We start from the raw sequence: 72,089 nt of genomic DNA, 5'->3' as shown, positions 1-72,089 counted from the left end.
TAACCTCTTTATGTGCACGTCGCTCAGCAAGCTGGAAAGCCAGAAGTGTAAAACCTTAAGTCCTCATAACATCCAGATTAAATTACTGAGAAATACGAAAGCGGAAGCGTACCTGAATCCATGGTGATTCGTAGTAGTTCTTGAGTGTAGGAGTGGACTTCCAATCTTCTCTTTTTCTCTTGAGTTTAGAATTCTCTCTGAGATGGACTTCCAACACAATATGCACAAGCACAGAACCGAATCTGAATCAACTCAATATTCGACAAACCAGACTTAAACTTCCAAGAAACAGAATTAAGAAGAAAGAAAGAGATGAATCAAAGACAAAATCACAGAGAAAACAGAGATAACGTGGTGAAGTCTCTCATGAGTGAAAACATCAGAGCTTGCTTTTATTGATTCTGAAAGTGTTTATGTGAGTAACTAAAGAGTTTGTATGTATTGCTTTCAATTACTTGTATTGCTTTAATTGTATTGCTTTCAATTACTTGAGCCTTCACAAGCTAAACCAAACTAAACTTTTTCCTTCAGCAAATCTCTTTTAAAAAATTCTTATTTTTCTATAAGACTCGCTTACTATATAAATTAATAATTACGTAATTCAAAACTAAATTTATATTATGTATCTGTGCCTTTTATAAAATATACTTTTATTGTTGTTTCTGTAATTGATTTTGCCTTATTTCATTTCTAATTTTTTTTTTCTTTTCAACTTGCTCTGGAGTCTTTGGTCAAAATTAATTGAACTTCTAATCAATATGTAGTTACAAAATGGTTAGGGAAGTGATAAAATAAACTCGAAGCATTGCATATGTATATGTTAATCTTATTTGCCAATTTATTTTCTTGCAACTAATATTAAACTTTTATAGCATCATTTTATTGCCAAATATTTTTCTGTAAATACATATTTCATTATTGCATGATTAATATTTGTTGTCTATCATTACTCATCACATGCCACATTGATAATATTCCTTTATTCCTCTTTCTTTATATGTTAAACTAACTCAAAATCAATTATATCTTTTATATGAAATTGCATAAAATTATGAAGTCAATGTTTTTAATATCATATCATCGCAATTGATTGATGACGAAATTTTAATGTAATGTTGCATGGAGATGCTACCATGCCATTAGGATTAATGTAGTCTTGTAGGTATATTTAATCTATTGTTGTGGCCATTGAACAAAGAATTGATCAGTTATTTCCTCTGTTTAATTGATCTGCTAACTTGCAATGTCTTCATTGATGATTTGTCTGTTTTCCCAATATTCTACAAATCTAAAACTTGCCAAACATTTTGATGCTTACTTTATAAAATTGTAAGTTTATATTTCTTTGATTGATCCTTGCCACAAGCCATGTTCTGTTGGTCAGACACATGCATGCATGTGTGGAAATTTCTTATTTTTCGTTTTGATCTTTGTCCTATATCTTCTTTGAAAACGTTACTGAAATCACCCTTATGTTGCGAACCGCCCAATTCGCTAGCCCAATTTGCTCACCAAGAGCCCAACACAAGGCCAAGATTGCTAGCTTGACCCAATTCTGGAAAGTTCTAGGCAACTCTAGCACATTGAGCTTGTAAATACTCTAGAATTCTCCTTACAATTCCAGCACATGTAAATAGCTAGGAAGTGGTAGAATTCTTTAGAATCTCTAGAGCTTGGCAAGCCTCCCCTATAAATATGGGATGGCATTAGGCATTTGCATTCAACAAACACAACAACAAGCATTGAGCACTCAAGCATTGTAATCTCTCCTTTGTGCAATACAAGTTTTCTTATTCGGCTCCATTGCTCTCTTCTCTAGTTCGAAAAGCTCTAGGCTTACTTAGCAACATTCGGCAAAGTTGTCTGAGTGTCGCACGGGTTAGCTGCGCAAAATACTCATGCCATGACACTTAGCCAATAATCAAATGAACAGGCTCTCATTTCACTTGCATTAGTTTCTTTACAATTTCTCAAAAATTAATCCTTTGCTTTAGCAACGTGGAGTTGGTCGGACGTGAATCCTGCCAATTCCTTAAGATTTGTCATTTGTGTTCTCTTTTTCATATTTCATATTTCAAGCTTGCTCTCTTCTTGAGCAGTTAAGCAATTGTAAATTGTCAATCTCTCATATCTCTGTTTTCAAAAAATTAGTTAAGCAATTGTACTGTGCTTTTATTGAAATGACCCTTTCCTGACGGAGGGTTGCCTTCTGCGGAACTGACTAAGCTCCGAATAACGTGGTGTGATAAACTAGAGGCCTCACGCAAGGACAAGCACAGTCTTCAAGAATTAAACAGAGCAGGCCTGGCAAGCGTATAGGGTATTGCTTCCCAGTTGAGGCAGATGATGGTATGTTTCCCAGCAACATTCAATCACTTTATATTCATGATATGAAGATTTGGAAGCCATCGATGGGGTGGGGGGAAGGGGGATTGAGCAAATTCTCATCTCTACAACGACTGTCAATCGGAGGACTTCATTACTTGGTGTCATTTCGCCACAGGAGTTAGGAACCCGTTTGTGGATTTATGATTTCCAAAACTTGGAATGCCTGTCTTCAGTTGGTCAAAATCTCACGTCGTTGGTGTATCTTTGGCTTTATATTCGTCCGAAGCTAAAATACTTTTTGGACAAGAGCGTGCCTACCTCGCTCTTGCAACTGTATATCAAGGATTGTCCGCTGATAGAAGAAAGATACAGAAAGGATTAAATCGATCGTCTTATGTGGCAAGATCTCAGTTGAAATTTCACTCTCTTCTATCTTTAGTTTTCTTTTAACTGAGACACTTTGAAAAAATTAATACAACAATTTCTGCTTTTGAGAACTACAAGGTTAACACTTAACGATTGTTGGATTCCAGTGAAAAGAATTTATTTGTTGAGGTTGAATGATAGAATATATGCAATTTTCCTGCAGGTGTTGACGGTCTAAAATTTTGAGTGATACTTGAAAATTGCAACATATACAAGAAAACAGAACGAAAAGCTGAAGCCAATAACTTGATGGGTTAATAAAATTTTAGTGAAGTGATAAAATACACTCAAAATAAGATTTTTCTAATATCTTTTAAAAGATAACAATTGAAACTAAAAAACTGACCGACCGGCTTACAAATGAAGCCAATAGCTGATGGGTTTAATAAAGTAATAATTTTTGCTAGAAGAAAAAAGTAAATTAAATCGTTTTATTCATGAAAAAAATCATATTACATTTTATTTCTCCAAATTTTAAAATTGGAATTTCACTCTGATTCCTAATGTAACCAAGAATCTTGCATCAGAAAAGAACGAAAACAGGATGAACACGTACCAAAGAATAGATACAACAAAACCCAAAAGATTAGTAAATGTCATAAATTTACAATAGACACAAACACAATGAGTTTTTTTTCAGAGAATTGCATGCTCAATGATAAAAAAAGTATGCAGGTCATTCTACCAACTTGTCTATTATATTTTATGCTTTATATTATAAAATCAGGAGTGTGGCGATGTCTTATTAAATAAAGAAAGGAAAAAATGGGTTATGTAAGACAATTATATAATTAGGGTTAATTATTTCAAGCCTTCAAGGCTTTTTTTTTTTTTTGTCAACTAAATTGTTATTAAGGTAGTATTCGATATGTTAATAGAGTATTTCTATTCCTATTCAGGAAAGTTTCTACTTAATGTAAATTAATATAACTTCATTCACTGTCATTCATGTAAACTTATGTATTTCTTTTTTATAACATTACTTGATGAGAAACCATAAGTAAAGTTGTTCAGGCTATGCTAGGGACCCTTCTTAGTGTTTAAAATAGGCCATCTGTTATCACCTCTTTGAAATTTATAAGTACCAATAATATCTGTGGACTAGAGTGCAATGAATCCAAAACTTGAAGCCCTAAAACGGCTGTGCTTTGAGTAAGTGAATCCACCTACGAGTCACGTGCAGCACACATGCTATCTTCTTCACTAAACTTAAGGAAAAACGACGCTGCTTTCAGTTTCAGTCGTTTTGAGCAAGTTTAAGTGAAGCACGTGAGACCGCATGTGAGAAGGGAATCAAATTCGTTATGAAGCCATTATACACGTGTCCAAAAGCTGTGCAATTGGGTTTTAATATCAGGGGTATGAAGAGGCTGGTTGTTGAAAAAAATTTGCATAGGATTTTGAGAGCTTTCCGGAGAGATCTTAGAAAGAGAGAAAGAGTCTTCTTGTTCCTTGTAATCTCCTCTGTATTAGCTCTGTAAAATTCATTTTGAATCATCAAAAAAGCTTTTTTCTGTGGCTTCTCCCGTGGATGTAGATTGTGCATTTATGCATAATCGAACCACGTTAAATCTTGTTCTTTGTGTGAGTGTGTTTTGCTTCTAGTTCAATTTAGTCCTCTGCTTTCAATCTCCATTAACCTAGAGCTAAGGTGTGAATCAGCATTGAAGCCTCATATTGGTGTTGATTTAATTGCAACTTGAACAGATCTTGACAAAGGTTCTTGGACAGTGATTTATTTCTAATCAGAGAACAAAGCAATCAAGTTACTACAATATCATTATTCAATCATTTAGAAACATCTGAGTATTTATGATTAGTTTATCTATCAATTAGAATTAGACACGTGTATATATGTAAACTCCAATTAAATCTTGACACGTGTATTGTATATGAGCCATATCTAAACAAGTGAGCTCTAATTTCTACTACAATTTTTTTAAAGTTAGATAGATGTACATATCTATGCATGTACCAAATTGGAGGCAGCACGTAAATATTGATTCTTTCTGGTGGATACTGATTTTAATTTTTTTTTGTTTTTCATTCATTCAATGATGTTTGGTCCACCCATGTCCAGTTCGTCAAAATTATTGATGGTGATGGGGCTGTTTTTCTTTTCAGTTTTCACATTAAATTTATTTCTATTGTGTCTATTTGTTTGATAACATATTAATTGTGTTTGGGTGGGTGTAGTATGCGAGTAATGGCTTGCTTTCTCAGCTGCTGAAAAACTATTGATCTTTTTATTACATATGTATTTGTTGCAACTGCATATGTATGCAATCTGTAGCTTGCAGGGTTATGTATTAATATTCATAATTAATTTGTTCTTTTCAAACTTAGCCAAAGTTGTTGAAACATATAAAGACTCAAGCATTTAGTGTTCTTTATTAAATTAGCATATGATTGGACATATCAAATAAATAATGAAAATCAGATTATTATGATGATTGGATTAGTTAGCTAGATTAGTATTATTTTGCCTAATTATCAACGATAACATTCAATTATGTATAATACGTCCTTTGTACTTTCTCTTTCAATTAAAATCATAAAAAGACTTTCAATGTAGACCATGTATTTGTTATGTTGTTTATTGGAGTGAATTGTTGTTGTTCTTGTGATTGTCAAAAATTGTCTTTGCGAGTTATTTATTTTTTATTTATGAAATCAATGGGGTTTCACTCCTAATGGATGGATGTTGCTGGGTGCTAGGGATGGCAAGTAAATATCCTCTTCCGGATCCAGAAAAAATCTAAATCCGGATATTAAAAAATGCAGATCCGGATTTGGAAGGTGGGGATCCGCACGGATCCGGATGCTTATGTTTAAATATCACGATAAAAAAAAAGTAACTGAATTGAGGCTGTTCCCAAGCAAGTCCAACCGCTACTGTTAGCAATTCGGGTTATTGTGTCTAAAGGGCTTTCTACATCATACAAATTACACTGGTTCTTCACAATTATTAACACATTAATATTACTAGTTAGAAAGTAATAAATAGATGGATTTTTTATTTTGAAATAAACACATTGATTGAAGAATATTAAAGGATGGGACTATTTGTAATCTAAAATTTTCTCAAAATGCCCTTTTATTATGTGCATTAGTTAATAGATTTTAGGAAATCACTTTTCACTTTGAACACTTTCATAAATACCAAAATACTCCTCGATAACATTGCTTCTATTATCTTTATTTTTTCCGTACACCCATAAAAATATTTAGCACACCAAGATATAATTACCTTTTGCTCTCCCTATTTGTTAATAATATCATTTTGCTAATTTTATTTTTCATAGTTGTCCAACATATAAAATTGATATTCATTAAAATTCAAAAAAAAAAAAATTGGATGGTTGAAATTGCTTCTATATATTCGCAGAACAGTTATATGTGTATATATATACACGCAGCTCATGATTGTGCAAAAAATTGAAATCTTTATATGGAATAGATATATCTTCAACAAAAATTGAAATTTAAGTCAAAGAAATTTGAATCATGGAGTCTCTTTGTGCAAATTTGTTAAACAAACTTTTAAACAATGCACGAGTTTTAATGCTGAGGAAGAACGTTCTAAATTTAAGGTTTAATAATTTTACATGGGCGTGTAAGCGCTAGGTTGGTGTCAAAAGTATTATTATTCTATTTATTTATATTGAATTGGTCTTAATGAGGGTTTTGTTGCAGTAAAAAATAAGAATGTTCAAAATAAATTTTAAGTGTAAATAATCTCACACTTATAAAAAATGATATAAATTTAATTTATTATTTTATAAATCATCATGTGCGCTGGTTCATCTTTTTGACTTTCTACATTATTTCTATTCACTCCCTTTGATATGGACAATAAACCAATTATTGTTAGGTATATCATAAAATTGAATGCTTATGTTTAAATATCTTTGTTCAGTATGTACCTATATATATGAATCATCTCTTAATTTAGATTTGAATTAAATTTATCACATCACAACATACCACGTCTATGTTCTTATTTACAAGTTCTTCTTCAATTGATAATGAGAAGTACAGCAATTTACTAAGTAATTAGCTAGTTGTTACAAATGAAAACAATATCTCGATGAGTTGATTAATTAATAATATATCATTTTTGTTAATAACAACGAAAAATAAATTAAATCGTTTTATTCCAAATGTATTGCTACCAGGACTCTTGCGTCATAAAATAATAAAAAAAGATAAATCACCAAAGAATTGATGCAACAAAACCCAAAAGACTGTTGCATGTGACATGAATTAACAAAAATGGACGTAGAAAATTGAGATTATTAGAGAATGTGGTTGATGACAGTAATTCACTTTCCCCTGTTTATTGGATCTGCTTAACTTGTGTCTTCATCATTTAACTATTCTCCCATCTTTTTTCTTAAACAAAAAGGGAAAAAAAATCAAACCGATTGAATCATGACTATTATAGTGATATTAAATTTTTAAAATATAATTTTGAAATCAAATAGTATATTTTGAAGGAAATATATTATTACATAGATTAATAATTATCTAGTATAAAAAAATCCATGTGATATGTCTATATGGCTTGTGTGAAATATATTCTCAACATCGTTTATTTCTTTTTAAATTAATTTCAACTTGGATCTCATTTTTGACTTTTGTAATGCATGTGAAACGAAATTCTAGTTGGTATTGTCATTTTATGACAAAAAATTATTCAATATCAATATCATCTAATACTTTGTTCAAAACAGTTTGTATAGCATAACTATCATCTTTAACGTGGAAAAATAAAAACCATACAATAGTCTTCTTATTTTAAAGCAGTTAACTATTAAAAATCTTCTTAAAAGAAAAATAGTATTCAAATAAAACATAATAGATTCTAACTCAAGGTAAATCAATACCATAAACGTAATCATGTTTTTCCAAAATAATAAATATTTTCATAAATTAATAATTTATTAACTTATCGATTAATTAATATTCGTTAAATTTGAACAAATTTTTCATTGGTCCTAGAGCTATTAATTTATCGAGATTTTATTATATTTGTTGTAGGAAACAATGCAATTTATAACAATATATGGTTGCAATGGGAATAACAACCATTTAATAAAGGTTAATGCAAAAGAAAGTGCTTTATTTTGGCTGACCCCTCCTCCTACATTTGCTAAGCCATTAACCATAATGATGAAGAATATTACTAAAGTAAGTTTGATTGATACAAAAGATCTATTTCTTTGAATTAGAATATATGCAACTTAATTCAGAAGTGGCTAATGTGATACACACCATAAAATTAAAAAACCGAAATAGTGGAATTAATTAATTAATTTTCAGTAACAAATTAAAAAATTAAGATTAATATATGATATGCCTGCGTGCAAGTTTGTGTAATCTAATTTTCGGTCTTTTGGGACATGTTCAATTCTTGTTCTTTCTTATGAAATCATATTCACATTTTTAATTGGTACGGAATATATGTATATCTCTAATCTAATTTGGATAGTTTATCTTTTCAAAGATTTCAAGTAAAAAATATTCATAAAATTAATTTTCGATATATGGTGGGTGTTGTTACTTTCAATTCTTGATGGCCGCCTATAAAGAAACCAACCGATATTTGCCCAATTTGTGAGGTAAGATGCAAGCATTTGATGACATTCAGCAGCCTTTTACTGCCCTCTTCAACAATGTCAATAATCAAAATAGAGTGAAACCAAATCCTAGGAATAAAAATCTAAAAAAAAAAAAAGAGTAAACTGCATTCTTAAGCTGATGCTAGTGATCCTTTTACAAATGATTGCATGATTAGTTTGCTAATTAATTAACAAAGTGAAAACAAAAACAAATAGACAACCACAGCAATAATTTTGCAAACAACCAAACCCCACCATCCCTTTTAGAAAAGGAAAAAATACTATCAGAGAATTAACATTTTTCTATTTATTTCACTGTTACTTGATTCCACAAAATGTTTCAAAAGGAAAGGAAATCATTTTGTATTGCTTTTTGTAAATAAGTGTAATTTGAAAACTATCTGAAAATTAGTCCCGTTACCTGTACAATTACAAAAAAAAAAGTATAGTTTCCATTTTGTTTTGTGAGATTCTTTCATGATCTTTTGGTTAATTCACGGATGTCCGATGTCCAGTTCCTAAAACACGAGGACGGAAGCTTGCTAAACTATCGGTGGTGGGTACTGTCTTTTATTTCATTTAATGTAATAATCGCATTATGTTAATTATGTTATCAGCTTGTTAAATATATACCTTTAACAAATGAGTCACATTTGTGTTATCTAATTCTGTAAACGTATAAGCTATTTCTTCTTCCCATCAATTAAACCCCAAAGAATAGAACTCCCACTATAAATATCTCCTTCAAATTGACTCCTTTTTTTCTTTCCTTAATACCTTTTGAGCAGGTTTTCTTCCTTTTTAAGATAGCAAACAACTAACATAAACATCTATATCTCTAAGCAAAAAAATATTTGTTCACAAAATAAAAAACCACTGCAGAAAGGAAATGACACATACCCAGTTGAAATAGAGGCTTCATCTCTCGCCTATTATTGTGTTTAAAGAGCTTTCTACATCATACAAATTACATTGGTTCTTCACAATTATTAACACATTAATATTACTAGTTAGAAAGTAATAAATAGATGGATTTTTTATTTTGAAATAAACACATTGATTGAAGAATATTAAAGCATAGGACTATTTGTAATCTAAAATTTTCTCAAAATGCCCTTTTATTATGTGCATTAGTTAATAGATTTTAGGAAATCACTTTTCACTTTGAACACTTTCATAAATACCAAAATACTCCTCGATAACATTGCTTCTATTATCTTTATTTTTTTCCGTACACCCATAAAAATATTTAGCACACCAAGATATAATTACCTTTTGCTCTCCCTATTTGTTAATAATATCATTTTGCTAATTTTATTTTTCATAGTTGTCCAACATATAAAATTGATATTCATTAAAATTCAAAAAAAAAAAAGTTGGAAGGTTGAAATTGCTTCTATATATTCGCAGAACAGTTTTATGTGTGTATATATATATACGCAGCTCATGATTGTACAGAAAATTGAAATCTTTATATGGAATAGATATATCTTCAACAAAAATTGAAATTTAAGTCAAAGAAATTTGAATCATGGAGTCTCTTTGTGCAAATTTGTTAAATATACTTTTAAACAATGCCAAAAAGTGTACATCTTACAAGTTGCATACCACGTCTATGTTCTTATTTACAAGTTCTTCTTGATTTGATAATGAGAAGTACAACAATGTACTAAGCAATTAGCTAGTTGTTACAAATGAAACCAATATCTCGATGAGTTGATTAATTAATAATATATCATTTTTGTTAATAACAACGAAAAATAAATTAAATCGTTTTATTCCAAATGTATTGCTACCAGGACTCTTGTTTCATAAAATAATAAAAAAAGATAAATCACCAAAGAATTGATGCAACAAAACCCAAAAGACTGTTGCATGGGACATGAATTCACAAAAATGTACGTAGAAAATTGAGATTATTAGAGAATGTGGTTGAGGACAGTAATTCACTTTCCCCTGTTTATTGGATCTGCTTAACTTGTGTCTTCATCATTTAACTATTCTGCCCATCTTTTTTCTTAAACAAAAAGGAAAAAAAAAAAATCAAACCGATTGAATCATGACTATTATAGTCATATTAAAATTTTTAAAATAATTTTGAAATCAAATAGTATATTTTGAAGGAAATATATTATTACATAGATTAATAATTATCTAGTATAAAAAAAATCCATGTGATATGTCTATATGATTTGTGTGAAATATATTCTCAACATCGTTTATTTCTTTTTAAATTAATTTCAACTTGGATCTCATTTTTGACTTTTGTAATGCATGTGAAACGAAATTCTAGTTGGTATTGTCATTTTGCGACAAAAAATTATTTAATGTCAATATCATCTAATACTTTGTTCAAAACAGTTTGTATAGCATAACTATCATCTTTAACGTGGAAAAATAAAAACCATACAATAGTCTAATTCTTTTAAGGCAGTTAACTATTAAAAATCTTCTTAAAAGAAAAATAGTATTCAAATAAAACATAATAGATTCTAACTCAAGGTAAATCAATACCATAAACGTAATCATATTTTTCCAAAATAATAAATATTTTCATAAATTAATAATTTATTAACTTATTGATTAATTAATATTCATTAAATTTGAACAAATTTTTCATTGGTACCAGAGCTATTAATTTATCAAGATTTTATTATATTTGTCACAGGAAACAATGCAATTTATAACAATATATGGTTGCAATGGGAATAACAACCATTTGATTTCGATGACAATAACCATAATGATGAAGAATATTACTAAAGTAAGTTTGATTGATACAAAAGATCCATTTCTTTGAATTAACATATATGCAACTTAATTCAGAAGTGGCTAATGTGATACACACCATAAAATTAAAAAACCGAAATAGTGGAATAAATTAATTAATTTTCAGCAACAAATTAAAAAATTAAGATTAATATATGATATGCCTGCGTGCAAGTTTGTGTAATCTAATTTTTGGTCTTTTGGGAGATGTTCAATTCTTGTTCTTTCTTATTAAATCATATTCACATTTTTAATTGGTACTGAATATATGTATATCTCTAATCTAATTTGGATAGTTTATCTTTTCAAAGATTTCAAGTAAAAAATATTCATAAAATTAATTTTCGATATATGGTGGCTGTTGTTACTTTCAATTCTTGATGGCCGCCTATAGAGAAACCAACCGATATTTGCCCAATTTGTGAGGTAAGATGCAAGCATTTGATGACATTCAGCAGCCTTTTACTGCCCTCTTCAACAATGTCAATAATCGAAATAGAGTGAAACCAAATCCTAGGAATAAAAATCTAAAAAAAAAGAAGAGTAAACTGCATTCTTAAGCTGATGCTAGTGATCCTTTTACAAATGATTACATGATTAGTTCGCTAATTAATTAACAAAGTGAAAACAAAAACAAATAGACAACCACAGCAATAATTTTGCAAACAACCAAACCCCACCATCCCTTTTAGAAAAGGAAAAAATACTATCAGAGAATTACCATTTTTCTATTTATTTCACTGTTACTTGATTCCACAACATGTTTCAAAAGGAAAGGAAATCATTTGGTATTGCTTTTTTGTAAATAAGTGTAATTTGAAAACTATCTGAAAATTAGTCCCGTTACCTGTACAATTAAAAAAAAAAAGAAAAAAAAAGTATAGTTTCCATTTTGTTTTGTGAGATTCTTTCCATCAATTAAACCCCAAAGAATAGAACTCCCACTATAAATATCTCCTTCTTCAAATTGGTTCCTTTTTTCTTTCCTTAATACCTTTTGAGCAGGTTTTCTTCCTTTTTACGATAGCAAACAACTAACATAAACATCTATATCTCTAAGCAAAAAAATATTTGTTCACAAAATAAAAAACCACTGCAGAAAGGAAATGACACATACCCAGTTGAAATAGCGGCTTCATCTCTCGCCTATTCTTGCCACATGGCAGGAGTCAATGGAAAAATCTCATTCATGGCTTCCCTAGCTTGTCTTAACTTCTCTATCTCACCCATTTTCCATTTTTCTTAAAACCTTTATGTACTGAAAAAAAAAAACCATTTTTTTCGCAATCCAAGAAAGAACAAGCAAATTGTATCCTCAAAATCACTCAATAAATATGCGTATTGAAATTACTTGGACATGGATGTTGTAATTGGAAGGTTCATTGGATAGCTGATACTCTTAAGGTTTGAAGCTCCATGTTCTATTTTGCTTCGACCTCTGAGTCAGAATCCGAGTCAGCGTCAGAGGCATCGCTCGAGTCCGAAGAGCTGCCCTTTGTTTTTATTTTACAGTTGTTCTTAACGTTAGGCATGGCCGTGCCTTCATCATCATCTTCCTCTTCTTCAGGGATTGTTGCTAGCGTTTCTTCTTCGGGTTCCATCTTTTGAAGTTTGAACTCTTCTTACTCTGTTTCTCTTTCAGTGACTACTGGTTTCTTTATTTTATGCAATTTAGGGACAATTTTGTTTATATCCCTCGATTTTGATTAAAATACAAATAAATTCATATATTTTTGGTCAAATTAATGAATGCCACACATATATTTGAATAAGCACTTGCATGAGTTTTTATCATTGCAACAATCAATCTAATTTTCTTCTTAATTTCTCCTTTCTCCTAGTTTATTATATTCCCATTGAATAATGGAGTAAAGAAGAAGAAAAGTTAACTATATGATTTTTCTCTTTTTTGTTTTTTGGTGACCATTTCGGTGAAATTTATTAGTATCTAAATGAAAGAACTGATAAAGGTAATTTGTGCATCACATGATTAAATTAGACTGAAATTTAGAAATACTTATAATAATCCAGAGTAATGGCAAAACCCAAGGTCGGGCTCCAATATGGCAATGCCTGGATCTAATATGGACATGTTTTGAACACAATGGCCGGGGTTTTTGTTCGGGCTTAAAAAGCTTGGATGCTATATTTTATAATGTCATGTATGTATTTTTTAATTTATGTCATAATTTTATAATTGGGCATGAAAATATAAATATAAATATTTAAAATTTTAAATATATGTAATAGATGAGCTAAATAGATATAATTATTTACTATAATATATATATTTTATAATTTTTTTTAATAAAATTGAGGTTCTTGGCCAGACCACAGACTTATCAGGTGATGCCCGAGATTAGATCGACTCATCCCTGGACTAGGTCTGATCCAGTCCGAATCTAGTTTAGATGGATGATTTTTACATCCTTAAGTTACACCCTATTGATTTTGAGATGGAACTGTTTTAACTTGTTTTAATTTTTTTTTTAACTTCAGCGATTAGTAAAGATTAATGTGAAGCCGAAGTTAGTTATAATCTGTTATGAACTTGCTGAGGTGGCAGGTGAGATGGCATAAATGGGATCCAAATCGAGAGTTGGTTAGTTAGTTAATAACAGACTGATTCATCGCAAGTGGATACACACGTGAGAAGCATACATATATATAAGTTGTCTCTAAGCTAGTTTCCAATTTACAGAGCAGAGAGAAACACTTAAGCATTACAGAGAGAAAACGCTAAAGATTAGAAAGGTTTTAATCTGTAATTGGTAACTCAGTTGTAATCCATCATCTTCTTGTTCAATAAAGCTTCTGCCCTTGCTGGCTTTTACAGCCGTGGATGTAGGTTCCTTTGTGGAGCTTAACCACATTAGTTTCTTGGTGTGTTGAGAATCTTTGATTGCTCTGTTCTTCTTTGTTCTTTTTCGTTATCAATTCTGGTTTCGTGGGTTGCTTAATTCTTGTTTAAGAGAGTAAAATAAACTCGTTTGCCATAACAAACTGGTATAAGAGCTTAGTGTTGGTTGGGATCAGACTCAAAAATGGCAAGCACCAGAGTTGATCTTGAAAAGTTCAATGGAGATAATGATTTCTATCTCTGGAGTTTGAAGATGAGAGCAATTCTGATTCAACAAGGGCTTGACAGTGCCCTCGATGATGAAGAAGATCTGATGGCCAAGAAAGAGAAGGTAGAAGGTTCTTCAAGCTTTGGTGCAGACCAGAGGATCATAAACAATAAGGCCCATAGCACCATTATCTTGCATCTCTCTGATGAAGTCTTGAGAGAAGTATCCAAAGAAAGAACGGCAACTGGTTTGTGGGCAAAGCTAGAAGAAATGTTTCTGAAGAAATCATTAGCAAAGAGGCTGTACATGAAGAGAAGATTATACACATTCTCAATGAAAGATGGAGTAGCCATGAAAGATCATGTGGATGAGTTTAATAAACTCATTCTTGATCTTGAGAATGTCAACATAATTCTTGAAGATGAAGACAGGGCACTCATCCTTCTAAGTTCCCTTCCAGAATCTTATGAACATTTTATAGATACTCTCCTCTATGGCAGACAGATCCTATCTTTGAAAGATGTCAAAGATGCACTAGAATCCAAGGATTTGAAGAAAAGATCAGAGGTGAAAGATCAAACCAATGCAGAAGGTTTAGTTGCCAAAGGAAAGCCATAGAGGAAACACAACAAGCAGAAAAAGAATAATAACCAGAAAGATAAAGCTGAAAAAAAGAAGAAGAAGAGGAAGTGTTACTTCTGTCAGAAAGAGGGACACTACATCAAGGATTGCTTTGAGAAAAAGAAACTAGAAGAGCTACAGAAGAAGTCAAATGAGAAGGCTGCTGTAGCTTCAGAGGATGAAGGTGATTATGATGAAGCTGATGTCCTAGTGGCTGCAGAGAGACATCCAACTGGTGAGTGGATATTAGATTCAGGCTGCTCTTTCCATATGTGTCCAAACAAAAACCTCTTTAAGACCTTTGAAAGTGTGAATGGAGGGAAGGTGTTGTTAAGGAACAATTTTGCTTGCAAGGTTGCTGGAATAGGAACCATTAATTTAAAAATGCATGATGGTTTCATTAGAGATTTGCACCATGTAAGATATGTCCCTGAACTAAAAAGAAATCTAATATCCCTAGGAATGATTGACCAATCAGGGTGTACCATTAAAGCTGAGAATGGAGAAATATAGGTTTCTAATCAAGGTAAAATTGTAATGAAAGGGGCTAGGAAAAATGGGATGTACATACTTTTGGATCCTCACTTGGGCATGGAATCTCAGCAAGTGTTGTCAGAGATAAAACTAAGCTCTGGCATATGAGACTAGCTCATATAAGTGAGAGAGGTCTCAGGGAGCTAAGCCATCAAGGTTTTCTTGGTGATGACAAAGTTACTTCCTTAAAATTCTGTGAGAAATGTGTATTTGGGAAGGCCACAAGATTGAAATTCAGTTTGGGGAGAAAAGAAACCAAGCAGACCTTAGATTACATTCACTCAGACTTTTGGGGGCCTTCACAAGTGCCATCTTTAGGTGGAGTAAGGTACTTTGTGTTCTTCATAGATGACTTCTCTAGGAAAGTTTGAATTTTTGTGTTAAAACACAAAAATGAAACACTAGGAAAGTTTAAAGAGTGGATAACTCTCATTGAGAATCAAACTGAAAAGAAGATAAAGAGGCTTAGATCAGACAATGGGCTGGAGTATTGCAGCAAAGAATTTGAAGACTTCTGTAAATCAAAGGGCATTGCAAGGCATAGAACTGTCACCTACACTCCACAACAAAATGGGCTAGCAGAAAGAATGAACAGAACCATAATAGAAAGGGTAAGATGTATGCTGCTGAATGCAAACTTATCAAAAGGTTTTTGGGCTGAAACAGTTACTACAATTGCCTATTTGATAAATAGAAGTCCATCCTCAACTCTAGGTTTCAAGACACCTCAGGAGCTTTGGTCAGGAAAGCCACCAGACTTGAGCAATCTAAGGATCTTTGGGTGTCCAGCTTATGCACACATAAAACAAGGAAAGCTTGAACCAAGGGCTGTCAAAGGGTATTTTTTAGGTTATCCAGAGGGCATAAAAGGATTCAAAATATGGACCCTCAATGGGAAACCATCCAGAATACTAATCACCAGAGATGTCACCTTTGATGAAGAGCAAATGCTTCAATCAAAGGTAGAAATTGAGATTGAAGCTACTGAAATAGAGGAAGAAGAAAGTGCTGGACAGAAGGTGGAGCATTCTGATAGTTGTAAGACTTCTGAGCAGCCATCAGACCAATCCAAGGAAAGAAAGAATCCATCAGAACTGGAAACATATCAACTTGCTAGGGATAGGGAGAGGAGAGCCATCAAAATGCCAAAGAAGCATAGCACAGCTGACCTCATTTCCTATGCATTGACAGTAGCTGATGAAGTAAATGGTGGAGAGCCTTTGAGCTATAAAGAAGCTATGTGTTGTAGTGATAAGCTGAAATGGTATGCTGCAATGCAGGATGAAATAATCTCTCTAAAGAAGAATAATACCTGGATCTTAGTGAACAAACCACTTAACAAGAAACTAGTTGGCAGCAAGTGGATTTTCAAATTGAAGGCTGGAGCTTCAGAAAATGAACCACCAAGACATAAGGCCATACTTGTGGCAAAGGGATTCACACAAAGAGAAAGAGTTGACTTCAATGAAGTGTTCTCACCTGTAGTTAAATACAGCTCCATTAGGTTGCTGTTGGGCCTCTCTACATATCATGACCTGGACCTGGAGCAGATGGATGTTAAAACTGCCTTCTTACATGGCAGCCTTGATGAAGAAATTTTCATGGCACAGGCAGAAGGGTTAATTGAGAAAGGATCAGAGGACAATGTGTGCTTATTGAAGAAGAGCTTATATGGCCTCAAACAATCCCCAAGGCAATGGTATTTGAAGTTTGATGAGTTCATGATAAGCCATGGGTACTGCAGAAGCAAATTTGATAACTGTGTGTATTATAAACTCTTATCAAGTGGTGGAGGCATCTATTTGCTTCTTTATGTGGATGACATGCTTATTGCATGCAATCAAAAGGAAGAAATAAAGAAACTTAAGGTGGAGCTCAGCACTGAATTTGAAATGAAGGATTTGGGTGCAGCTACAAAAATTCTGGGTATGCAGATAATAAGAGATAGGGAATCCAAAGTTTTGTATCTATCTCAAGCTGATTATGTGAAGAGGGTGTTAACCAGGTTCAATATGGAAGATTCAAAACCTGTTTCAACACCTCTGTCAGCTCACTTCCAGTTATCTAAGTCACTGGAACCTACAACTGATGATGATTTTAACTATATGAGGGAGATACCTTACTCCAGTGCAGTTGGCAGCATCATGTATGCCATGGTATGCACCAGACCTGACATGGCTCATGCAGTTGGAGTCATCAGTAGGTTTATAGGAAATCCAGGGAAGGATCACTGGAATGCAGTGAAATGGGTACTAAGGTATCTTCGAGGAACTGCTGTCACTGCCATCATGTTTGGAAAAATAAGTGGAGCATCACCTGAAGTTGCTGGGTTTGTGGACTCTGACTATGCAGCAGATAAGGATAGAAGAAGGTCTATAACATGCTTTGTGTTTACTATATGTGGAGGTGCTATAAGTTGGAAGTCTTTCCTGCAATCAGTGGTTGCCCTCTCAACAACAGAAGCTGAATATATTGCACTTACAGAAGTTGTCAAGGAGGCAATATGGCTGAGAGGGCTGGTCTCTGAATTGGGGTTTAAACAAGAAGTGGTTATAGTTGGCTGTGATAGCTTAAGTGATATTCAGCTAAGTAAAAATCCAAAGTATCATGAGAGAACTAAACATATTGATGTTAGAATGCATTTCATAAGGGATGAAATCAGCAAAGGAGTAGTGAATGTGGCTAAGGTGCCATCTGAAGTCAATCCAGCCGACATGTTAACCAAGCCTTTGCCATCAGTTAGGTTCAGGGACTTACTGAATCTGATTGGGAGTGTTAGCTTGTGAAACAAGCTTACTGGTGCTGTGTTGTAGTGAAGGGAGAGGCATAAACAGATTAGAACTAAGGTGGAGATTTGTGAAGCCGAAGTTAGTTATAATCTGTTATGAACTTGCTGAGGTGGCAGGTGAGCTGGCATAAGTGGGATCCAAATCGAGAGTTGGTTAGTTAGTTAATAACAGACTAATTCATTGCAAGTGGATACACACGTGAAAAGCATACATATATATAAGCTGTCTCTAAGCTAGTTTCCAATTTACAGAGCAGAGAGAAACACTTAAGCATTACAGAGAGAAAACGCTAAAGATTATAAAGGTTTTAATCTGTAATTGGTGACTCAGTTCTAATCCATCATCTTCTTGTTCAATAAAGCTTCTGCCCTTGCTGGCTTTTACAGCCGTGGATGTAGGTTCCTTTGTGGAGCTGAACCACGTTAGTTTCTTGGTGTGTTGAGAATCTTTGATTGCTCTGTTCTTCTTTATTCTTTTTCGTAATCTTGTTTTTTATCAATTCTTGTTTAAGAGAGTGAAATAAACTCGTTTGCCATAACAATTAATATAAGAGAAAGTAATTTATTTTGGCTAACTCCTTCTCCTACATTTGCTAAGCCATTAACCAAAATGATAAAGAATATTAATAAAGTAAGTTTTATGGATACACAAGTACTATTTCTTTGAATCAACAAATATGCAACATAAAAAAGGAAGTGGCCAATGTGGTACACACCACATAATTAAATTTGCTTAGCCATAAACCATGTGATGATAATGATATTACCATCTTTGGGTCCGGGATTATGACAACTGGTGATTCAAGTGGATTATGTGTTGATGCTAATTTTGATCAGTCTTCATCTGTGGCAGAGAATGTTGGGGGAATACCAGTATATTTGAGTGCAATACAGGAATGGATGATCAAATTTGGATATTCGTTCGTTACCATATCAGTTCGGACAGATATTTCCTGGTATGCATCTATATCCATATACTATCAAGAGGTTTGGTGGTGGTACTAGTGCTTAAGCTTGCCTTTTTGTACTCTTTATCTTCTGTCAGTGTTAGTTCTTATCAAATTTGCGATTTTGTTTTCAGGTATAGGCTTGGAAGGCCATCAAAGCAGTATGCAGCATGGTACAAACCAGTTCTAAAAACTGTGAGGCTTGCTATTGCCCTCATTACAATGTTGAACAATCAGAGTCGAGCATCTCGACTCTCGTTTGCAGATGTAATAAAAAAAGTGTCCAAGTTCAGTAAGACTAATCCTGCTTATATTTCTTCCAATCCCACAGAAGTTGAAAGGTATGTGGTGGTTCATGGACATATCATACTCCAACAATTTGCAGAGCTTCCTAATAAAAGGATCAGCAAGTGTGCATTTGTGTCTGGTCTTTTTGAAAAAATGGAGGAAAGACACCACACCAGGTCTTTGGTGAAGAAAAGGTGGTGCTGAAGAAGGAAATAAATTCAAATCTGAGAGCATCAAAAAACAAGGTAATGCAAGCAACAACCACAAGATTGATAAAGAGGATTTGGGAAGAGTTTTACTCAAATTATTTGCCTGAAGATACAAAGGAGGCATATATCCATGAAGTGAAAGTGGATGAAGAACTCGATGAAGAACATGGAGAAAATAGTGAGGAATATCCCGAAGACATTAAAGTGGAACAGATGCAAGTTGATGAGAATATGGAGAAATTTTGTTTCTCTGCAAAAAGTGTTAAGCCACCTTGCTCTTCGAAGGCTACCAAATGGGATGGGGAGTTAATAAGAAAAACATGTTTCGGTGAGTCTCTTTACAAACGTGCCATTGTTTGTGGCAATGTGGTTAATATTGGTGGTTGCGTGCTGGTTGAAACTGCAGATTCAGATCATTTGCCTTCAATATATTTTGTGGAGTTTATGTTTGAAAAGTCAGATTCAAGAAAGATGGTTCATGGCAGACACATGCTAAGAGGCTCTGAAACATTTCTTGGTAATACTGCAGATGCTAATGAGGTTTTTTTTGACAAATGATTGCCTGGAAATTGAACTGGAAGATGTTAAAGAAGTTGTGGCAGTTGAAATCTTATTGATTCCTTGGGGGCATCAACATCGGAAGTCTAATGCTTGCAAGGACAAGATTGTTCGTGAAAGAGCAGAGGATCAAAGAATTGATCAATTCCCCTTGGAATATTATTGTAAAAGCTTGTACTGGCCTGAGAGAGGTGCTTTCTTTAAGCTTCCAAAAGATACCATGGGACTTGGAACAGGAGTTTGCCATTCTTGTAAAATAGAGGAAACTGAGAGGGAGAAGGATGTTTTCAAGGTAAATTTGAACAGAAATGGTTTCACTCTCAAAGGAACGGAGTTCCATGTTCATGATTATGTCTAAGTAGCTCATCATCATTTTGCTGATAAAGATAGGAACCGAGATACATTTAGAAACGAAGGGATGAAAGCATATGTTGTTTGTCAGTTGCTAGGTATTGAAGTACCAGAGACTTCCACAAAAGCTTGCCCTGAATCCACTAAGGTTAAAGTTCGGAGATTTTTCAGACCCGAGGACATATCAGAGGAGAAAGCATACTACTCTGACATTAGAGAAGTAAGTCTGTTCTAGGAACCGATCTAAACATTTCTTTTTTATTGAATGGAGTAAAATCTAAACATTTTACGTATTCTTTTGTCTTATATTTTCTGTGATACAAAGTTTCTATTTGACTTTTTGGTGTTATTATGTTATTGTGGATCTTATACACAGTGTCTTTGCTATTGAATCTTTAGGTTTATTACAGTAAACTAGTATTCACAGTTCCTGTTACTGGAGTAGAAGGCAAATGCGACATTAGAAAGAAGCATGATCTTGCCCCTTCGGATAGCCCCACCATCTTTGAGCATATTTTCTTCTGCGAACATTTATACGATCCTGATAAAGGAACCATCAAGCCGGTAGTTTATATTTACTCATTTTCCCTTTAATTCATTTCCTTAACTAGATTCATGTGAATTATGTTTATTAAACTGTGGTTTCTTCTTATGCCGACTGTAATGACTGCATAATGGCCAGTTGCCGCCTCACATCAAGACTAGTGTGCTAAAAGAGAGGGTGTCTGATGATACTGCTTATAGAAAGATAAATGGGAAATGTAAAGAGGAAAAGCATGATGGTGCTGTTGACAAACAGACGGATGCTGTGAATAAGAATCGCTTCGCTACCTTAGATATTTTCGCAGGTTGTGGTGGCTTATCTCATGGCCTACAGCAAGCAGGTAACTTTCAAAGTTCCGTGAGCAAGTAAACCGATTTTGGTCTATTGTGACTGACAAATATGCAACTAAAGGTGTGTCGATAACCAACTGGGCAATAGAGTATGAGCAACCAGCAAGAGAAACATTCAAGGTTAATCATCCAGAAGCTTTGGTGTTTATTAACAACTGCAATGTGATCCTGAGGTTGATGTTTGCTTTCATTTAAGTACAATAATTCATGGCTTTATGTTCGATTCGGTGATAATTTCTTTGTAATCAACTCTTATATCTTCAGTAAATCAATGAATCAAATGCAGGGCTATCATGTCAGCATGTGGGGATGCTGATGACTGTATTTCAACTCCTGAAGCTGCTGAGCTAGCAGCAGAACTTGATGAAGAGACAATTAAGAATTTGCCTCGGCCTGGACAAGTGGATTTCATCAGTGGAGGGCCTCCTTGTCAGGTACATCGATCAATCCTCCAGTCTACTTCTAGGATTTATTTTGTAAGCAATTCTAACAGTAATTGTGTACAATAGACCTATAAAGTTTAGCTATTGGTTCTTTGTTATTTCCAGGGATTTTCTGGAATGAATAGGTTTAATCAAGGCTCTTGGAGCAAAGTTCAATGTGAAATGATCTTAGCATCGTTGTCTTCTGCTGATTATTTCCGCCCCAGATTTTTCCTTCTGGAGAATGTAAGGAACTTTACATCATTTAACAAAGGGCAAACATTTCGCTTAACTATGGCTTCTCTCCTCCAGATGGGTTATCAGGTAGATACCATTTTTGATTTACTCACTCATAACTTTATAGAGGGGTACCTATCAAAATTCCCTGAATTTGTTTCTCCATTTAATTAGTCAATTCAATCGGAAAATTGTGAAAGTATCATGTAGCTTATATAAATTATTCATCTAATTTGTTGTTGTAGGTGAGATTTGGTGTCCTGCAAGCAGGAGCATATGGCATGTCTCAGTCTCGTAAACGTGCATTCATATGGGAAGCATCACCTGAGGAAACCCTTCCAGAATGGCCTGAGCCCCCTGAGCTAAAGATTCCCATTATGCTGCTGTTCGAAGCACCGCAAATGGTGCTCCTTTTCGTGCAATAACAGTTAGAGATACAATTGGAGACCTCCCAGCTGTTGGCAATGGGGCTTCTGTAACAACCATGGAAGTGGGATTTTCTTCACCTGTCTGTGATGCTCATTTTATCTTTATTGTTGTTCCTTCTACCAAAGGTCTTGTTTCTTGTATTTTCCTACCGTGCAGTATAAAAGTGAACCTGTGTCATGGTTTCAAAAGAAAATCAGAGCAGATATGCTGGTCTTAAATGATCATATATCAAAGGCAATGAGTGAGCTGAACCTTATTAGGTGTCAAAAGATCCCAAAACAGCCTGGTTCTGATTGGCGTGTTCTTCCTAGTGAGAAGGTGTATAGTTTTTTCTTTTAGATCTAACTGAAATTATCATTTCATAATTGCTTTGGTTTTAAACATTTTCCTTTTCAAATTCCCCCTCCAGGTTCGATTGTCTAACGGACAGGTTGTAGATTTAATACCCTGGTGCTTACCCATTACAGCTGAAAAGCACAATCAATGGAAGGGTCTGTTCGGAAGGTTGGACTGGGAAGGAAATTTTCCAACCTCCGTTACTGATCCTCATCCGATGGGTATGGTCGGAACCTGTTTTCACCCAGATCAGGATAGAATAATCACAGTTCGTGAGTGTGCTCGATCACAAGTAAGTCTTTTTGGCTATATATGTAAATATCTGCAGTTAGTTGGAATGATGAAAAACCAGAATGACCAAAAATAATTTTTGATGCAGCACCGGTGACACTTTTAACTTGACAAGCTAATTATTGAATCAAACAAGATAAATTTTGCCAACTGTTTCTGCTGTCATCTTACCCTGCTCTCTTGATTCCCGCAGGGTTTCTCCGATAGTTATAAATTTGTTGGTGACATCCAACACAAGCATCGGCAGATTGGAAATGCTGTTCCACCTCCTCTGGCGTTTGCACCGGGGAGAAAACTAAAGGAAGCTGTAGAAATGAAAGCATCAACATCACAGAGATATTCATGTGTTCTGTGAAATAACTGTTCTTTGTTAATATGAAAACCTACTGTTTTTATTTTTTATTTTTACTTCGGCCTATTTCTTAGTAACACACCAACACTAACCCATCTGAAGACATTGAGTCACATTTTCTGAAGTAACTAGATTGATGATATGCAACCTCTTCAATTTATCTCCCTAGCTCCTATTTGTAAGAAAAGTTTCATAGTTTAAAAAATATATTTTCTCTTTAAAATATAGTTCATATAATTCTTTATTATAAGTTTTATCCTTTTCATATTCACACTCATATCAACGTGATTAGCCAACAATAAAATTCACCGCAAAATGTATTTGGAAGAGTAAAGGTCTGTGTGTCTTTGCTTGAAGAGTGGAACTAATAGCACCTTATATATATTTTTTCCCAAGCCCCCCCCCCCCCTCAAAACCTATTATAAGTTTTCAAAAACTCTGTTTTAAAATTTCAGTTTCTTTTTTATTAAAAAAATATTTAACTTCTTCCACAAACCTCATATTAGGGATATTGTTTTTACAAAATTTTGAAAGTTTAAATCATATATATGTAATTAAAAAGAAAATTCTATATACTTGAATTGAGTAGAACTAAAAATGGGCTTAAATAGTTATTATGTAATATACAAAGTGTTTGAGAGAAAATAAAAAAATATAAAAGACTTTGGTGTAGTTGTGTGGGAGTAATGAACTAGAAAAAGAAACTTATAGAGAGAGAGAAAAAAAAATATATGAATTAAATAGATTTATTTGTCTTTTAATATAATTAGAGAACTGTTTAAAAGGATTATACAGATCTGCCAACAGCTATAACTCTTGCTTGAATTTGGGGCATTACACTTCTCCATTCACTATTGGGTCTATGAAAACTTAACACTTCTTAAGAACATATGGGCATTTACACTTATGTAAAGCTAATTAAGACTAGGTTTGGGCGAATGGGCTTTTACAATTTTAAATGGTAAAAAAGATGATGTAAATTATAAAATTAAATTTAAATTTATTCACATTTTTATTAGTATAATAAGTTTGAATCAATTTTGTATTTGGAGTAATGTAATAATATTTTTATTTAAAGATCAATTACTCAACTCTACGTATGTTTGATTTTAATTGTAATGTGCACGTATTTAACTCTTAAAATTTATAATAAGTATAAATAATTCTTACAAAAACATAAATGTTAAATAATCATACTTTGGATGTTTTTGATTTATAAAAAAAAAGATGCCACTTATATTTGGATATCGAAAAAGAGAAAAAAATATGTTATTTAAACACATGCAATTTAAAGATATTTATATTTCAGCCAAATTCAGATCCCACTCAGATTTTAGATTAAAAAGTAAACGCTATCTTACATCATGAATTCAAAATTCGTAATTAACTTTATTCAAATGTCTTTATAGAGTTTTTTTATTAGTTCAATAGAAAGATATCTTCCAATATTGAAATTAATAGTTAAAATCAAATAACATAACAAAATAACTATATATTTAAATATTGATTTACTGGCATCAAACAAGGGATTGGATAAACTTTGTAAAAATAATCCAGTCATACAAAATAATGATATTGTCATACATGTGCCTTTGTTTTCCAGATTTTGTCAGATCATACAACGGATTATTCGAGATTTGTATTTGATTTTTTATTAAATAATAAACTTTATTTAATTTCTTTGGATAAAAAGTTGTAAAAATAATCCATAATGATATTGCCATACATGTGCCTCCGTTTTTCAGATTCTGTCAGATTATACAACGGATTTTTCGGGATTTGTATTTGACTTTTTATTAAATAATAAACTTTATTTAGTTTCTTTGGATAAAAATTTATAAAAATAATCCAGTCGTACAAAGTAATGATATTACCATGCATGCGCCTCAGTTTTCTAGATTTTGTCAGTACAACGTATTCTTTGGGATTTGTATTTGACTTTTTATTAAATAATAAACTTTATTTAGTTTCTTTGGATAAAAATTTATAAAAATAATCCAGTCATACAAAGTAATGATATTGCCATGCATGTGCTTCGATTTTCTAGATCCTGTCAGATTATACAGCGGATTCTTCGGGATTTGTATTTGACTTTTTATTAAATAATAAACTTTATTTAGTTTCTTTAGATAAAAATTTATAAAAATAATCCAGTCTTACAAAGTAATGATATTGCCATGCATGTGCCTCCGTTTTCCAAATCATGTCAGATTATACAGCGGATTTTTCGGGATTTATATTTGACTTTTAATTAAATAATAAACTTTATTTAGTTTCTTTAAAACCACCACTAGACTCTTTCAAACCATCACATTGTTTCTTATAAATACTGACATGTACTCTATCCTTCATGTACATATCACATAAGGTCTCATTTCCAAGTTGTAAACTTTAGAAATACTCTTCTCACAATGATATTTCTGTCAAAATCTTCAACGAAAGTTGTTAAAAGAGGAAGAAAATGTGGAGAAACATCAGAAATAGGAACATCGGAAGGCGAAGACCAAGAAGAAGATGATGATCATAAAGAAAGTTTGACCTTATCGAATCAGCGATTTACCAGAAATTATTCGAGGTGAGAAATATAAATTTCAAATTAACTTCATACTGCAACTTCTCCTGTAACTAACAACTATATATTCGTGAAGACCGCGTATATGAATCACTCTCCATATTCAGTAGGATCAGATTTAACATTCTACGATTTAGCTAAAGGCACTATGTTTCCACTCTTATCAGACATGCAGCCATGCAGGCCGAAATTGAGCAAGCCTCGTTAGTGCCGCCATTTGCTCTCAAGACGAGATTTCTAACAGATAAATGGGGTAATTTAGCTTATGTCTTTGCTGAATAATATAATTTCATTCTCAATGATTTAATCACCTTCAGGTAATTACTTAATTAAGCCATGATCTGTTATTTACACTATTGTAGCTTTGTGAACACTGATCAAAATATAATTGTATGTGCCCTGCAGGCGCTGTCAGCTAGTTCTGCTACGACTGATGGATTGCATGTCCATAAAGAAGTTGTGGTATGTTATTGCTGTCTATTATTATAAATCTCACCCACCGATATTAATTTAACTTAACAAAGGGGTGCCTATATCAAGATGCCCTGACTTTTAAAGTGAATATGTTTGAATAAATAGTAAGTTGTGGGGTGGTGCAAAAAGCCTGAATCAATTTCTTAGGTTCATACCACTTACAGGGTTTAAACTTGAGTGACTAGCCAAAGAAAGTTGATTGAAAACACTCGATCAAGTCCTGGCCAAGATCAAATAGAATTTCATCAAACAATTGTGGACGAAAATTATCTTTAACTTCCAAATCATAATTGAGAGTCCTTATGAAACACTTTTTAATTGCGGAACCAGTCTGAAATTGAGCCTTAATCTGGGAATTAGTTGTGCAATTGTGTCATAGTTAAAATAAACCCTATTGTCGGTATATGTACAATCACCTCCGATTAGATTATTCATCTATTTATTATTGTTATTATAGGCGAGGTCTGATGCATTGGAAGCAGCAGCAGACGATGTGTTTCCATGTCGTAAACAAGCATTCATATGGGCAGCTTCACCTGAGGAAAAAATGCCGGAATGGCCAGAACCAATGCACGTCTTTGCCGGTCCTGAGCTTAATGCCAAGTTACCAAATGGCGCTCATTTCCGTGCAATAACAGTTAGAGATACAATCGGTGAAAGTTCGTGAATGTGCGATTGATCTCAAGTAAGTCTTATCGCTATTTTGATATCTGCTATTGAGATTTGGATTTAGTGCTGATATAAGATTTGTGCGTATCTTCTTACAAGATTGTGATCAGCACTGGATCAAGGTTCGTGCAACTGTTTAAATGAAAAATTTGGCTAGAACCAATGCACATTGGAAATGTTGTTCCACCTATCCTGGCATTTGCATTGAGAAGAAACTAAAGGACGAGTAGAAATGAAAGCATCAACATATAATGTGGAGATAAGATGAATACATAAATCCATTTTTGGTTTACAGATCTTTAACTAATTACCCAGTTTATCCATGTATTGTAAACAATGATTTAGAACATTGTTATTCTCTTCTTTTAAAGAGAAAAAAAATTAAAAAAGCTATTTTTTATTTTTTTTTATTTTTTTTTAAAAGAAAGTATACATTTCAATATATTAACTGGAAAGAATAAACATGATGTCTGTTGGAAATTCATCCAACCAAATTACAGTTTCGTTCCTTTGCAGGGCTAACTTAGCCAAAGCATGAGCTATACCATTCCAAGTTCTAAGGACATGCTGAGCTTTGAAATTCTGAAAAGTCTTCTGCTTTTCCAGAATTTCAGAGAGCTCAACAAACTTCAGGCATATTACTTGACTTCTTGTTAATGAGCTCAACAACTTCTAAAGAGTTAGATTCAACAACTCCATTAGTAACTCCAATGCTTGATGTAACCTGCAAACCCCACTCCATGGCTGCAGCTTCAGCCATTACTACACTTTCAAAAAACTTAGAGGTCTTAACAGCGGCAACTTTACACTTGCCCTCCGAGTCTCTAATCACCACCCCAAGGCCTGTCACTTGTTTCTCAGCATCCACTGCAGCATCCACATTAATTTTTAGCCAGTCTCTTGGGGGAGGGCACCACTGTTTCTGCTCCCCTGCCCTCTGTCTTGCAACATAATTTGTTTCAGGCTATTTGACTTTCCTAAACGACTCTACAACAGATTCTGCCCGAGCCACTGCTCTGGTTGGATTCTCTTTTTGGCCCTTAAACAACCATTTGTTTCTCGCATTCCAAATAGCCCAAAGTAATACAGCCACTAAGGTCCCTTCTATATTGGCATTCAGTTGAGGCAAGACTTGTAATAACCCAATTATGTCCTGGTTGTGCTCCAGTTGTGAATCAACTGTTATTTGAGAAGCTTTCCAAATCTTCTTTGCCATTTTGCACTCTAGCAGAGCATGAGAAATGGATTCCATCTTGCAGCAGCAAATTTGGCAAGTTGACTCCTGAAGAATTCTCCTCTTCCATAGGTTTCCAGCAGTTGGTAAAAGGTCATGTGTTGCTCTCCACAAGAAAATTTTAATCTTTTTTGGTATTGCAAGTTTCCAGATAACATTCCATTGGGACCTGGTTGAGCAACTTGGCTTGTCTGGGAACTTAATCTTCATAGCCACTTGGTAGCCACTTTTGACCGAATATTGGCCTCTTTTATCGTAGTGCCATATCAGCTGATCATCATGTGGCCTTCTCGGCAAAGGGATTTGAGAGATAGCTTTTGCATCTTCTGCTCTGAAGTGATCACAAATCAGCTTTTCTTTCCAATGTTGCTCGCTGTCAATTAGCTCTGCCACTGTAGTGTCTGGAGCCATTGTTGGGGCTGAAATTGGCCTGAAGGTTGAGGGTCTGGGTATCCAATTACTTTTGTACACCTTTACATTTTCCCCATTGCCAATTCTCCACCTAGACCCTTTCTGGATCACTTGCCTCCCCCACAACACACTTCTCCAAATAAAGGATGGTTTTGACCCCAACCTTGCATTCATGAAATCATCATGCTTAAAGTACCTAGCTTTCAAGACTTTTGCCACCAGCGAGTTTAGGGACTGCATAATTCTCCACCCTTGTTTAGCAACTAAAGGTTGATTGAAACTTGATAAGTCTCGGAACCCCAATCCACCCCTCACATTTGCATAACTCATTCTCTCCCATTTCGCCCAGTGAATACATTTCTTTTACCGATCAGCTCCCCACCAGAATTTGGCCACTGCTCTTTGGATATCCTCACAAATCCCTATGGGGATTTTAAAAACACTCATGGCATACGATGGGATTGCTTGAGCAACGACTTTAATTAGTACCTCCTTGCCTCCACTTGAGAAATGCTTGTGTTGCCAGCTGCATATTTTGTTCAAAACCTTGAGTTTGGTCTCCTTAAAAAAGCTCTTTGTCATCCTCCCTATCATTGATGGTAGACCTAAGTACTTTTCATGTCGAAACACCACTTGCAGCTGAAAAATATCTTTAATGGCTGAAATTTGCTCATCTTTAGTGCTCTGTCATTCAGAATGTGGAGGCAGGTAGTGATGACCCCTTGTTTTATCGAGCTCCAGTGCTTCTGAAAGAAAGCCGCTGGCAGTCCATCAGGTCCTGGAGCTTTTGTTGGGCACATCTGAGAGAGTGAAGTTGCTACCTCCTCCGCGGTGAAAGGCATATTCAGATGGTTATTAATCTCTGAGTCAACTTTCGGCTTCACTCCTACAAGGGCAGCTTCTATGTGCATCTCCGAAGGGCTGGATGTTGCAAAAAGATCTTCAAAATATTCACAGAAAACCTTTTCGATCTTCTCACTATCTTCAATCCATTCATCCTGCGAATTTTTGATCCCCCATATGCGATTCTTCCTTTCCTGGATGACGCCTTTAAGTGGAAAAACTTCGTGTTTTTATCACTTTCCTTCAACCAGTCGGCTCGAGATCTTTGCTTCCAGTACACTTCCTCATCCAACAGCAGCCTCTCAATCTGTTCTTTCATACTTCTAAGCTCATTCACTTCCTCAAATTGCTTAAATTGGCCTTTCATGCTTGATAGCTTACTCTTCAACTGATTCAGCTTCTCTTTTCTGCCATTAAATTCCTTCTTGCTCCAAACCAGCAGCTGGGCCATTGAATTGTTAGCTGCTTTCTTGAAAGAATTAACAGGGTCTCTGTCCCTCCAGCTTATACAGTTCATCCACTCCTGCTTCACAATGCTTTTACAAGTTTCATATGGACTCCACATATCCTCATAGTGGAATCTTCGGCGTGATTTCTTCTTATGCCAAGTGAGCTGTGTCCTCTTTTGCATCTCCAGCATAACGAGGCTATGGTCTGAGCACCAGGAATTCAAATTGGAAACACTAAGTTCATAAGAGGATTGCTCCCATCCCTTACTCCCTAAAAACCTATCCAGTCATTCTTCGATCAAATGGGGTCCATATCGCTTGTTGGACCACGTAAAAGGGTAACCTTTACATCTTAAATCTACCAAACTACAATCGTTGACTGCTTCTCTAAACTCAGCCACCATATTCAAGCATCTATCGTTGCCCCCCAGCTTTTCCTTCAAGTTCAGAATTTCGTTGAAATCACCAAAGCATAACCAGGGATAGTTGAATAAACCAGCCAGCCTCCTTAGTAACGTCCAGGTATGCCTTTTTTGCATTGATTCCGGGTGGCCATATATGCCAGTGCATCTCCATTTCTTCCCATTTACCTCGTTAACCACAGCATCTATATGATGATTGCTGTACGAAACAATGCTAATATTACTTTCATGATTCCAAAGCAGAGCCAAACCACCCCCCATTCCGTTTCTTCCTACACTTAAACAGTTATCAAACCCTAGAGATTTCCCCATATTAGACATCTGCACCTGTTTCAACTTTGTTTCACAAACAAAAAGAATATGAGGCTTGTGCTCTCGGAGAATGTCCTTAACAGCTAGGAATGTCCGGGTATTTCCCAAGCCCCGGACATTCCAACTTATTATTTTCATTGTTTCCGGCGGGGCTGGTATCCAGCCTCCGCCGATATCTCTTTCATTGTGACCTCCATCATCTCCATCATTTCCATTGCTGCACTATCCCCACTTAGCTTGATCTTAGCTGAGGGAGAATGTTTTGGGGCTCGAATTGATGTGCCTTCAGTTAGACTTTCTAGCTTTGGTCTTTTGTTTTTTGGGTTTGTCATTCTTGTGTCGCAGCTTGTCCGATTGACATTGCTGGGTTCTACTTGGTTACTCCTCATCTTATTCGAAGTTCGGGCTTGATTCTTCCATCGCCTCCATTTACCCTTAGACTTTTTTGGATATGACTCAGCATTCACCACATCTTCATCCGAACTCATTTGGGCCTCCTCTGTGGTATTGGGCTGGTTAATTGTTGGATCCATTTTAGAGAGCCTCTTTAACTCCTTTCCCTCCAAATTTTCTGTTCCTTTTTGGTTTCCCGCTCTTGGACTCGAGTTTTTAGGATCTTCCTTTTCTTCTGCTGCACCAGCCTGACGTTTGCTATCAGTTTGACGCCATTTCGGTTCCTGCCCCTGAATCATTAATATTTCCCCATGCCCCTCTACCACGTGTTTAAATCCCATTTGCAAGCTACCTTCTTCTTCCTGGTTCTGGGTTAACCCTACCCTATTTTCACCTGTCGGGTTTGGATGTTTGGGATTGTGGTTGCTTGTGTTCTCTGATTCCACCACTTCTTGTTGTGATCTTTTTTGCTCCCTGTTTTCTGTCTCTTTATTCCTCTGACTTCTCATTCGGTCTATCAGTGGGGCTGCTTTTAACCAAGCCCCATATGCCATCTCCTCTTTTGGTTGTCCCCCATATTTTGCACACTCTCTGTACTGATGCCCAATGAGGCCGCAACAAAAGCAATAATCTGGTAACTTCTCATAAATCACTCCAATTGGGATTTCTCCCCCATCTTCTTGCTAAATTTTGATAATATTCTTTAGTCGCTTTGTAATATCTATTGAAATTCTGACTCAGACATATTCGCCGAAGCAATCTCCAGTGGCATCCGTTGCTACATCTTCCAGTTTCCCCATTTTAGAGCCAATTTCACGAATTGTACTAGTATCCATACACATCAGAGGTACATTATGCAGCTGTACCCAAAAAGAGACATGTGAAAATGGCTGTTCTGTTACATTGCCTATCCCCTTTGGTTCCTGGAGTACAATAAGGACACGATCATAATGCCATGGTCCTCCTGCTAGCACTCTTCGTTTGTCTTCTTCTAAGGAAAACATGAACATAAAGATTTTATTCCGCAAGCTTTCAACTTTGACTACCCCTGCTGGACGCCAAGCTTGTTGTAATGCTGCCCTTACACCTTCATAACTAGTGCTCCTAGTAGTAAGGATTTTGCCTACTAGGCAGCCTGCCACAATCTTAGCTCTTTTCCCCTTCATTTTACCCCCAAAAATTACCTTGTCTTCGTCTTCTTCTTCAAGCGTTATGGCACTGCACTTCTTAATTAATTCGTCTGTTTCCATTCTTTTAAGAAGTCTATAAAGGCTTTAATGAAGTGCACCCACCCAAACCACTTGATTTCTCTCCCTAGCTTGACTATCCACCCTTATGTCTAGCAAACTCTCCACACCTCTTCGGAAAGAGCTCTCTCCCACCTACCAAACTCTACTTAAGCCTTCAGACCCTACTTAAATTTGGATTTCTATTGGAAGGAAAGAAAAGAAAGATAAAAGGAAAATTACGCCCAACTAGTGAGCAGTTTCTCGGACCATAAAAGTCCAGCGTCCTCCCCTCTGTTAAGAGAGAGAGAGAGAGAGAGGTCCCCTAAGTTTGTTATTAAAAGCTAATTTTTATTGACATAAAAGAAAGTGACAAAATTTTTTTTTGACCATGACAAAGATTTAAAGGTACTATTATTTAATAAAATCATGTCATGTGTTTCGTAATTTTACTCTCGTAATAATATCATTATCACCATTGATTTATTTCAAATTGGATGTATATGGGAGAAAATTTTATTGGATAGAGACATACAGACGCGCGTTACGTTCGTCTCACTTAAAATTATACGTGGGAGATATGTATTTTTATTGAAGGAAAAAAGAGATTTCATATATTATTAAACCTTTAAATATGGGTACTTCACTCTAAACATAAAGTTGTATGTTAGATCATATCATTATTCATGCTTAGCGATTAAACCGCCAATTAAATTTGTAAGGGTAATAATTGCTGTACATACAGTAAAAACTTGTAAAATTCAAACAACAGGGAATGAAACATCTGTTTTAAATTAAATCGGGATAACTTATACATAAAGCAAATGAGATCATCACCTTATTGCATTATTAGGTTAAAATATCAAGGCCACGACAATGCAGTTGGACAAGCCAAACATTGCTTACTCGCCAACCATTTTGAGACATGATTGATGAAAAAAGAGATTTCATATATTATTAAAAGTTCTTTATCAATTCGGCCTAATAATCACTCAATTGATAATTAAACAAACTTAAGTTAATAATAATCACTCAATTGTCAACACATTAAAACGAGTTAATTTTAACATTATTTTTGTCAGCATTCTGACATTATTTTGTCTCTTTAGCAGTTTTTTTTTAATTTTTCTCTGTATTATTTTTTTTAAATAATTTTTTTCTCATAAGTTAGAAAACTGTTGAAGGTATAAAAAATTTACCAGCAAATTTATATTTTATAAAAGTGAGCAAATATCAAGGATAAAGATATTGAAACAATCATTGGAGGAGTAAATGTTTATGTTTGTGTCTGTATTTATTTTCATGTCAAGTCCCATGTCTATCCTTTGGTGGATTAGATGCTTCTATATTTGTCTTGTTTGTCCAGATTTAACTTATTGTGCTGTGACACATCAAATTCAATCCCTTGTTTCCTTGCTTGTTGAAGATATATATAGGTCATGCTTGGTCCCTTGTTATATCTGTTTCATTACGCCCAATCAAACAAAAGGACAAAACAGAAAAAGTGGAAGGGAAAAAGAAAAAAAAAAGCTCTCTAATAATGTTATCATGATTTTCATCAGTAACACGAACAATTTTTAATTTGGTATGAAAGGATAGATCAATGAAGGGATATCTCATATATATCATCATATCTCATCATACTGCATACATAAAATAGTTTTTAAAGGACAAAAGCACCTAAATACATGATCCAAAGCTTCTATGTGCACTCAGACTGGCTCAAAGGCCTCTATCTTATTTGTATCTTGAATCTCTTTTATTATCCTACAGCATGCATAAGCTTCCAAAAGGTAAAAACACTAAAAAAAAACACAACCTATTAACCTCTCTATGTGTTCAGAGGGGTCCCAAAGGGCTCTCATCTAAGTTGTATCATTGTAACTAGAGGGAGAGGGTTTTGTCTCACGATTTTTAATACCAAATTTTTATACACGTACATAACACATTTTTAATCGTACATTAAGTCTTCTTTTCTTTCCATTAACATACTTTAAATTTACTTTTATTTTCTTCAAAATACTATTATACTTTACTCAAAATCGATAGGGAAAACCAATATTCATAAAATTTTAATAATGTACCAATACGTAAATCAAATTTATTCTAGAAATCATTAAATTAGAGCATTAAAATCTTATTTTGCAAATATGGTTTACTACACTCTAAAATCATAATAAAATATGAAAATGAGTTTGCATATTTCACTCATAGTGACAATGCTTAAACTCGACTATCGTTCATATTCGCTGTTTGGTTCTCACTCGCAGTTTCTCCTAATCAAGGAAACGACATAGTTACTTTTCATAAATGTGAAATACGACTAACTGCACGCAATGTAGTTCAAAACGAACATCTATCCACAACACACAACTCTTGTGTCCATAAAATTACCAAAATACCCTCACATTCATAAAAATAAATGTCAATTAGACATGAATAAAATGATCCTACACCATTTTTTTCTAGTCCTCTTTCTTCAAAAGAATTTCATCAATTAACATTTATTTTTTATGCATCAAATATCCAACATATTATTTTTTTGTAAGAATAATATATTAATTCTCGGTAGGCTTATAACATTCAAGAATATTCATGTTTGCTTTCATTGATATACAACGTAAACAAACAAATTATCGCTTTATTGTATCCTAGATGAATATTTGCTTAATCCATAAGCATAACTTAATCGGTGGGAGCAAATAACGTATTAAGAAAAGTGATATTTAAAACGTACTTTGAAATAAACATTAATTTACTGCAGTTTATACTTTTTTATTATATTAGATTTGTACCATTTTTACCGCCATTTTCTATAACCATAAATATATGTCCCCCACATAATTATCGCATCTTAGAAATTTATAAATATCAATAATATCATTATTCAATCATTTAGAAACATCTAAGTATTTATGTTTAATTTATCTCTCAATTAAAATTAGACACACACACGTGCGTGTGTTTGTGTGAACTCTAGTTAAATATTGATACGTGTATTGCATATGAGCCATAAAGTGAGTTCCAATTTCTACTTCTATTTTCTAAATGTTAGACAGATGTGCGTATCAATGGATTCTCTTTGCTGGGCACTGATTTTCTTTTTTAATTTTTTTCGAATTGCTCAATGATGCTTGGTCCACCCATGCGCAGTTCGTCAAGCAGACAAGCACAAGCATTTGAAGCTTGCTAAATTATTGATGGTGGTAGCTGTTGTTTTTGTTTTCACTTGTAGTGTAATAAAGTGAAGCTTGCTAAATTGTTGGTGGTGGGACAGTTTTTGTTTTCACATTAGAGTTTTTATTTGATTGATAACATATTAATTGTGTTATTATTTTATTATATATATATATATATATATTTAATAAATAAGTGGAATTTACTATATTCGGCTAAAATTTTATTATAATTTATTTTGACATGACATTAATATAACATGATAATTGAAATTATCATTGTGTGATTATAAAAATATTGTAGGACTTTGAAGACAGAGAGAGAAACGTTTTGATAGTTTATGACTTTGAAGACTTGTAAAGCGAAGGTTCGTAGTAGATACATTCCATTTTCCTCTTTATTCAGTATTTACCCGGACACTGGATTAATGTTGCTTGACCCTACAAATATCAACTTGCGATTTTATATTTATTGAATCTGGCAACGAGTGGTGGTGACTGGTGACTGGTGATTGGTGATTGGTGAATTGCTAAATTATTAATGGGTGGTGGGCTCTATTCTGGAATAAACAGCAAGTGGAAGACTTGTTACCTGCATTTTGCTTGACCCTTCACACTTTCTGTTCAATTTTCTCATTTTGCTTTTCAAAACTCAAAATTCTGCTTCTTTCTTTGCGAAAAAAAAAGAGAGAAGAAAGAAAAAAAAATGTCAATCATCGGAGAGGCAATCCTTACGGCGTCCGTTGATTTGCTGGTCAATAAGTTAGCTTCAGAGGGGATTCTGTTTTTTGCACGCCAAGAGCAAATCAAGGCCGATCTGATGAAGTGGGTGAATATGTTGGAGATGATCAAGGCGGTGCTTGATGATGCTGAGGAGAAGAAGACGACTAATCAGTTTGTGAAGAAGTGGCTTGGCAAGCTTCAGGACTTGGCATATGATGTTGAAGACTTGTTGGATGAGTTTCAAACTGAGGCTTTCCGGAGGAAGTTGCTGCTTGGAAATGGAGATCCAGCTGCGGCTCAGGATCAACCCAGTAGCAGTCGTACAAGAACAAGTAAGTTGCGGAAGCTCATTCCTACTTGCTGCACCACTTTTACTCCACAATCGATTCAGTTCGATTATGCCTTGATGTCCAAAATCAAAGAGATCAACGACAGATTTCAAGAAATTGTGACACAGAAAGACTCGCTGGGTTTGAACGTAAGTTCAGCTGGAGGGTCCAAAAAAGCCAGTCAAAGGCTAGAGACAACCTCTTTAGTGACTGGAGCCAACGTCTATGGCAGGGAAACAGAAAAGAAGGATGTTGTTGAACTGCTGTTGAGGGATGATTTAAGCAACGATGGTGGATTCTCTGTTATTCCTATTATAGGTATGGGCGGGCTGGGCAAAACTACTCTTGCTCAGCTTGTCTACAATGATAAGCGAGTGCAGGATCATTTTGATCCCAAGGCATGGACTTGTGTCTCTGAGGATTTCGATGTTAAGGGGCTAACAAAAACAATTCTAAGATCCGTTACCAAGCAGACTATTGATGACAGTGATTTAAATTTGCTTCAAGAGGAGCTGAAGAAGAAGTTATCTGGAAAGAAATTTTTGCTTGTTTTAGACGACGTTTGGAATGAGAATTACAATGATTGGGTTCGCCTCAGCCGTCCGTTTGAAGCTGGAGCGAAGGGAAGTAAGATTATTGTCACAACTCGTAATCAAGAGGTTGCAGACATCATGGGAACTGCCTCAGCTTATCAATTAAAAAAGTTGTCAATTGATGATTGTCTAGCTGTATTTGCTCAACATTCTTTGGCGTCAGATAAGTTATTGGAGGAAATTGGCAAGAAGATAGTGGCCAAATGCGATGGCTTGCCCTTGGCAGCGCAAACACTTGGAGGACTTTTGCGAGGAAAAGATGATAGGTGTGATTGGGAGAGAGTGCTTAGTACCAAGATATGGGAATTGCAAGAAGAGAGATGTGACATTATGCCGGCGCTTAGAGTGAGCTACTATTATCTTTCGGCACCTTTGAAACAATGCTTTGCGTATTGCTCATTGTTTCCAAAGGATTATGAATTTGAAGAGGGGGAGATAATTTTATTATGGAGTGCTGTGGGTTTCTTGGATCACGGAGAGAGTGGGAATCCTAGTGAAGATCTCGGTCGAAAGTTCTTTCAAGAGCTACGTGGAAGATCTTTTTTCCAGCAATCGAGCAACAGTATATCACGATTTGTTATGCACGATCTTATCAACGACCTTGCCCGTTGGGCTGCAGGGGAGACATACTTCACACTGGAGTATACCTCGGAGGTTAACAAGCAACAATGTTTTTCTAGAAATCTTCGTCATCTATCATACATTCGTGGAGATTTTGATGGTGTTCAAAGGTTTGAGAAATTGTATGATATCCAACATTTGAGAACTTTTTTACCAGTGATGTTACATAGTCGGCATGGAGTCTTGGCTCGTAGCATTCTTCCTATGTTGTTCAAACTCCAAAGCTTAAGGGTCTTCTCTCTGCGTGGATATTGCATCGCCGAGCTGCCGGATTCAGTTGGTGATTTGAGGTATTTAAGGCACCTTAACCTGTCTGGAACTGAGATTAAAACTCTGCCTGAATCAGTCAGCAAGCTTTACAACTTGCACACCCTTCTGTTGGAGGGCTGTCGACGACTGAAGAAATTGTGTGCAGACATGGGAAATCTCATCAAATTGCATCATCTCAATAATTCAAATACAGATTCCTTGGAGGAAATGCCACTGGGAATTGGTAAGCTGACTTGTCTTCAAACGCTGGGTAATTTTGCTGTGGGAAAAGACAATGGTTCTGGGTTACGAGAGCTAAAGTCATTGATACATCTTCACGGGACACTTAAAATTTCAAAATTAGAGAATGTAAAAGACGTTGGTGATGCAAAGGAGGCTCGGTTGGATGGAAAGAAGAATCTTAGAGAATTATCGCTTAATTGGACTTGCAGCACCGATGGTTCATCTTCAAGGGAGGCAGAAACTGAAATGGGTGTGCTTGACATGCTCAAACCCCATAAAAATCTGGAACAATTTGGTATCTGTGGCTATGGAGGTACAAAATTTCCAACATGGTTAGGAGATTCCTCATTCTTAAATTTAGTAACACTTAAATTTGAAGATTGCGGCATGTGCACTGCCCTGCCGTCAGTCGGGCAACTGCCCTCTCTAAAGCATCTTACAGTTCATGGAATGAGTAGAGTAAAGAGATTGGGTTTAGAGTTCTATGGGGATGACTCTCCAATTCCATTTCCATGCTTGGAGACTCTTCGTTTTGAAGACCTGCAAGAGTGGGAAGAGTGGATTCCTCATGGATCCAGTCAGGGAGTTGAACGGTTTCCTAAATTAAGAGAGCTTCACATTTTAAGATGTTCTAAACTGCAAGGAACATTTCCAGAGCACCTTCCTGCATTGGAGATGCTTGTTATTGGAGAATGTGAAGAATTGTCAATTTCAATGACGAGTCTTCCAGCTCTTTGCAAAATGGAAATTGGTGGATGTAAAAAGGTTGTGTGGAGAAGTGCAACTGATCATCTCGGCTCACAGAATTCAGTGGTTTGTAGAGATACATCAAATCAAGTGTTTCTCGCAGGGCCATTGAAGCCGCGAATACCAAAACTGGAAGAATTGGAGATAAAAGATATTAAAAATGAAACATATATATGGAAGAGTCATAACGAATTACTGCAAGACATTTGCTCTCTCAAAAGACTGACGATTAGACGGTGTCCCAAAATTCAATCCTTGGTGGCGGAGGAAGAGAAAGACCAACAACAGCAGCTCTGCGAGTTGTCATGCAGACTTGAATATCTAAAATTGAGTAATTGCGAAGGCCTTGTGAAGCTGCCACAATCATCGCTCAGCCTGAGTTCCTTGAGAGAGATAGAAATCTGCAAGTGCAGTTCCCTTGTTTCCTTTCCTGAGGTTGCTCTGCCTTCCAAGTTGAGGAGAATTAAGATTAGAGAATGTGATGCACTGAAATCGTTACCAGAGGCATGGATGTGCGACACCAATTCGTCTCTCGAGATCTTGAAGATTGAGGATTGCCGATCGTTGACATATATTGCTGCTGTCCAGCTACCATCGAGCCTTAAGAAGTTGCAGATCCGCCGTTGCGATAATATAAGGACTTTGACAGTGGAAGAGGGCATCCAGAGTAGCAGCAGCAGAAGTTACACATCATCTCTTCTTGAGAAGTTAGAAATTGAGAGTTGTCCATCTCTGACATGTATATTTTCAAAAAACGAGTTACGTGCCACGCTTGAGTCCGTTGAAGTTGGCAATCTAACTCAGTCTCTTAAGTCCCTTTATGTTTGGGATTGTCCAAAGCTGGAGTCAATAGCAGAAAGGTTGGACAACACATCTCTTGAAACAATCAGTATTTCTAATTGTGAAAATCTGAAAATTTTACCGAGTGGTTTACATAATCTCCGCCAGCTTCGAGAGATTAGCATAGAGGAATGTGGAAATCTGGTGTCCTTTCCCGAAGGGGGATTGCCTTGTGCGAAACTCACGGGGCTGGTGATATTTAATTGTGAGAGACTAGAGGCCTTACCCAAGGGATTGCACAATCTGACCTCTCTTCAAGAATTAAGAATAAAAGGAGGTGACCTTCCAAGCCTTGAAGAAGATGATGGCCTTCCCACCAACCTTCATTCACTTCATATTCGGGGTAATATGGAGATTTGGAAGTCAATGATTGAGCGGGGACGGGGATTTCACAGATTCTCCTCTCTGCGAGAACTCATAATCGACGGATGCGATGACGACATGGTGTCATTTCCACTAGAGGACAAAAGATTAGGGACCGTGCTTCCTCTTCCTGCCACTCTAACATCTCTGCGGATTGAAGATTTTCCAAATCTGGAACGCCTATCTTCTTCAATTGTTGATCTTCGAAACCTCACTGAATTGGTTCTCCGGGGATGTCCCAAGCTCAAATACTTTCCGGAGAAGGGCCTGCCTTCCTCACTTTTGCAATTATACATCTGGAGTTGTCCGTTGATAACAGAGAAGTGCAGAAAGGATGGAGGACAATATTGGGACTTGTTAACCCATATACCTTTTGTTGCTATTAGATGACAAATGAGTTTTTGGTGATTGAACAGAGGACGGCTGAAATATTTTATTGTTAGAGTTATTATTATTTTTTTAAATCGGGTGTGTATGTGTATGTAATTTTAAAATTCAAATCTCAATTGAAAACTATTTTAAATTAATATGGTTTGGTGTCGGTGGGCTTTTTGTATTGTATATAATGGGTTTTTGAATTTTTTTATTAAATGGTGGAATGCTTTAAATTTAAGAAACGGTAGAATAACGTAACGGGTTTGCATTATTCAGCAGAGGAGGACTGTATTAATGTATGAATTAATTAGCCGAGGAGGAGAGGACTTTGGCAAAAATTGTTTTGAAATAGATGACAAATTGGTTTTTGGTGAAATTTTTGATTTGTGAAAGGATGGACGACTGGAATATTTTATTATTATTAGTATTTTCTTTTTTCAAATTAGGCGTTGAAATGGATGGTAAATTGGTTTTTGGTGACTGAACAGTGGACGACTGAAATGGATGGTAAAAGGAGTTTTTGATAATTGAACAGAGGATGACTGCCTTCCTCACTTTTGCGATTATGGATCTGGAGTTGTCCGTTGATAGCAGAGAAGTGCAGAAAGGCTGGAGGACAATATTGGGACTTGTTAAATGAAATATTTTTCACTTTTGCGATTAATATTTTTCACTGTTGTAATAGATGAAAAATGTAACTTGTGAATTGTTGTTTGGTGATTATTTTAAATATTGTGCATATGAAAGTTAATTATTTACACCAAAGGAATTACTAGCTGCCTCATCAGCAACAATATTAACGCACGAGGACTGGACTGTATTACAAAATTGTTTAATTTAACTTAATAGTTTCTGTGCCATTGCTATTAATATTTATAAATATAATTTAATAGTTTTAATTTTTGTTAATAAAAACCAAGCTCATTAATTCTTTTACTATTGTAGGATCAAGATTTATAAAACGCACTTTATTGTTGTTAGCATTATTTCGTCTGCGTATAATCTAAATTGTAAATTGTTAATATGCTGACTATTTTAATATTTGAAAATTATTTTCATTTTGTGTATGCGAGCGTGTGTCTATATACACACACATATTGACATATACAAACGATGAAATTGAAATTATTTTGATCGTGTACAAGAGTAATCTCATTAATTTGCTGGAAGATCTTGGGATGTTGGGTGCTCTTTCTATTGTTATACAGGGTCAGCTTATAATAACAATGATGCACTTTATTACAGCCAAAGTAAATTAAATTTGATTAATTAATAGTAAACCGACCATGATTTACTAAAAGCACTTTATTACTTTATATGAGAAAACAAAAAATGAAAAGAGAAAATAGTACCCCGCTACAAAGCCAATTAAATATGAAAAACAAAAAGCAATCTAAGTAAAGCATTGGCCATACAAATATGGAAAAGGAAAAGGAAAAGCAAACTAAGCAAACACATTATATTTCTCTCATTACGTTTCAGCTTTAGTGGCCTTAATGTCTGCACCAAAAGAATTACCAGCTGTCTCGTCAGCAACAACGTTATTATGTTATGCAGTTTTCAATTGCTAATTAAACACATAAGGACTGGACTGCATTAAAAAATTATTTTAAATTAATGCACTGTAGGCGAGTTCTTGAATTAATTGTTTCTGTGCCATTACTATTAATTTTAATAAATACAATTGATCAGTTATTGAATATCCAGATTCATCAAAACTGTTATAATTCCAAAAGACCTTCGTATTAACACATTAATATGACACGAGGATTATCCTTATGAATTGGAGTGTGATTATTATTATTTTTTTAATGCATAACATATGCCAAAGAAAAAGACTTTATATATATATATATATATATATTTATTAACAATAAACTAAGGATGGCAAAAATCCCTACGGGGACGGGTACTCTCGGAGATTTTTCCCATTCGGGGAGGGTACGGGGAAAATTTTTTACCCAATTTTTTATTCGGGGAGGGGACGGGGATGAGGTGGAATCCCCATCCCCTACCCATTTCCCCATTTTAATTTTTAATTTTAATTTTAATTTTAAAATTACTAATAAATAAATAACAAAATTATAAATATTGTTAAAAATAATAAATATTAAAATAGTTATATTATTAAACTTTTAAACTTAATAAACTAATTAAAGTCTTAAATTTTTAATCCAAACCACAATAATACAGGAGAGAGCTGCCTAATTATAATTTACAGTAGTTCTAATCCTAATTTGTATCCTACATTAGCTCGAATTGCTAGAGATATTTTGGCAATTCCAATTACAATAGTTGCTTCTGAATCAGCTTTTAACACCAGTGGTAGAATTGTGAACCCACACCGTAACAAACTTCATCCAAGCACATTGGAGGCCTTAAGGTGCTGTCAAAGTTGGTTACGAGCTTACAATAGCAGTATGAGTTTATTTTATATTGTAATTATATTATACAGTTATTAATATTTGCGTTTATAAGTTACGTTACTTATATCATTTTCATTGTTTTAGGTTTGAAATCTGAGGCTAGCTCTCAATTTGCCACATTTCTCGAGGAAGAACAGGAAGAGTAGGAGGTAAATAGTTTTATTAAAAATATTAATTAAGTATCTACATTTATTTTATTGCCGATATAAAAATAATTTTTTTTCTTTTTATTGTAGGATTATGAAGATTGAGTCATTGACAAAGATAATTATTTTAATAATTTATATTTTGAATGTGACTTTGAAATGGATCATTATTAATGCAAGGTATATTTTGAACTTTATTTTTATCTGAATTTTTTATTTTAATATGATTAATTTAAAATCGAAAATAAAAAAAATGTATTAGACTATTAATTATTCGGGGACCGGAGACCCTCAGGGATCCCCTGTTATTATTCGGGGAGGGAATGGGGATTCACTTAAACAATTCTGACGGGGACGGGGAGGGGACGGGGACGGGGAGATAACAAAATATCGGGGATGGGTATGGGGAGATTGGTCCCCTCCCCTCCCCTCCCGTCCCCATTGCCATCCTACAATAAACCAAGCGTATTAATTTCTTTTAGTGCTGTAGGACTAGGGATTTATAAAAAGCACTTTATTGTTGTTAATACATACAAGCCATCCTCACAAAAACCCATCAAAGTACAATAAACAGAACATCCAAAGAGAAACGTCTCAAAACAAAACGAGGAAAAATCATAAACGAATAGCACATCAAGCAAAGCAAGCACTTCTTCCTTTAATCAATTACATTTGAGCTTTCAGGGCGTTAATATCTTCACCGGAAGAATTACTAGCCTCTTCTTCAATGTTGATGACCTTAGGCTGCAAGCTTTGGCACTGTGATCCTCAGAACCCCATTTTCCAAATGAGCATTAACATGTTCCAACTCAGCACTCATTGTATTACTTCGACTTTTGTCCATCTCCCCCTTCAATGTCAACACAAAAGTCTGGCTGCCCAGTAATTTTCATTAAATATATCATCTACTGCAGATGCAGATCTCAAAAAGTTCTTCATTTTACATGTACATCAATAAGTAGGTCAGGTGCAAATATCTCGGGTCCAGTATATATACGAGTACATCCAAACACGTATGTTTACATAAAAGGACTAGATGAATAACAAGCACGTGCAGCGTAACTCACATCAACAACACATTCCATGGTCAAGTTGGATAAACAGATAGATAACATGAGAATCAAGATTTCATCAAATCAAATAAATTGACAAATCCAAAAATACATTTAACTACTAGCGGGGACAGGATGCAAAATGAATAAAGGACAGCATTAGATAAAATTTCATATTACAGTATTTGTCCAACAGACAAAAGAAAGACCACAAAAACAATACAACTTATCACAAATAGCATGAAGTGGAAGTAGTCTAAAGAAATTCTAATGAGGATAACAGAAGACAAGCAATTGGTCCATAGATCTCTACATATTGAGAACAAAAAATAACAAGATTGTTTCATACGTTATTTGTTACAAACAAGTAAATGACCAATAAATTCACTCCTAAAATAATATGAATGCTCCAAGTTCACATGCAAAGAAATTGAAATAATGCATCAGGGGAAACAGATCCTAGGACTTCACGTGCAAAGAAATTGAAATAATGCATCAAGGAAAACAGAATCTAGGACAGACAATACAAAAATTACTTGTCTAGAGAAGTAAAAAAACAGATGAGTGGTGAAGGTTTTCTCACATGAGCATTTAGTGGAATATGGTGGTACATTTTCATGAAGTCAGCAATCAGATTCCTGAATCTTTTGCTTCCAGCTGGTGGCTCATATAGCAATTACCAAGAACAAGCTACAAACATTAAGGAGTTACAAGCTTTTCATATGGCTCAACTATAGCCTCTAAGACTATATATACAGATCATGAAGAAGCTAGAAACATCTCCCACTCACCAGCTGCCTTCTGGGTTTGTTGTAAGAAACCCAGAATTTTCCCGCCTTACAACGGTCAGTCAATAAGTGACCAAAACAACTGCTAAATCCGTATTAAGTATGTCAAATCATGTGAAGAACATGTGATTCACTTACTGCAAGTAAAAGACAATACACAGATGTCATATTCTCCTGTTTCATCCAGAAACCAACAGGGCATGCACAATCAAGGATACAAACCGACATGTCAGAAACTTCTAAAACTCATTTTTAAGCTCACAATTCAACACATCTCTTTTAGGATCCTTTTCGATAATTTTCAGTTTTCTGACAAATGCAACATAATATGGTCATGTCCTACAGTAACACAAAGCAAAAATGCAGCTTTTATATTTTTAATACTCAGCCAAAGTTGTTGAACATATAAATACTCATGTATTCCGTGTTCTTTATTAAATTAGCATGATTGGACATAATTAAAATGAAAATCGGATAATTATGATGATTGTATTAGTTAGCCAGATTGGTGTTATTTTGACCAATTATCAAGGAGAACATTCAATTATATATAATATGTCCTTTGCATTTTCTCTTTTAATTAAAATCATAAAAAGACTTGCAATATAGACCATGTATCTATTATGTTGTTTATGGGAGTGAATTGTTGTTGTTTTCGTGATTGTCAAATATTTTCTCTCTCACAAATGAAAGTGCACATGCATTACCTAGATGATAATTAAAAGACCAAGATTATATTGCCATCATAATTAACAACTAACAATCCAATTTGATCCAGTGTCAATTAATTTTCAGTTTCTTATATTAATTTCTTTTTCAATATATATAATGGCAATCTCATGAGCTGAATATGTTAATTTCACTGTATTAGGCACCTTTGTGATATTTTATTAGGCACATTCTCGTATAGATGGATCATATTCTTGCGCAAATTTCAAATAAACACACCAAAGAGGGACAGACTGCATCAGAAAAAGCAATACTCAGCTGTCTTCACTTTCAATGAACTACTATGATGAAAATCTCCAGATATGAAATTAACAACTTCTTCTGTGATTCTTATTGTCATCATCAAGGACTTTATTTACCACAAAGGAGATGGAAACAGATGATATAAGATGCAATTGAACTTTGATATAAACGAAAATGCTGCTCTTCAGCACATTTCTTTGGTTGAAAATGATTCAACTATTAAATTTATGTATCTAGCAAGAAGATTTCTTTTTTTCCCCACCTCTTTTTGTGCATGATGAACTGTTAACACCTCTTGGTAGTAAATCAAAACAAGGTGAATCCAGTGAACTCAAATTCTGTAGGCATAAAGAGAACAAACCAGCTAATCAGAAACTCCTCTTTCGTAAATCTTCCCAACTCCCAAAAGAGCCTCAGGTCTACAAATTAAAGCCAAATATAAGCAAGAAGCCGATTATGTAATTATCAAAGTATACATTAAGTTTTAGGTCACGGTTATGAAAAACCAGAAAAAAGTATGAAATCTTAACAATTAGCTGAGGCCAACAGAAACAACATCAAACATTGTGTTAGAGTGCAATTTATGCACTAGTTTTGCATTATTTACTTCCCTTAATATCAATGTTTTGCACTTAATAATAGTGATTTACTTGTGTTTTACTTTTGTAGGTGCAATTCTATTGATTGATGATAAAATTGAGCTATAAGATGATGTTTAAGGATGATTGTTCTCTTGGAGAAATTATGAGCGTCAGAAGAACTTTGTTGATAAGGCGTGGGCGCGTGCTGTCAACTGCGGACCTGCAGTTTTTAGTTTAACGTGTTTTGTATTTTTGGTTATTTTTGTAATTACGAATTTAATATTTCAGATATTAGGATTTTATTTTAAATAGAATTCTAAAAGAGAAGAGAGAGAAAGTATTTAAGGGAGGAATCTATTGTGAAAAAGAGGGAATTTTGGATTGGAGAAAAAGAAAGAAACCCTAGATCTAATTTTTCTCTTCTCTCTATGAAGAGCTAAACCTATTTTTCTGGTTGAAGGAATATGTAGACTTGGAGGTAAATTTTGAATTAAAGTCTGGTCTTATTCACTTATTACCCAAGTTTCATGGTTTTGCAGGTGAAGATCCTCATAAACATCTTAAGGAGTTTCATGTTGTGTGCTCAAGTATGAGGCCACAAGGCGTGACTGAAGAGCAGATTAAGCTGCGTGCTTTTCCGTTCTCTGTAGATGGGCTAGCTAAAGATTGGTTGTACTACTTGCCTCCTGGATCGATTACAACGTGGAATGGTTTGAAGAAGCAGTTCCTCGAGAAGTACTTTCCTGCTTCAAGAGCTGCCAACATCAGAAAAGATATTTGTGGGATCAGACAACTTCCTGGGGAGACTTTGTATGAGTATTGGGAGCGATTCAAACAATTGTGTGCCAGTTGTCCTCAGCATCAGATTTCTGATCAACTTCTTATTCAATATTTTTACGAAGGACTATCATTGATTGCTAGGAGTATGATAGATGCTGCTAGTGGAGGTGTGTTGGTGAACAAGACTCCTACTCAAGCAAGGGAGTTGATATCAAATATGGCTGCCAATGCACAACAATTTGGCAGCAGACAAGATGCCACCTTAAGGAATGTGAATGAGGTAAATATTTCTTCTGTTGAACAACGTTTAGATAAACTCACTTCTCTTGTGGAAAAGTTTGTTGTAGGTAATGTGCAACAGGTGAAGACTTGTGGTATTTGTTACAATATGGGTCATTCAACTGATATGTGTCCTACACTTCAAGAAGAACCCGTTGAACAAGCCAATGCAGTTGGAGGATTTCCAGGCATGCCTCAGAGGAGGTATGATCCTTATGCACAAACATACAATCCGGGATGGAAGGATCATCCGAACTTCAGCTATGGCGTTAGGCCGCCAGGATTCCCACAACAGCATCCACCAAGACAACCAACACCTCCACAGTCAAACTCTAAGTCAGGTATATCTCTTGAAGAAATTGTTAAATCACTTGCAACTAACACTCAACAATTTCAGCAGGCAACTACAGTAAGCATTCAGAACTTGGAGAACCAAATGAGTCAATTGGCGACTACAGTGAGCCGTCTGGAGTCTCAAGTATTAGGGAGATTGCCTTCACAATCTGAGGTGAATCCAAAGCAAAACGTTAGTGCTGTCATCGTTAGAAGTGGGACGGAGTTGCAAGAGCCTAGTAAGAAAGTGACAAAGCATGTAGAGGATGAGCTTGAGAAGAATGAATTGATGCCTAAATCTCAAGATGCACAACCCACCAGAGCGAAACCCCTACCTATTGTGATACCTCCTCCTTTTCCAAGCCGGTTTACAAAATCCAAGAAGGAGGAACAAGAGAAAGACATCCTTGAGACATTTCGCAAGGTTGAGGTAAATATTCCTTTATTAGATGCTATAAAACAAATACCTCGATATGCTAAAGTCCTTAAGGAACTGTGCACCTCCAAAAGAAAATTAAGAGGAGATGAAAAAGTTCACATGGGGGAGAATGTTTCAGCAGTTCTCCAAAAGAAACTACCTCCTAAGTGCAAGGATCCAGGTATGTTTACTATCCCTTGTAAAATTGGTAGTGTTAGAGTTGAAAAGGCTATGTTAGATCTAGGAGCTTCTATTAATGTCATGCCTCGTTCCATTTATTCATCTTTGAATATTGGTCCATTAAAAGAAACTGGTGTGATAATTCAACTAGCTGACAGGTCTAATGCATATCCTGATGGGGTATTAGAAGATGTCTTAGTACAAGTTAATGAGTTGGTTTTTCCTGCTGATTTTTATGTACTTGATATGGAAGATGATAACTCCTCTAATTCTGTCCCAATTTTACTAGGAAGACCTTTTCTTAAGACTGCTAGGACTAAAATGGATATACATAAAGGGACTCTCACTATGGAGTTTGATGGAGAGGTTATAGAATTCAATATGAATGATGCCATGAAATATCCTAGTGAGGAACATTCGGTATTTTCTGTGGATGTTATTAACCTTATAGCGCAGGAAATTTTTTACAAGGAAAAGACGAAGACATTTCATGATAGAATGATTTTGAGAAAGGAGTTCTCTGTTGGTCAAAAAGTTCTTCTTTTTCATTCTAAACTTAAACTTTTTCCGGGTAAATTACGTTCTTGTTGGGTTGGACCTTTTATTGTTACTAATGTTTTTCCTCATGGTGCAGTTGAGATTCGGAGCCCGACCTCTGACAGAGTTCTTAAGGTTAATGGTCATCGCTTAAAACCTTTTTATGAAGGTTTTTCGGTGAATATTGTGGAGGATGTGGCTCTCGAAAGTCCAAATTATGGAGATTGATGCATAAATGTGTCTAGCCAAAGACATAAAACAAAGGCGCTTTTTGGGAGGCAACCCAAGTGATTTATTTATTTTGGTTTTTGTTATATCTTCTTTTAATTTTGATTCAAATTTTTTTAAATAATGTGTTTGCTTATTTTGGTCAGAAGAAAATTTTTGATAAGGCGTGCCCACGTCTTAACTAATAAGTACTTCTGTAATTTTTAAAGTAAAATAGTTTTAAGGCGTGCCCACGTGCTTATAAAAAAAAAAAAAAAAAAAATTTAATTTTAATTGATTTTATTTCATTTTATTTTATTTATTTATTTCTTTTGTTCTTTCTTTTATATATATATATATATATATATATATATATATATATATATTTAAAAAAAATCAAAAAAAAAATCATTGTTAAAAAAAAAAAAATTTATTGTTCACAAAATCCCTAATTTTCCAGAAATTGTTTTCTTCTCCAGCCGTTTGCAGCACGCCAGCAGCAAACCAGCCAGCCGGAGAATGCAGCATCAGTCGCGCGCAACGCAAGCACCAGCAACGAGCACGCCCCGCAACGCAACTCAGAACCAGCTCTCGCGCGCAACAGTCCCGCAGCAACACAGCCACGCAGCAGCTCTCGCGCGCAACGCAGCCACGCAGACAGCATCCTGCACGCAACCAGCAGTGCGCAACCAGCCCCAAGCCGCGTAGCAAGCTCCAGTCGAGCAGCAATAGTCCGCAACCAGCCTACGACCTACATTCCAGCCGCGTGAATCGAAATCCGTGACAAGATGGAGCAGAATTTGGCCGCATACTTCAAGAGTGTGGGATTTATCCCACCATTCCCGCCAAGCCCATAGACGTTATGAGGATCAAAGCTCACAATTCAGGGAAGTTTTTGCCTTTAATCTTTTATCCTTACGCTTTAATTTTTATGTGAGCTTTGATTATCTTACATTGGGGACAATGTAAGTTATTGGTGTGGGGGAGGGATTTTTGCATTATTGATGCCTGGAATTATTATTTTCACTCTACTCATCTATTTTCATTCTACTCATCCTTAAATGATTTTGGAGTTAGTATGCTTCATATATTATTATTTTTCTTTTCTTTTCTTTCTCATTACTTTTTTCCCATCTATCTCAAATTATTTACATCTATTTTTATTCTATCATACTCTCTCATCACTCACATTTTATCTTTCACTTTTCATATTACTACATACATCTTTCTCACTTCTTATCATTTTTACCTTTCCTTCACTCATACCTTCTTCCCATTCTACACCACTATTGATGGTTGATTCATTTGAAGAGTGTACATGATTTGATGGCAAATTTACCAACCTTGTGAGGATTTGAGCCTATGAGCAACCACTTTGCTCTAATTATTTTTATTATGTGAATATCAATCTTAGTTTGTTTATTCTAGAACTTGCTTTGTTATGCATGTTGAAGCCACATTACGGGATTTTTTTCATTAAAATGATAAGGGCAAACCATTTACCATTTTTCTATTCTTGCATTTTCTTTTTTTTTTCTCTACCCGAAGACCTTGATTTACTATCTTTGTTTGAGCCTTAACCATTACCCATCTAATTCTCTCCGTCTACTTAACCATTTTTCTTCTTTTTGAGCCTCAATTTAAGGAGATTTTTGGACTCATTGTGTGGATATATTTTGTATATATTTTGTTGCTCTTTCTACCTTGTATTAAAGTTTCTCAATTAGATCAACAAGCATTATGCTTGAATTAAATTGTGCAAGGTTCATTTCTTTTGTTTGATTCAAAAAAAAAAAAAGGAAAAAGAGAAAAAAAAATAGAAAAAGAAAAATCAAAAAAAAAAAATCAAAAAAAAAGAGAAAAAGAAGAAAAAAAAATGTTTACATTCGTGGTGACTTGAGTAGAAATAAGCATTTTGATATCATAAGTTCATTCAATGAGTTCATTCTTCTCATTTTGATCTTTTTTTCTTTCATAGACCTTTCTTTTTCATTTAACCTATTTAACCCCATTACAACCCTTTTAAGACCCTTAGATTTTTGCATTTTATTCATGTTTTGTGGATTGAGATGTGATATATGAGCAAGCTTATGGTAATAGCATTCTTTGATTTGATTTGAGTGCATAAATGATACCCTAAACACTTTGAGTGCATGGAGTGAAGTCATTGAGAGGGTTATTAAATCTTGTTGCACTTGAATTTTGAATGGATCTTCTTGGTCGTTGAATGTTCTTATTCTATCTTATGAGATTCTATGCTTTAAAAATCCTTGTCTCTCGAATGTTGATCGACTTAATTTCTTGAGGTATGCTTGCTTAAAATTGTTTTTGGATGAGTTGAGATGAGAATTTAGTGGAGATTTGAGATTAGTCTTGAGTTATATGCTTGAGGACAAGCATCATCTTGGTGTGGGGGAATTTGTTAGAGTGCAATTTATGCACTAGTTTTGCATTATTTACTTCCCTTAATATCAATGTTTTGCACTTAATAATAGTGATTTACTTGTGTTTTACTTTTGTAGGTGCAATTCTATTGATTGATGATAAAATTGAGCTATAAGATGATGTTTAAGGATGATTGTTCTCTTGGAGAAATTATGAGCGTCAGAAGAACTTTGTTGATAAGGCGTGGGCGCGTGCTGTCAACTGCGGACCTGCAGTTTTTAGTTTAACGTGTTTTGTATTTTTGGTTATTTTTGTAATTACGAATTTAATATTTCAGATATTAGGATTTTATTTTAAATAGAATTCTAAAAGAGAAGAGAGAGAAAGTATTTAAGGGAGGAATCTATTGTGAAAAAGAGGGAATTTTGGATTGGAGAAAAAGAAAGAAACCCTAGATCTAATTTTTCTCTTCTCTCTATGAAGAGCTAAACCTATTTTTCTGGTTGAAGGATAACGAAGCTTTGATTCATCACTACTGTGAGATCTTTCTTATGCTTTAATTGTTTTATTACTTTTTGGGTATTTGTTTATTCTCTGAATTAGTTTTATGATTATATTTGTTAATTAGGTAATTGGCCACTATTTAATTATCAACTTAATCTATTGTCAATTAAAGGATTCATCGTATGAAGAATTTAATGTTTGTGACAAATAACATAGCAGAGAGTTGTGTTGTGAGAATAAACAATCTAATTTAAATGAATCATCATATGTGTTGATTAGGATTTGGGTCTCTCTGGTTTTTCAGGCTGTCAATTGATTAAATCCTATGATCGTATCTAGGGTTGTCTATTGATTAGGGAAATATCCAACGGTCGTACCTTGGTTATCAACTAATTAAGGAGAGATTGGCTATTAGAGGGTCTCAGTAGCTATAACCGGTCTATTCATAAGTAATAATAATATATATTTGAATCAATGATCAGTAGTCGAATCAAGCTGAGTTAATTCCTTCAACCAGAGCTTTCTCCAATTTGAATTAAAACTTTAATTTGCATTCTTGTTATTTTAATTTGATTTTTATTATTGTCAACAATTCCCCCATTTTACGTTTTACGTTTCAAAAGGATTTAAATAATTACCGATCTCTGTGGACACGACCCTGCTCAATCACTATACACAATTTATTTAGAGTAGGAATTTATTTTTGTTGGCTTCGACACCCATCACATTGTGAATAATTATCTTCCTCAGCTAACTCAGCAATCAAATGTCTATGTCTGTAAACATATAAGCTGTTTCTTCTCCCATCAATTAAACCCCAAAGAATAGAACTCCCACTATAAGGATTCCCTTCTCCAAATTGGTTCTCTTTATCTTTCTTTAATACCTTTAAGCAGGTTTTCTTCCTTTTCACATTAGCAAATCTTAACATCAATTATTAAAATACTCCAAAGTACAGAGCAAGATTAGTGTTTCTTACAGAACTCGAATTAACTAAGAGAAGTTCATCCATTGAACTTTGTCCATGCACTGATGACAAATTTTCAGGAAACAAAACCATTAAAATCTTCGACTTATTATCGAATGATGTACGAACTTATTGAAATAAATTAACAGCGGTAATTATTTGTCTTACCTAAAATGCAAATTCTATCTACCATAATAGCATATTTTTACTAACACACATTCCACTCCCAAGTTAGCTTCAGATATTAATTCACTTCCTATTTTGATAGCACTAAAACTATGTATTATTCGAGTTAGGGTGAATAATTACACCAAAAGTAAACACTTAATCCTGATCTGCTTGATTGTCAAGAAACAACAGGAAAAGGAGGGAAAGAAGCAAAAGAGAACAAAGTGAAAACAAAAGCTCACTGGGCTCACAGAAAAAGACAAAAACATAAATTAATTTAAACTACGACTCCGACTTCGTTTTTGCTTTCTTGGAAACTGAATCCTGAAAATGATCCACACTCCACCCAAGTTTTCTCAAGACACTCATTGGTTCCTCAGAACACCCAACTAAGGTGGACCCAACCAAAGTCTATTGCATTGTTGAATGAAAGTATGAAATCTTAACAATTAGCTGAGGCCAACACAAACAACATCATACATTGTGATTAAATATCTTCCTCAACTAACTCAACGATCGAATGTCTAATTCTGTAAACATATAAAGGTGTTTCTTCTCCCATCAATTAAACCCCAAAGAATAGAACTCCCACTATAAGTATCCCCTTCTTCAAATTGGTTCTCTTTTTCTTTCTTTAATACCTTTTAAGCAGGTTTTGTTCCTTTTTACATTAGCAAATAATGAACATAAACATCTATATCTCTAAGCGAAAAAAATATTTGTTCAAAAAATCGAAAACCACTGCAAAAAGGAAATGACAGATACCCAGTTGAAATAGAGGCTTCATCTCTCGCCCATTCTTGCCACCTAGCAGGAGTCAATGGAAAAAATCTCTTTCATCGCTTCCCTAGCTTGTCTCAGCTTCTCTATCTCACCCAGTTTTCTCAAAACCTTTATATACTGAAGAAAAAAAAGCCATTTTTATCGCAACCCAATTAAGAAACAACAAGCAAATGAGTATCCACAAAATCACTGAATAAGTATGCGAATTGAAGTTACTTGAACATGGGTGTCGTAATTGGAAGGTTCATTGGACAGCTGATACTCTAGTTTTGAAGCTCAATGTTCTGTTTTGCTTCGTCTTCTGAGTTAGAATCCGAGTCGGAGTCAGAGGCATCGCTCGGGTCCAAAGAGTTGTCTTTTGTTTTTGTTTTAGGGTTGTGCTTAACGTTGGGCATGGCCGTATCTTCATCATCATATTCTTCTTCTTCTAGGATTGTTGCTAGGGTTTCTTCTTCACTCTGTTTCTCCCGTTCAGTGACTACTGGTTTCTTAATTTTATGCAATTTTTTTTTCTTAACGAGAAAATGATAAATACCTGGAGTGGAAAAATTTTGTTGATGTCCCTCAATTTTGATTAAAATACAAATAAATTCATTTATTTTTGGTCAAATTAATGAATGCCACGCATGTATCTGAAATAAGCACTTGCCTGAGTTCTTTTCATTGCAGTAATCACCCTAATTTTCTCCTTAATTTCTCTTTTCTCCTAGTTTATTATACTCCTATTGAATAATGGAGTAAAGAAGAAGAAAAATTAACTATATGATTTTTTTCTTCTTTTTTTTTTGATAATTTAGGTAAAATTTATGAGTATTTATATGAAAGAAGTGATAAAGGTAATTTGTGCATCATATGAAAGAATGCTATTGATGTTACCAATAGCATTCCTTTTATTATCTTTATTTTTCTTAGTACACCCATAAAAATATTCGTCGCACCAATATTAACCGCCTTTGCTTTCCCTATTTGTTGATAATATCATTTTCCTAATCTTATTTTCCATAGTTATCCAACATAAAAAATTTATATTCGTTAAAATTTGAAAAAAAAATTGGACAATTGAGATTGCTTCTACATATTCGTAGAGCAGTTATTTGTGTATATATGCAGGCCATGTTTGTGCAAAAAATTAAAATTTAATGAGAATATTCTACACATGTATTTGGTTTTTTTATTTGTTTTTCAGCAGTTGGTTATTCTCATAGAACCTCCTCGAAATCTAAGTCAAAGAAATAGGCTTTTAAATGAATTTTGATGAAGAGTGTTCTATACATTAAGGTTTAAGAATTTTACATGAATGTGTGCGCTCTACATGAATGTCAAAAGTATTATTGTCCTATTTACTTATATTGAATCGTCCTTATTATTTTTTTTTTTGAAAGGAATTTCATTAAGCAAAAATTGAATTACAAATTATTTAGCAACCATGGAGGTGGAACAAAACTCCACACTCGAGAATCTGTCATAGAATATCCTGCCCTCAGAACAGAGTGAGCAGCAACATTCGCAGATCTACGAACAAACGAGAATTTCACTTCTCCTATAGCTCGAGATAACTCTCTGCAATCCTCAATGATGAGGTCAAAGCCATTGGGTCCATAAAAACCCTCTGTCGGAGTTTGAAAAACTTGAAGGCAGTTCATCTCAACAATAACACATGGAAGCTGGTACTCCTTTAGCCAGCTAAGAGCCTCCCGGATACCAAGAGCTTCAGCCTCCCTCGGACCAAATGTTCCAAACCTGCCAACACATCTTGCAGCCAAAAATCCACCATCTGATTTGTGAATGACACAGCCAAGCCTAATCCTTCCCTGAGATGCAAAGACAGCAGTGTCTACATTGCCAATTTGTGAGATGAGATACAAGCCTTTGATGAAATTTAACTAGCTTTTATTGCCCTCTTCAACAACATCAATAATCGAAACTGAGCAAAATGAAATCCTAAGAATTAAAATCTTAAAAAGTAAAAAATATATATATATATATATTCCATAAATTGATTGCATTCATTCTAAATTGATTGCACTTCATTCTTAATTGAAGACTATGACAAGTTAAATAAATTAATCATCATCATTAGTAAATATTAATACCTCAAGTTAATGAATTCATAACTTAATAACGCTACATTTTCATCTAAATTAATATGTCTAAGCTGGTGCTAGTGATCCTTTTTCAAATGATTACATGTTTGCTTCGCTAATTAATTGATAAAGTGAAACAAAAAGAAGTAGACCCCCGCACCAATAATTTTGCAAACAAAGCAATCAGACCATCCCTTTTTTTTCTCTTTGTATCACTGTTATTCTGATTCCATATTCTTGCAATGCCATTCCCTAAGTTTTCTTTTTGAATGAGTCCTAAAAAGACTTGCAATATAGAGACCATGTATTTATTACGAGATTTATTGGAGTGAGTTGTTGTGTTTGTCATTATCAAATAACATATTTGAGAGCTGTTTATTTTTGTATATATAAAACTGAAATTATTATAATTGCGTAGAAGAGTTTGAGGGTCACTAGGAGGATTTGCTGATTAATGGTTAGTGAAGTAGTAAACCGACGAGGCGAATTTATCAAAAGCACTTTATTACATCATCTCCAAATGTAAGCCATTAGATACAAGTTTTGTATATTAAAGTCATTCTTTCCATTGAACTTCTCGAGATCAATCTTTGATGTAGCCATACTTGGATCTTGATCTGAAGAACTAGTTCTGATACCAATTGTACTGTCAAGATAGCCGCTAATCAAGCCATCAAAACACTGCCCAAGACCCTGTTCAAGATCAAACCAGCTACATATGAACAATTGAATGACCTCGATGAACTCAATAGATGACTTGAGAACTTAAAGCAAGATTTCAGCCATTAGGAAAAAAGAAATAAGCAAGATTAACAAACAATCACACACAGAAACCAGCACTGTTTACGTGGTTCAACTGTGCAATGAGGCACAACTTACATCCAAGGGAGAATCGACCAAAATGAGTTTTATTTATGATTCAAAGTAATTTTACAGAGCTCACACGGAGAAACTAACAAGGAATAAGATGATACTTTCTCTCTCTCGTTATTTTCAGAACTACTCATGCGTTACAGAGAACAAAGAGAAAAAAATCACAAGACCAATTTGATGCAATGGGCTCAGATAGTAGCCGAACATCACTTCATTATTCATTTACAAATCCCAACCGTTAGATTAGCGTAATTAAAACCTAACAGCTGGGCAGCATAACGGCAAAAAAAAAGGGGAATGGAGCTGGATACAGGAGTGAAGAAGAAGAAAAATTAACTACTGTATATGATTTTTTTTTTAAAACATTTTGAGACAATTTGAATATTCTTTTTGTTAAGTTAGATTGTGCATCAACATAAAATAAGGTTGAAATTTATGGGTATCAATATAAAAGAAGTGATAAAGCTAGTTTGTGCATACACAATTAAACAATTCAACTTAGACTGAAATTCAGAAATATTTAAAACAACCCAATTGCGTACTATTGATTTTGAGTTGGAACTGCTTTTACTTGTTCAAAAATTTTTTTAACTTCGACGGCTAGCAAAGGTTAATACAAGAGAAGGTGTTTTATTTTGGGTGACCCTTACTCATGTATCTCCATTTGGATGGCACCATTTTCTTTGGCCGGCATCACCATTTTCTTTGGCCGGCTTGTCAAAGCCAACTTGAATTGGCTTTGTGGCCACCAGCCTTTGACATGTGGTGCACGACACAAAATTAAAAAAAAAGGAAGGAGTGGAATTAATTAATTAATTTTCAGCAACAAAAAATTAATATTAACATATGATATGCCTGCATGCATGCAAATTTTTATAATCTAATTTTCTCTCTTTGGGACACTCTCAATTCTTGTTCTCTCTTATTAAATTAATCATACTCGCGTTTTAAACGGGTACCAAATTTATGTATATCTCTAATCTAATCTGGTTAATTTTTCTTTTCTAAGATTTCAAGTAAAAAAGATTCGTAAAATTAATTCTTGAAGAAAGATTTGAAGAAACATTTTGCAGAATGCTCTGCAGAAAATGGAAACTTTTCTATTTGAGTTAAAAGTCTGTATTGAAGCGCACTACGATAGAATATGTCACATGTTAAAATAGTTTTGTATTAATATTGAGCCAATTACTCATTATAAAACACTACAATGATTGTTCAGAGAAAACAAAATTTCATCATCATTATATATATCTAAAGTGGAACTGTTTACACTTAGGTTGCGTTTACTTTTTAGATTAGAGTGGGAATCCTCAGGAGTGGGAGTGTGGAGTGGGATTGAGAGTAGATTGTTTATTTGCACTGGAATGGAAGCATGAAATGAAGATCAGAATTCAATTTATGTGTTTATTTTGTCTTGGATTGGGAGTAAATAGTTTCAAATTACAATTTTATCTTTATTTTAAAGAATTATAGTTTTTAATTACAAAGTTAATAAAAAATATATTTTAATGAATAAACATTTATTTTATTATATTTGTAAATTTATAATAACTATTAATATTCTTAATTATGAACATCACAATTTTTTATTAATTTTAATTTTAATTATATAAATTAAAAATTGTTGATAAGGGCAATATAAATGAAATATTTTTACTATTAACATAGTATGAAATTAATATTTTCTTAGAATAAATTATTTATTAGTATTAATTATTAATATTAAATAAATATAATACTATTATTTTTAAATAAATATAATAATATTATATTTTCAAATAAAGATGGTATATAGTAATATTATTAATTCTCTATTAATATAATAATATTATTTTTAAGTAAATTAAACTTAGAGTCAAACCCAATTATTATTTAGTTAAATATAATAATATTATTTAAATATTTGTTAAATATAATTATAGTAAATTTAATAAAAAGAAGGGTAAATATAAAATGAAACATTATTTTATTTTATTTAATATAATTATATTAAATTTATTATTTATTTATATAATATTATTTAGTGCAAAATTAATATTTTCTTAGAATAAACTATTTATTATTATTAATTATTAATATTAAATAAATATGGTACCATTATTTTTAAAATAAATATAATAATATTATATTATTAAATAAAGATAGCATATAGTAATTTTTATTAATTCTCTATTAATATAATAATATTATTTTTAAGTAATTTTAACTTATGATTAATGCAAATTATTATTTAGTTAAATATAATAATATTATTTATTTTATTTTATTTAATATAAAATATTAAATTAAATTTAAAAAGAATTGCAATATAGAATGTAATATGATTTACTGGAGTGAATTGTTATTTTTGTGATTATCAAATAGTATATTTGAGAGTTTCTTATTTTTGTATATATAAAATTGAAATTATTTTAATTGTGCACAAGAGTTTGAGGGTCATTGGGAGAATTTGCTTGTTGAGGTTAGTGAAGTAAACCGACCAGGGAAATTTATCAAAAGCACTTTATTACATCATCTTCATACATATCCCATAGAATCTTGGTTGCATTCATTCTAGCAAAAATACTTAATGTCTGATTTCAGTTTGGACTAAAAGCAAACATGCAGCTCAATCTGATTGATTAAAAATATAAAACAGTACCCAAAAGAAAGAAAGAAGAAAGTGTCAAGCAGCTCTAACGAACGCAGGGGGATGCATGCATATTAATATTTCTCATCAAATCATCACGCATTGTGCTCCAAGACTAAGAAAATCTAAGTTAATTGATTTATATTGATTTTTCAAAACAGAACTATCTTATATCATTTAGTGATTAGTGATGCTAATATTTGATAGAATGAATCAGGTGTCTGCTGAAATTTCTCGAGGAAGAACCCTTGAGTATTCATCATCTCAATAAGCAACTCAGCATAAGAGAATGAAATTTATATTGCGGAACTTTTATTGCTGAGATTAATAATCAAACCATTGTTGGGATATTGGTTTGGTAATTGTTGAATTAATGGCCCTGAACTTATTCTATGGTGAACGGAAATTATAATATAAGGTGTTTCCATGCTCAATAAGGCACGTATAAGAGGTAGCTGGTATTGACAGTTGGCAATCATGAAAATTTTGTCATAGTAGTAGTATTATGTATTTGCTTCATTTTCATTAGGAGCATTTATAATATGGAAATACCATACGACTATATACAATTGGCCATTGCAAAATCATACCTTGTGTCAAATTAACCGTAGATTAATGGATTTCTTGTTGGGGTGGATGGCTGCAATATGTAAGTAATGGCTAGCTTTCTCAGGTGCTGAAACTTCATATTCAAAGTACATACGATATTTATTTTGTGTAGATGAAATCATTGGGAGTTTCACTCTAATGGACGGATGTTGCCGGGTACTAAGAACTGATATTCGTATTGATTAATTAGTATAAGTTAGATGAATGGTCAATGTTCATGCACTTTTGAGCTACATGTGGCAATGAAAATCGAGTGAGTTTAATTTTGTGATGTAATATGACACTATTCAACCAAGCAACATTACTCTTCAGTGATAGACATAAATGAAACTAGTGCACATGCATTAGTTAGATGATAATTAAAAGACCCAGATTATAACAGAGTAAAGGATTTTGAGTTTGAATGAGTAAATTAGATATGTCTGCAGATTCTCCTCCTAATATATGGGAACTATCTAGTTTATCACTCAAATTCATTCAAATGTAAAATATATTTTTCTGTTATCTAATCTCTTAAAATAGGCAAGGTTGTTATGTATATTGCTGTATATAAAGTCTTACAATCAATGGAAAAGTATTCACTCAAAATCCTTTACTCTGTTGTGGTATCAGGGCATTAAAGCTCTCCATTTTTCTTTTCTCTTCTCCCTCTTTCTACTGAATTCTTGCAATGGCAAGCAATCATTCAAACACTACTATCTGAAACACCAATGATTCCAACAACACACTCATCACCATCAATGTCGCAGCTCAAACTCCTCTCAAATTAACTACCACCAATTACCTATCTTGGAAGTTACAGTTCCAAACACTTTTCGTTGGCTATGATCTCCTCGGATATATAGATGGCTCTAAACCATGCCCTTCTACAACTGTAATAGCCAACAACAGCACATCCCCAAATCTTGCATATACTCTCTGGATCCGACAAGACCAATTGATTTTAAATGCAATCATTGGATCAATCTCTCCCTCTATAATCCCGTTTATTGCTAATACCAAAACATCACAAGAAGCTTGGACCACACTTGCCAACACATATGCCAAACCCTCACGTGGTCGAATCAAGCAAGTCAAAAATCAAATCAAACAAATGACTGAAGGACCTGAATCAATCACTGAATTTCTGCAAAATGTAAAGGCACGAGCTGATGAGTTAGCTCTACTTGGGTCACCATTTGATAATGATGACCTCATCGATGAGATCCTAGAGACACTTGGTGATGACTACAAAAAGTTAGTCAGAGTTGTTCAAGCAAGAGATACTCCAATCTCCTTTGAAGAACTCCATGAGAAACTCCTCAACTTTGAAGCCACGCTCAACATCACGAGACCACAAACTGCCTTCCCCATCACTGCTCATGTTTCAACTCGCACCAATAACAACTGGCGCAATAGTAACAACTATGCCAATCAAAGTTCAACCAACACCAATCAGAATCCAGGACAATCTCAAAACAACAATTTGAATCGACAGCAACGTCCCTACCTTGGCTTTTGCCAACTCTGCAGGATTCAAGGACACACTGCCAAAAAGTGTACATCTTACAAGTTGCAACCAATCCAACCTACCAACACCAGCACAACCACTCTATGGCAGCCCAAAGCCAATTATGCAGCAGCAACAAACAACAGTCAACTTCATGAGCCAAAAAAAAGGCGATGACACTTTTGTAAATACCAAAATACTTCTCAATAACTTTCCTTCTATTATCTTTGTTTTTTTTCTTAGTACACCCATGAAAATATTTTTTTTTTTTTGGTTTTGACCACGAGGTATCCTGGGGAGGGCCCCAACTGTGGGAGACACCTTTAAGCCCGTACCACAACCCAGACTAGAAGTCCCTGCTCGAACCGAGAGGCACAGGTTCTCCCAACAAAGGCGACTTCCCTACGACTCGAACTGGGGAGCAAACCCAATCAACCCACTTAAGGGGACTCCATTGCCAGTGGAGCCAACACTTTGTTGGTCCCATGAAAATATTTTCACACCAAGATTAATTACCTTTGTGCTCCTTATTTGTTAATAATATCATTTTGCTAAGTTTATTTTTCGAAACTGTCCAACATTTAAAATCTATGTTCATTAAAATTTAAAAAACATTGGATGGTTGAGATTGCTTCTACAGATCCGCAGAACATTACTTGTGTATATACGCAACTCAAGATATACTTATTTGTGTATATTCTACGCCTGTATCAGATTTTTTATTTGTTTTTCTGCTGTTGTTAGTTTCCCTAGGACCTCCTTGGCAGAGAAGTGAAAAGTGCATTAACTCTTTATTTGGAATAGATATATGTTCAGCGAAAATTGAAATCAAAGTCGAAATTAGAATCATATATTTAGCTAGGCACGGTCTCACTAGTTATGCATGCACTTTAGTTACCTAATTATCTAGGTTAAATAATAATAAAATTCAAAATTTGTATTTATTAGATGAGATTTCCCATCTCCCAAAATTTTATTTAAAGAAAAAAAATCAATCTCACATAAAAGAATACAAATCGCAGGACCACAGCAAATATCCTAGAGTGAGAGGAAACTCTATTTATAGTAAACTCTATTTAAATTCAACTCTATTTATAGTAAATTCAGCAAATATCCTAGAGTGTGCTTCTATACAATAGCTGACATTCTAGATTAGTAATGGCAACATTCGTTTTTGGAAAAATAAAAAATAAAAAATGTACGTATAATGGTAAATATTTGCCCTGTTTTACTTTGTTTATTTACTTTATTTTCATTATTTGTCTATTTTCCCGACTTTTTAAAAATCTCAAGATTGTCAAATATTATGATGATTGCTTTATATTTCCTCCAATTGCATTGCTTTCAATTACTTTGGCATTCACAAACTAAACTTGTTCCTTAGCAAATCTCTTTTAAAAACTTCTTATTGTCCTACAAGACCCTCTTACTATACAAATTAATAATTACTTAATCTTAAACTAAATTTATATTATATGTATTTATGGCTTTTACAACATATATTCTTATTGTTGTTCTTGTAATTTATTTTGACTAATTTCATTTCTAATTTTTTTTATATGAAAAATCAAATCTCTTCTCGACATTCTCTAAATTAAAATTTAGAGTTGAGGTTAATTTATCAAAAATGTATTCTTAATAGCATAAAATGTATTCTTAATAGCATAAAATATATTCTTAATCTCGGAAAGCTACTAAATGCATCAACTAAATGACGTTGGTTTGGAACCAGAAATCCAAATGTGAGGGCTCCAGTAAGTAAGCATCTTCGGAGACAGCCCTCCGAGCAGAGAGACAGAGAGACAGACGATACAGCTTCGATAAACAGCCTTCCAGATTCCAGCCACCCCAACCCTCGTAGTTGAATTGCAATCCCGATAATGAAGTATCAATCACAACTCTTGCCCCATATTTTGCACAAACACATCTCTTTGTTGATGTAAAGCAAGCCAGTTGGATTGACGGTTGGACCAGAAATGTTTACCCACGGCTTCTTTACAGTCTCGAGTATTGTCACAAGTGTCTTCTCTGTCACCTTAAAGCCCACTTCATATTCAGTAGGGATATTCACAATGTTCGCTTTCAAAAATTTTGCAGCAGAAACATAGTTCCCATTGGAAGCATTATGGTCCACCTTCTAGGATACAGCAGAGGACTAGCCTATTAAACAGAGATTGAGAGCAACCTGCATAAGTGAATTCTGTATCTGAATCGACTGAGAAACCAAAATTGCTCTTGATATATATGTCTTACGCTAGGGGTGACGTCAATATCTGACTCAGACATGTTTTGTCCTGCAAAACTTTCAAAGATAGCAGCTTTGACCAGACATGGTGCAGGCAAGAAGCTTTGGTCTACATCCATATGAATCAGGTCAGAGTTTGGTGTCTGAGTAATTGACTGTTCAGCACCGTTGAGGACAGAGATGGCTGATCTAGAAAACCCGATCATCTCAGTTGATTTGGCCTTTTCACAATCCCTCTGAAGAACATTTATTAAAAAGCAATTTCATAAGCTAACTTACTTCAATGAACAAAAGCAAATGGCAGAAAATGCCAATGTAGCGGCTAAAAGTGCCATGAAATGAACAAGTGAGAAATATTAAGAAAAATCAGAGGTTGGATAAATATCGCAGTTAATCGATGGGTAAGGTTTCTTATCCTTGAAATTTTGTTCAAAGAAAAAACCAATCCCACATAAAGGAATACAAATTGCAGGACCATTCAAGAGTAAGGGGAAATTCTGTAATTAGCTTCCCAGCAGTTTGCGAGGTAACAATGAAATTAGCTTTTATAATTTGTTTTAAAAAAAAAATGTAGAGCTTTGGACGATCTAATTAACTCGTCAAACCGAAGACTCTGCCCAATATCTTGAATGACAAGCACAGAACCGAATCTGAATCAACTCAATATTCGACAAACCAGACTTAAACTTCCAAGAAATAGAATTAAGAAGAAAGAAAGAAATGAATCAGAGACAAAATCACAGAGAAAACAGAGATAACGCAAGGCTGAGCCTCGTTTTACTTACGGAGATCACGAGCTTACTCACGTGGCTTCATAACGAATCTTAACCCTTGCTCTAAACGCCGTCGTTTTGTTCTGGTTTGTGTTTGGATTCACTTGCTCTACAAACAGAAATCGCAACATTCGTTATATATATACATACATATATAATGTGGTAAATATTTGCTCTGTTTTTCTCTGATTATTTGCACTACCAACTTGCAGGGATTTTATTATTTGTCTATTTTCCCAGATTTTTTAAAATCTCAAACTTGTCGAATATTTTAGTGAATACTTTGTAAAAGTTAGAAGTTTATGTTTCCTTCGCTTGTATTGCTTTCAATTGTCAAGGCTCCACCAAAAAGGGCAAAGAAAAGAAGAAAGAAGACAAAAGAGGAAGAAGAAAAAAAAATGAAGAAAAATGGGTGCCGTCATTGACATTTTGATTTGGTAATTGCCGACTATGGACAAAATGAAATGGAGGTGGTTGAGTTAGGTGGCTATCAAACCTAATTTGTGGAATTTGTTAGCCAACAATTGGCTATATAAATGGAGCCATGCAAATGAGTTTTGCATCTCATTTGGAGTGCATCCAATAGCTTATAAAAGAGAGAAAAATAAGTATTTGTTTTCAATATTTATATATGAGAGTGTGGGTGTAATAAATTGGGTTTTGGGTAGTGAGGAATTTATCTCAAATTACTTGAAATTCTCCCTATATAGTGAAAAATTATCCTTTTGTCTTTGCCCGTGGATGTAGGCTAAAAGCCGAACCACGTAATTTTCTTGTGTCCTCTTTGTGCTTCTTCTTTATTCTCTTCCAATTTCACTTTAGCTGCGTGTCTGCTTCACCCATCAATTTCCTAACATCAATTACTTGAGCCTTCACAAGCTAAACCAAACTAAACTCTTTCCTTCAGCAAATTTCTTTTAAAAAATTCTTATTTTTCTGTAAGACTCGCTTACTATATAAATTAATAATTACGTAATTCAAAACTAAATTTATATTATGTATCTGTTCCTTTTATAAAATATACTTTTATTGATTTTGCCTTATTTCATTTCTAATTTTTTTTCTTTTCGACTTGCTCTGGAGTCTTTGGTCGAAATTAATTGAACTTCTAATCAATATGTAGTTACAAAATGGTTAGGGAAGTGATAAAATAAACTTGAAGCATTGCATATGTATATGTTAATCTTATTTGCCAATTTATTTTCTTGCAACTAATATTAAACTTTTATAGCATCATTTTATTGCCAAATATTTTTCTGTAAATACATATTTCATTATTGCATGATTAATATTTGTTGTCTATCATTACTCATCACATGCCGCATTGATAACATTTCTTTATTCCTCTTTCTTTATATGTTAAACTAACTCAAAATCAATTATATCTTTTATAGGAAATTACATAAAATTATGAAGTCAATGTTTTTAATATCATATCATCGCAATTGATTGATGATGAAATTTTAATGTAATGTTGCATGGAGATGCTACCATGCCATTAGGATTAATGTAGTCTTGTAGATATATTTAATCTGTTGTTGTGGCCATTGAACAAAGAATTGATCAGTTATTTCCTTTGTTTAATTGATCTGCTAACTTGCAATGTCTTCATTGATTATTTGTCTGTTTTCCCAATATTCTACAAATCTAAAACTTGCCAAACATTTTGATGCTTAATTTATAAAATTGTAAGTTTATATTTCTTTGATTGATCCTTGCCACAAGCGATGTTCTGTTGGTCAGACGCATGCATGTGTGGAAATTTCTTATTTTTCGTTTTGATCTTTGTCCTATATCTTCTTTGAAAACGTTACTAAAATCACCCTTATGTTACGGTCTGCCCAATTCGCTAGCCCAATTGCCCACAATTTCGGGCTAGAGAGCCAACACAAGGCCAAGAGTGCTAGCTTGGCCCACTTCCGGAAACTTCTAGCCAACTCTAGTACAAATGAGCTTGTAAATATTCTAGAATTCTCCATAGAATTCCAGCACATGTAAATAGCTAGGAAATGGTAGAATTCTCTAGAATCTCTAGAGCTTGGCAAGCCTCCCCTATAAATATGGGATGGCATTAGGCATTTGCATCCACAAAACACAACAAGCATTGTAAGCAACTCAAGCATTGTAATCTCTCTTTGTGCAATACAATCTCTCTTATTCGGCTTAATTGCTCTCTTCTCTAATTCGAGAAGCTCTAGGCTTACTTAGCAACATTCGGCAAAGTTGTCTAAGTGCCGCACAGGTTAGCTGCGCACAATACTCATCCCGCGACAAGTGGTATCAGAGCTAAGGTTTGCACACACGCAAGTTAGCTCACGAGCAATGGCCAACCCTTCGAACGTAGCACAAGAGGGTGTTGTTGGTGTGGATGTTCCACTGGAACCAAGCGCCGGCCATGAGGGAGAACGAGCCCAAGGCAAGACTCGCGGCTAGTCCAAGGCCCCATCCGTGGATGCGTTGGAGCCTCGTGTGACTACTCTCAAAATCGCATTGTCCGCCGCTCAAGATAGCCTCGAGGGATTGGAGGAAAGAGTGGACGGTCTCGAGGGAGAATACGCCGAGTTCACGGTGGCAACAAAAGCTCTCATCCAAGAGCAAGCGAACACTCTCCGAGGTGAGTTTCATTCTTTCCATGATGAGTTGCTAAAACTTCGTAGTTTTGTTCAGGACGAACTACGCGCTGTCCGTGCGGAAGTGGATGAAGTCCGCTCGGATTGAGCATGGCACAAGCGCACACTCTCCGCAAGTCCAGCTTTTGCAAACTCGAGTGATGTGCGGCGCGCCACATTGATGTGCCAAAGCCCGACACCTACAATGGCACACGCACTGCCACAATCGTGGACAACTTCCTATTTGGGCTCGATCAATACTTTGATGCCATGGGTGTTCGAGATGAGGCATCGAAAGTGGGCACTGCACCCACCTATCTTAGAGGCACTGCACAATTATGGTGGCGTCGCAAGCATGACGAGATGGGTAAGGGCATTTGCACCATCAACACTTGGGCCGACTTCAAGCAAGAACTCCGAAAGCAGTTCGCCCCAAGCAATGCGGAGAAGGAAGCGCGAATGCGCTTATGTCACCTCAAGCAATCGGGTAGCATTCGGGACTACATCAACGAGTTCACTACCCTTATGTTGGAGATAAGCGACATGTCCAACAAGGATTCGCTCTTCTACTTCCAAGATGGCCTTAGGGATTGGGCCAAGACCGAGCTTGATAGGCCTGGTGTTCAAACACTTGACGACGCCATCGCCGTTGTGGAGTCGCTCACTGAATACTCTGCCCAGCTCAAGGACAAGAGGTCTAGCTACGACCAAGGTGGGGGAGAGAGCCATGAGGACAACGACCGCAATTGCAAGGAGTGGAGCAAGAAAAAGCCTCCAAGTGGCAAGGGCGGGCAAAGTAAGTCTGAGAAGCCACCCAAGCCTCAAAGCCCATGCTTCATTTGCAATGGCCCTCATTGGGTGCGCGACTGCTCGGAGAAAAAGTCACTTAATGTCCTCATGGCACAACTCAAGGGCCAACACACACCGGCTGCGAAGGAACCCCAACACAACTTGGGCTCACTCCAACGCCTTAGCACACTCATGAACCAACCGCCAGCACCTATAAGGAAAGGGCTTATGTTCGTAAGTGTGCTCATCAATGGCCGAACCATTCGTGCGCTCCTTGACACCGGAGCAACGCACAACTTCATCTCCGAAGAAGAGGCTAAGTGTCTAGGCCTCAAGGTAACGCAACACGGAGGCACCATCAAGGCTGTAAACTCACCCATCAAGCAATTTGCGGGAACCACACGAGGCATACACGTTACGATTGGGACATGGAATGGGAAGCTCGACTTCTCAATTGTGCCGATGGATGACTTCGCAATAATCTTTGGCATGGAATTCTTCGACAAGGTATATGCCTTCCCACTCCTCGCAACGAACTCCCTTAGCATCTTCGATGGGAGTAAGGCTGCGTGGTACCAGTCGAGCGCGCACAACCTACAGAAAAGGCGCTCTCGGTCATGCAATGCAGACGAGGATTCAAGAAGAATCAGGACCATTTGGTCTCCATCCGGCAACACCACAAGGGAAAGAATTTCGAAAGCCCTCCAAGCCAAGTCCCACAACAAGTACGAGTCGTCCATGACAAAGGTAAGGATGCTATGCCTCCGAAGCTCCCACCGAGATGAGTGGCTAAGCAACGTACAAAGCCATCCGAGCATAAGGGTTTGCAGAAACACAAGAGGGGACGCCGCAACACCAGCCAAAAGAAGGAAACGACCACATGCGGAGCAAGTGGCGGAACCTCCCCAAGAGAGAAGCACAAGAAGACTAACGGAAAATCGCAGAACAAGTCTCTCAAGGACCAAGGATGAGATTGCGACGAGGATGCCACGAGCTTAGGTGGGGGAGGATGTTACGGTCCGCCCAATTTGCTAGCCCAATTGCCCACAATTTCGGGCTAGAGAGCCAACACAAGGCCAAGAGTGCTAGCTTGGCCCAATTCTGGAAACTTCTAGCCAACTCTAGTACAAATGAGCTTGTAAATATTCTAGAATTCTTCATAGAATTCTAGCACATGTAAATAGCTAGGAAATGGTAGAATTCTCTAGAATCTCTAGAGCTTGGCAAGCCTCCCCTATAAATATGGGATGGCATTAGGCATTTGCATCCAAAAAACACAACAACAAGCATTGTAAGCAACTCAAGCATTGTAATCTCTCTTTGTGCAATACAATCTCTCTTATTCGGCTTAATTGCTCTCTTCTCTAATTTGATAAGCTCTAGGCTTACTCAGCAACATTCGGCAAAGTTGTCTAAGTGCCACACGGGTTAGCTGCGCACAATACTCATCCTGTGACACTTAGCCAATAATCAAATGAACAGGCTCTCATTTCACTTGTATTAGTTTCTTTACAATTTCTCAAAAATTAATCTTTTGCTTTAGCAACGTGGAGTTGGTCGGACGTGAATCCTGCCAATTCCTTAAGATTTGTCATTTGTGTTCTCTTTTTCATATTTCATATTTCAAGCTTGCTCTCTTCTTGAGCAATTAAGAAATTGTAAATTGTCAATCTCTCATACCTATGTTTTTTAAAAATTAGTTAAGCAATTGTACTGTGCTTTTATTGAAATGACCCTTCCTGACGGAGGGTTGCCTTCTGCGGAACTGACTAAGCTCCGAATAACGTGGTGTGATAAACTAGAGGCCTCACGCAAGGACAAGCACAATCTTCAAGATTTGAACAGAGCAGGCCTGGCAAGCGTATAGGGTATTGCTTCCCAGTTGAGGCAGATGATGGTATGTTTCCCATCAACATTCGGTCACTTTATATTCATGATATGAAGATTTGGAAGCCATCGATGGGGTGGGGGGAAGGGGGATTGAGCAGATTCTCATCTCTACAACGACTGTCAATCGGAGGACTTCATTACTTGGTGTCATTTCGCCACAGGAGTTAGGAACCCGTTTGTGGATTTATGATTTCCAAAACCTGGAATGCCCGTCTTCAGTTGGTCAAAATCTCACGTCGTTGGTGTATCTTTGGCTTTATATTCGTCCGAAGCTAAAATACTTTTTGGACAAGAGCGTGCCTACCTCACTCTTGCAACTGTATATCAAGAATTGTCCGCTGATAGAAGAAAGATACAGAAAGGATTAAATCGATCGTCTTATGTGGCAAGATCTCAGTTGAAATTTCACTCTCTTCTATCTTTAGTTTTCTTTTAACTGAGACACTTTGAAAAAATTAATACAACAATTTCTGCTTTTGAGAACTACAAGGTTAACACTTAACGATTGTTGGATTCCAGTGAAAAGAATTTATTTGTTGAGGTTGAATGATAGAATATATGCAATTTTCCTGCAGGTGTTGACGGTCTAAAATTTTGAGTGATACTTGAAAATTGCAACATATACAAGAAAAGCTAAAGCCAATAACTTGATGGGTTAATAAAATTTTAGTGAAGTGATAAAATACACTCAAAGTAAGATTTTTCTATTATCTTTTAAAAGATAACAATTGAAACTAAAAAACTGACTGACCGGCTTATAAATGAAGCCAATAGCTTGATGGGTTTAATAAAGTAATAATTTTTGCTAGTAGAAAAAAGTAAATTAAATCATTTTATTCATGAAAAAAAATCATATTACATTTTATTTCTCCAAACTTTAAAATTAGAATTTCACTCTGATTCCTAATGTAACCAAGAATCTTGCATTAGAAAAGAATGAAAACATGATGAACACGTACCAAAGAATAGATACAACAAAACCCAAAAGATTAGTAAATGTCATAAATTTACAATAGACACAAACACAATGAGTTTTTTCAGAGAATTGCATGCTCAATGATCAAAAAAGTAAACTCAAACTTGTCTATTATATTTTATGCTTTATATTATAAAATCAGGAGTGTGGCGATGTCTTAGTAAATTAAGAAAGGAAAAAATTGGTTATGTAAGACAATTATTTAATTAGGGTTAATTATTTCAAACCTTCAAGGCTTTTTTTTTTGTCAACTAAATTTTTATTAAGGTAGTATTCGATATGTTAATAGAGTATTTCTATTCCTATTTAGGAAGGTTTCTACTTAATGTAAATTAACATAACTTCATTCATTGTCATTCATGTAAAAGTTGTGCAATTGGGTTTCAATATCAGGGGTATGAAGAGGCTGGTTGTTGAAAAAAATTTGCATAGGATTTTGAGAGCTTTCCGGAGAGATCTTAGAAAGAGAGAAAGAGTCTTCTTGTTCCTTGTAATCTCCTCTGTATTAGCTCTGTAAAATTCATTTTGAATCATCAAAAAAACTTTTTTTCTGTGGCTTCTCCCTGTTAGGAAATTGGTGGGTGAAGCAGACACGCAGCTAAAGTAAAATTGTAAGAAAATAAAGAACAAGCACAAAAGAATGGACACCAGAAATTACGTGGTTCGGCTTTTAGCCTACGTCCACGGGCGAAAACAGAAGGAAATATTTTACTAGTGAAATAAGGATTACAAGTATTGTAATATTTTGGCTCACAACCCAAAACCCCAATACACCCAATCTCTCACTCACTAGACTCTCTGCTCTGCAAGAATTATTTCTCACAACTCTCGACTCTCTCTAAATTACTCTCTGAATAATGGAATTGGATGCTCAATGAAAT

General features: G+C 34.8%; 3 protein-coding genes, 1 non-coding gene and 1 pseudogene across 4 annotated transcripts in view; 2 read left to right on the top strand and 3 right to left on the bottom strand.

Moving 5' to 3' along the window:
* Positions 1 to 9,308, bottom strand: part of LOC112097690 (methionine S-methyltransferase-like) — a 29,148-nt gene extending 19,840 nt beyond the window's left edge. The window contains exon 1 of the mRNA XM_024183016.1: positions 9,279 to 9,308. The gene's annotated coding sequence lies outside the window, so the exon portion shown is untranslated. The remainder of the gene's footprint in view (positions 1 to 9,278) is intronic.
* Positions 9,309 to 14,191: 4,883 nt separating this feature from the next.
* On the top strand, positions 14,192 to 23,517 carry LOC112097655 (DNA (cytosine-5)-methyltransferase 1-like). The gene is given in 17 exon segments (XM_024182927.1): positions 14,192 to 14,782; positions 14,870 to 15,071; positions 15,776 to 18,152; positions 18,896 to 19,114; positions 19,240 to 19,580; positions 19,583 to 20,145; positions 20,147 to 20,731; positions 20,911 to 21,075; positions 21,194 to 21,395; positions 21,467 to 21,578; positions 21,692 to 21,839; positions 21,954 to 22,151; positions 22,310 to 22,433; positions 22,436 to 22,554; positions 22,650 to 22,811; positions 22,903 to 23,121; positions 23,314 to 23,517. Coding segments are annotated over 17 exon segments (6,489 nt in total). The 3' UTR covers positions 23,476 to 23,517.
* Positions 23,518 to 36,317: 12,800 nt separating this feature from the next.
* Positions 36,318 to 40,751, top strand: LOC112097654 (putative disease resistance RPP13-like protein 1). Its single transcript, XM_024182921.1, has one exon. The coding sequence runs from the start codon at positions 36,360 to 36,362 to the stop codon at positions 40,749 to 40,751; it is 4,392 nt and encodes a 1,463-aa protein (XP_024038689.1). The 5' UTR covers positions 36,318 to 36,359.
* Positions 40,752 to 47,461: 6,710 nt separating this feature from the next.
* On the bottom strand, positions 47,462 to 47,568 carry LOC112098619. Its single transcript, XR_002905729.1, has one exon. It is a non-coding gene; the product is annotated as a small nucleolar RNA R71 (small nucleolar RNA).
* A 15,979-nt stretch (positions 47,569 to 63,547) lies between these two features.
* LOC112097653 lies at positions 63,548 to 66,923 on the bottom strand (annotated as a pseudogene).
* Positions 66,924 to 72,089: the final 5,166 nt, after the last annotated feature.

Source organism: Citrus clementina, unplaced genomic scaffold, assembly GCF_000493195.1.
Source record: "Citrus clementina cultivar Clemenules unplaced genomic scaffold, Citrus_clementina_v1.0 scaffold_5, whole genome shotgun sequence".
In the NCBI taxonomy this organism is placed as follows: domain Eukaryota; kingdom Viridiplantae; phylum Streptophyta; class Magnoliopsida; order Sapindales; family Rutaceae; genus Citrus; species Citrus x clementina.
Note: the sequence above shows the minus strand (reverse complement) of the source record. Positions and strands in the feature narration are given on the sequence as shown.

What these genes read in the sequence shown, in the direction of transcription:
- LOC112097654 (XM_024182921.1), top strand. Translation starts at nt 36,360, where the DNA reads ATGTCAATCATCGGAGAGGCAATCCTTACGGCGTCCGTTGATTTGCTG.